Here is a 71,780-nt window from a genome sequence, read left to right on the forward strand (position 1 = left end):
AATGAAATCTGATTTTCGGTGTGACAGCCTGACATTAAATTCTCCTTAGCTTGGGGCCGCTTGCCATCTGCCAGATCTAAAAGCACTGCAGGTGGCCTTCCTCAGCACGAGCAGCTCCTTTGCTTCTATTCTTTCCAAGACTTCAGGTGTTTAGCTAACACTGTGGGTCTCAATTCTTTCAAATGACCTTGAGATTAATGAAGCTAACCATTGGGCTATATTGGTACATCACATCACAACTCTAGCAAGCACCTTTCTGAATAGTTCTAAATCAATGGGCTTTAGACACACCCAATGGTACCATTAACATTCCCGGGAAGATGCAAAAAGGCTCAGGAAACCACTTTGGTTTGCACCTATACTGAGTGTGTCAGGCCCATTTAATGTCCTTGGAAGGGCGGACTTCAAATAATACTCGCCCATTCTGGACACCCCAGGAATTGCACAACTGTCTCCTCCTATAAAACACACATAGGTTTCTTATGTAATATATGGCCCTAGTTTGACTCAGATGGACAATGGGAGAAGTTTTATTGTGAACTGGGTATTAGATGGTATTTAAGAATTGGGTTAATTTGGATATAGGTATGACAATAATATGGTGGTTATATTTTCTTAAAATGAAACAAAAGGTCTATCAGTGATACATCCTGAGGTATTTATGTGACATCTGGGATTTGCTTTTAAAAACTACCAAAAGAAAGAAAGTGGGGGAGAATAAATGAACACTGGCCATGGATTGATCTTGGGAAGGTGCATAATGAAGGTGTCAGGTCTCATTCCATCCTAAAGCTTCCTTCTGCTTCTACTTTGTACATTAACCACCTGTTAGATCTGAGTTCTCAGCATCATTTGAATCCGATCTGCACTAGTCTTGGGCAACAAAGTGGGGCTGGGTAAAAGTCAGATTTTTCCAAGTCACTGACCCTGTTTGCAGTAATAGAATAATCATAGCCACCATTCGTAAGTGCTCATTACTTTCCAGATGCTGGGTTAATAATTTTGTGCACATTAATTTATTCAATCCTCACAATAAATCTGCATTTAAGAGCATAATGAGGAGCTCAGATGCCAACTTTAGACAGCCTTCCAGTACCACAAAAAAAAAAATTATTGTAGCTAAACACACCAAAACATTTTCAAAAAATCTTAAAAGCAGCTTTCAATGAATTGTTCTAATTTCTATAATTTTTCTTAAAGATGCACATAAAAAATGATTACTGTGATAAAAATGAGTAAAACTTCTTGAGTGCTTACAAAGTACTAGTCTCAGTTCTAAGCACTTCCCATATATTTTCTCACCTAATCCTCACAACAACCTATAAGGTCGTATGATGGATTAAGTGCATCGATGGTCCTAATTAATGGCTGCCCTATATCCAGGAGGAGGTGGAAGGCATTTCACATCCCTTGAACTCTGAATTGGCCTTGTGACTTGCTCTTGCCTATAGAAGGTGGTCAGTAGAAGTAAGGACAGACCAGGTCTAGCCTAGATTTCAAGAGAGCTTGCCTACTGCTCTTTCTCTCTCTTGGCCCTTGCCTCTGCCATGGGACTAAGCTTGGGGCAACTGGCTGGAGGTCTCTCATTCTCATGAGCTCTAACTGCCAGCCAACCACTGGAAGCAGAGCCACCTAGCAACGGCAGGTAGAGCAGGCCCAGCCATGACCAGAACCACCCTGTGGAATCCAGCCCAACTAAATGAATGGTTCAGAAGCCACTATGTTTCCGAACGGGTTATGATGCAACAACAGCTGAGATAAGCAGGTGCCATTTGTTTTCACTAGAAAAGGAAACCATGACACAGAAAAGTAGCTTGCCCAAAGTCTCACAGTGAGTGGTGGAGCTTAGAATGGTACCCAGAAGTCTGACTCTAAATTCCACACAGCTGGTGCAGAGCTGTTCAGAATAGATGATTTTCACTTAAAGACAAGGTAAAGTGGGAAGCTGTTGGGCTCTGACACCCAACAGCCCAATTGCGACCGGAGAAGATACCTCCCAGCCACCTGGCAGCACAGGTGTCCCTATCCTTCCTCACTAGGCCAAGTACATATTCCCTAGAGTTCTGCCTGCTCTTCCCAGGAGGAGGAATCTCTCTTCTCTGGATGTAATCTCCAAGAGACAAGGAGGCCATTTGGTTAAATTATATTGAATTCTGAAGGAGCCCAGCAGGGACCCTGAGAAACAGTGATGTGTAACAGAATTGAGAAGGCCAGAAGAATATAACGTAGCAGCCACACTCAAGTCAGAGACCCATAGGAAAGTTTTATTTTATACTAAAGACCATGGAGGGACGTCTGGGTGGCTCAGTTGGTTAAGCAACTGCCTTCAGCTCAGGTCATGATCCCAGGGTCCTGGGATTGAGCCCCATATCTGGTTCCCTGCTCAGTGGGGAGCCTGCTTCTCTCTCTGCCTGCTGCTCCCCCTGCTTGTGCTTGCTCTCTCTGACAAATAAATAAAATCTTTTTTAAAAAATGAAGACCATGGAAAGCTAATGATATATTTTAAATAAGGAAATAGTGGGATAGTATCTGCACATATAAGAAAATCAGTCTGGCTGCAACATGGAAAATGGGCTGAAAGTAACCCTGAAGATCTGGAGATGAATGCAGAGCTGGAGCAGTCGCCCAGAAGACTAGTGTCCTGGAAATCAAGACAAGTAGAAGGATCCAAGGGCTGTTTAGGGGGTAGGAGCAACAGGACCTGGTAATGGATTGAATGAGTGAAGGAGAGGGAAAAGGTAAGGACGGCCCAATCATTGGGCCCCAACAACTATCTTACGACCCAGCAATTCTACTCTATTCCACACGGTGTTCCCAAGTGACGACTGACCAGTGTCTGAAAAAGATTTGGACTGAGTCTTGCCATGGCGTGAGGATTTCTGATGGAGAGCTCTGAGTCACCCTAACTGCAAAGAATAAAGGCAGGCTTAGAGAGAGAAAATGTCAAAAATTAAACAGCCACTTGTCTTGACAGCATTAAAAATAATCTGTCACCTGCTCCTAACTTTGTTCTTGGTTACAAAACCATTGTTTGAGTGAACAAAGAGGGTAAGGGATTTGGAAAGAACTATTTACCCAGAGAAACTGATAAGAGCTCAGGCTGGAGGAGACTTGCATGTGAATGAGGAAGGGGGTGGGCAGCTCCAAACACAAACATTCTGTGCGAGGCAAACAACTCAGGGGCTCAAAATCCCATTTGTTGGAAGGAACATGATTTCCAGCAGCTGCTGTTGGTAGATCCAGAATATTCTGAAAATGACCTGGCCTTTCAGTAAGAGCCATTTCCCATCTGATAAATCAGAAATTCAACCCCAAGGACAATAAACTGATGGTTATTGAGAACTTGGGGTCTCCACCTCCCTTCATCAGACATCTCGCGTGCCCTCCTCCCAGCAGCCTCCCATCCTGCCCAAAGTCACACTGAACTCCAGGAAGCATTCACCACATGCAGGCTGAGGTCACTTCATTTTATGAAAAGTCCTTAGAAAGGAGGAGAGTTCAAGAATAGAATCTGAGCATACACAAGCTGACAAGCTCTTCAGTGCTGTTTGAATCTGGTTCCTCAAGTTGGCGCTCTGCTAAACTCAGAATGACTGTCCTCACGTAGGTGATTTTCCTACTGAAATTCCTTCCCTGAACTAATTCTGGGGAACTGCAGTTTCCATTAACTAGCTAGTTGTTTTAGGTCGTGAATGTTCTTCTCTATTTGACCTGACCCTTAACTAATGGGCACTACATAGGCCTATGGACAGGATTCAGCCATTTCAGTAGGAAGGGTCACTTGACCCCAGCAACCAAGAGTGTCAGTTGGCCAAGCCAAGGGCCAAATGGGAGAGGGAGAATGAATGCTTAGCTCTCTGAAGGTAAACGCTAGAGCCTGGAGGCCAAAATGTTCCCTGCAAAGAGAAAAGAGCCTCAGCCATTAGTGAGGGACTCAAGGAGGCAACTACAGAGCTGACAAAGGAGCAGAGGTGTTTAAAAGAAGTGCTCCTTGAAGAATGAAATTCACTCTGTTCCACAAGAAGTTAGCTCCCACGGAATGTTAGCTAATCTGTGACAGATTGCACTATACAATGAAGCATTGTTTTGAAGTAAATCTTCCCCACTCCATAAAAATGACATTTTATGGCTTGTCTTGCTAATATTTCACCCATTTAGATTCTGCTTGACAAATAAAGTTGACATTGTTAAATAGTATTAAGTCCTCTGGGCTCCCTCAGCTGGCTAGAAAGCCCCCAACTGCTGTTACACAGATTAATCCAAGTTAAATATTTGTAACACAAACATGGGGAGAGTCTGCCTTTTGTCTTCTAGTTGTCTGGAATCACAGAAATCAATTTGGTTTCAACAACAACAAAAAAAAAAAAAAAAAAAAGGAAAAAAGAAACAAACTTACGCCCGGGGTTTATCACATTGACTTAAATAGATTATGGCATATCATGATACCCCGCATGACACATTTACCAAATGGGGGGAAAAAACCTGCCAAGGGCCAGAAGCCCATTAGCAACAAGTTCCTATTTATCAGATTTGGGTGGCAACAGGGGAATGAATTACTGAGCCTCTGCGTGCCCGTCAGTCCCCTCTGCCCCCGTGTATAGATGTGTAGTCACCAACTGGTAAGAGAAAAGACTCCTATCATCGTTCTCCCTCATTTGGAATCTCTGATGCTATATTGGGTAAGACTCAACAACTTCCCAAATCTGGCAAATAGGCACAAAAACCATTTTTAAACTTAATTTTTGGATGCCAGCTTTACTTGGCAATGTGATCTAATAGGAGTTTGAGATCTGCAGTCACTAAGTCTGTGTTGAAGTCCCAGTTTGGCTCTTAACAAGCTGGCTAACCTCTGGCAAATCCTTGGCATCCCAGTTTCTACAGCTATATAAGAAACAGTACCATCTGCCGCGCAAGTACCGAGGATCACGGGGGTCACATCAAGTGAAAAGTACTGGGCAACTGCCTTTCACTCACCTTCCGAAGCTTACTCAAGGCTCAGAAATCCAGCCAGCATGAACAGTGGGTTAGGAGTGAGGATATTCCAGTCTCAAACTCATGTCTGTCCCAACAGCACAGTGGGTAAGCTCTTCCTTTCCCTCACACCTCTCTCCTCGTGGAGACCCGTAGCTAGTGAGTGGAGACTCAGTCAGCTCAGCTCAAGGACCATCACCCTGATTCCTCAACTTTGTTGCAGATTGGAACACCTGGGGAACTTTTAAACATGAAAAGAAAGGAATTTGGAAAGAACTATTTACCCTGAGAAACTGATAAGAACCCAGGTTGGAGAAGACTTGTGTGTGAACGAGGAAGGGGGTGGGCAGCTCCAAATACCGACATTCTGTGCGCTGCAGACTACTCAGGGGCTCAAAATCCCATTCATTGGAAGAAACATGGCTTCCAGCAGCAGCAGAGTTTTTCAAAGCCATTGAGGTGGTTCCACTATACAGCAAAGTTTGGGAACCTCAGCCCAACTCCCTCTATAGTCACCCAAGCGTTCCTTTCAACCTCTTGGCTCTACACTCTGTTCAACTTTGAAATGAGAACTGAAGCCCAGGACACTAAATTTTAAGCACCTGTGCCTCCCTCCAGTAAGCCTAATAGCTATCTGCCTCACCACTTACATCCAATTGGGAAATGTAAGCCATGAGGAAGCAGAGGGCATCCGGGAATAGGGAGGTGAGCCTAGAGCTGGGGAGAGCACAAGCACCCCTTCCCACACTGGGTGAACAGCAGGGTAACATAAAAAGAGATTTTGAGATCAAATAAAATTGGGCTATTCTGAGTTTACAAAAGTTAAGCAGATTTCTTCATTGCAGGACTTCTCAGATCCTTCAAGTTGGAGTATGATTCTAAATCTGCCAGAGGGGACTGTAACAGCATTTCTCCCCATGGAAACCTTCATTTTCTCAGAGCATGTCAAGGACTAGTGTTTCAAAGAATATACTTAGAGTAATGTTGGGAGTAGGAGACATTTGGCAATACCTGGAGACACCCTTGGTTGTCACAGCTGAGGGTTTGGATAGCTGTTACTGGCATCCAGTAGACAAAGGCCCAGGGGTGCTGATAAACACCCAACATGTAGGCGAGCCCCCCACAACAAAGATTTACTGGCCCCAAGTGTCACTAGCAGTGCAATGGAAAAGTCCTGGCCTTGAGTGACCTCTTCTCCCACAGGCCACCACCCACGCCATAGCTTCAGAAATGGAAGATGATGAGAGAAAAAGACAGGAGAGAGAGCACAGGAGAAGGAGAAAAAAAGAAGGAAAAAAGGAATAAAATGAGGAAAAACAGGTAAGAATGATAGAGACTTGGGAGGGGGTACAAAAGAAGACAGATTCATTAACTGCCAAAACTTAGAAGAGACCAAGATGTCCTTCAGCAGGTGAATGGATAAACGGTGGTACAGTCCGACAGAATATGACTCAGCACTAAAAAAAAGAGCTATCAGGCCATGAAAAGACATGGAGGCAACTTATAAGCATATTGCTTACAAGCATAAGGCTCCAAAAGAGGACGTCTGGAAAAGGCAAAACTGCGGACACCGTGGAAACTCCGTGGTTGCCAGGGGCTCGAAGAGGCAGAGCACAGAGGATTTTTAGGCAGTGAAAATGCTCTCCTACTATAATGGTGGATACATTTGTGCAAACCCATGGAACGTAAAGTACTGAGCATGAGCCCTAGTCGAAAGCGCGAGCCCTGGGTGACAATGGTGTGCCACCATAAGCTCCTTGGTGGTGACACTGTCCCACTCTGGTGGGGGACAAGGATCGCCGGGGAGGCCATGCCTGCATGGGGACGGGGATCTATGGGAACTCTCCGCACCGCCTGTTCCATTTAGCGGTGAACCCAAAAGAGCTGGAAAAAGGAGAAAAGAAGCCAGAGCAGCACACTGGTGTTAACTCGCACCTTTATTACTGCTGAGAGCTTAGGAAAGCTGGTGATTCTGCTCCTCAGCGGGCACGAGCTGGCGGCTGATGGCCAGGGAGCCAGCCGGAAGGCAGGAGGTCTTCTCTGGCCAAGTGCTCCATGCCCAGTGCTCCTCGGAGGCCTCAGACCCTGCTAGGCTTCTTGGGGCCCTTGTTCTTGGCAGGCATGAAGGCGTAGAGCTCCTCGATGAGCATCTCCATCCGGGCGGTGACCTCGGTCACCGTGTCGATGACCAGCTTCTGCTGCAGCTTCAGCTTGTTGTTCTCCCACAGGGCCTTGTTCTCTTCCTGGAAGATCCGGTGCTCCTCGCGCAGCACGTGCAGGGCCCTGTTCTCCTCCTGCAGGAGCCGGTTCTCCTCGCGCAGGATCTGCAGGCTCTGGTTCTCCTCCCGCAGGGCCTGCAGCACCTGGTTCATCTCTCTCAGCAGCTCCAAGGACTGGCTCCCGTCGGCCAGGCCAGAGCCGGCCTTGACCTCCTCGTCCCCGGAAGAGCCGGACAGGTTGCTGACCATCTGGCGCAGGACCCGCAGCGTCTTGGAGTCCTCCTGGGGGGTCGGGGGCCCCTTGGACTCCTCGAAAGGGGAGGAGAGGCCTGTGCTCTGGTCTGGCAGCAGCCCGGGGACGTGAGTCTCCTCATGGGGTGAGGGGACGGGCTTGGGCTCCTCCCCAGGGCCGGCCTTCTCCTCTGTCTGGACCCAGTAGGCCTTCCGCTGCTCCAGCAGCAGCTGCAGGGCCCTGTTCTCCTCCCTGAGCAGCTGGAGGGTGCTGTTCTCCTTGCTGCGGTGAATCGGCAAGGCCGCGTCCTTCTTTGCCACCTCCAGGGCCACGTTGTCCTTGTGCAGCAGTGGCGAAGAGGCTCTGTTCTCCTCCCGGCCCAGCGTGGCCTTGTGCTCCTCCCAGAAGACCTGCAAGATCTTGTTCTCCTTGCGGAGGGTCTTGTTCTCCTCCCGCAGGGCCTTGTTCTCCTCCCGCAGGGCCTTGTTCTCCTCCTGCAGCAGGTACTCCTTGGCCAGCCTCTTGTGGTGCAGCTTATGGTGGAAAGAGGAGGAGGGAGAGAAGTAGGGGGACTGGAGGCGGCAGTTCTCATTCACCCACCGCCCGTCCTGGAAGACAAACATCTCATCGCTGAGCTGGACGCGTGGAGGGTTGTAATCCAGCTCGAGGTCCGCCTGGGAGGTGGGGCGCTCCATGGGGTCCAAGGGCACCGAGGAGAAGCGGTTCAGCGGGTAGGAGTGCTGGCTGACCACGCGGCGGCTCAGTCTGGGCAGGGCGGCCTGCCGGGCGCAGCGCGGGGCAGGGTACAAGTTGTGCAGCCTCAGGAAAGGCTCGGTTGTGCCTCTCTGTGGGAGAGAACAGGGAAGCCCAGAGTTAGTGAAGGAGCTGACACCCCAAGGCTGCTCACATGACACCCCACAGTTAACTCAGTCTGATAGTCCCGCTTGGCCCAGGGGATCCTTTTGCATTTGGCCTCGTGGAGTCCTCTCAAGGAAATGCAATTGATCCTCATTAGTTGCAGTGGTTCTGTTCTATAAAATTCCTGCAAACACTGAAGTCACAAATACTAAGCCATTGCTCCTATGAGAAATGTAGCGTTAGGTTCCTGCCAGCCTCTAGCCACAGTTCTGTCAACCAGTCAGTACGTAACCTCGTATTTATAGGTATTTCTGTTAAGGACACCTTATTTAGTGTGTATTATTGATTCATTAACACTGACCTTTAAGCCAACAGCACTGTCTCTCATGCCTGAACAAAGTATATCTACCCCATGTTTTCTCCATAAGGCACTGCATACCTTCTTTCATTTAGACTAGGCAGCACTTCAATATACTGTTGGGGGTGGCATTTGAAACCATGAAATCACCTAAAAAAGCACAAAAGGTGTCAAAAATGTGGCACTAAATAAACGGTGCAAAGGACATCATTTTACAGTGTGAGAGCAGAAGCAAGGCTCCTATGTGGAATGTGAACATCAGGGGTGACTGGGTGACTCAGTTAAGCATCTGCCTTCTGCTCAGGTCATGATCCCAGGGTCCTGGGATCGAGCCCTATATCAAGCTCTCTCCTTGGTGGGGAGTCTGCTTCTCCCTTTGCCTGCCACTCTGCCTGCTTGTGCTCTCTCTTTCTCTCTCTCTGTCAAATAAATAAATAAAATCTCAAAAATACTTTTAAAAAAAGTAGAATGTGCTCATCAGGTGACTTAAATTTTTCGTCACTCTGTGCACGTCTGTAAATGACCACCAAAGTGCCACAGGGATTGATCGGGCGGTTACAGATTTCAGTGAGTGGGCAAACACACAAACACGGACTTCATGAATAATGGCAATTACATATATATTGTGCAGGTTGAAGGCATTGACTTGGAGTCAACAAATATTTTGATTCCCAGCCCCACTATTTTGTCAGTTACAAGAATACGGCAAGTTGTCTGCATTTCAGTTTCCACATTTTCAACTTGGGAAAGCTTCATCTACTACCTTTCCTCACAGAGCTATTTTTAGGATGAAAAGAAATAATGTAAGAAAGCATGAAACGCGGACTCTGGCACACTTTTGTCACCTTAGAGGAGGAACAAACACGCTTCTCAATCGACCCCAGCTGCAGAGCTGTACCCACAACGGGCACGGGCAGAGCAGCAGCATGAATCACCCCAACGGACACCCAAATCCCTGTGTCCAAAATGGTGGTGCTGTCCATCAGCTGAGTCTGCTCCCTTGCCCCATTCAGGCTCGTCCTTCACCCTTAGCCACCCTGAGTCTGTCCTTCCAGCATGTCCGCCAACATAGTGTTAGGCTCAAGGCAGAGTCCAGTGGGTAATTTTGGACAAGAAGGGAACCATCACAGACATATCATTGAGCAGTGAGAATTCAATATGTGGTAATGAAGACAGCAAAGGACATCAAAGAATTCATGAAGAGGAAATCATGATGGTGGCCCATACATCTCAAGACCATCATATAAAAAGGGGATCAGAGCCCCAGAGCTTAAATCCAATAAGCCAGTAGCTCTTATTCTTTCCATTGTAGAACAATCAGCTGAATCTGTTTTAAATACAGGTTTCTTTTTCTTTTAAAGATTTTATTTATTTATTTGAGAGAGAGGGAGAGAGCATGAGTGGGGAGGTAGGGTCAGAGGGAGAGGGAAAAGCAGACTCCCCACTGAGCAGGGATTTGGACATGAGGCTGGGATCATGACCTGAGCCAAAGGCAGACACATAACCAACTGAGCCACGCAGGTGCCCCTTAAATGCAGATTTCTGAGTTCCCTACATGTAAGACTGTTTCACTTAGTATGGGTTATGGTCCAGGAATCTGCATTTCCAACCAGTTCCCTCAAGCGATTCTGGCTGCAGGTGGTCAGGACACCTCTGAGTCAGCTAGAATGTGCAGTTTGCAAGGGTGGAGGTCACACCAGGGTTAAAGGCCAAGGTGTCAAGACTGGGGGTCACAGGAATTCTCATCCTGGTCCCTGGAAACTCTCACCCTCTCTGAGACCCAAATTTTTTTACTAGTGAAGACGAGAGAACCAGACTCCCTGATCTTAAAGGCACCTTCAAGGGGCACCTGGGTGGCTTCATTGACTGAGCATACAACTCTTGGTTTCGACTCAGGTTGTGATCTCATGGGTCGTGGGATTGAGGCCCATGTCAGGTTCTGCACTCAGCCAGAATCTGCTTGAAGATTCTCTCCCTCTGTCCCCCCCCACACACACACGCTCTCTCTCTCTCTCAGTCTAAAGTAAATAAGTAAATCTTTTTTTTTTTTAAAGACACCTCCAACATTTAAAGTCAATGAAATGTACCCATAAAATGGAAATAAAAACACATGCCTTGTTTGGTGCACCACACCATTGCGAGGATTGAATGAGATAACAATGTGCAGAAGTGTTTTTAAAACTGCCAAGTGCCATCGAAATGTAAGGTATTGTTATCAAGAAATGTAGGTTTTGCTAATGGAAGAATTCTGAGGTGTACTCGGAAAGTGATGAGCAGGTGGAATGTGTCCTGGAGTAGAGGCAACAACTGCAGCAATGAATTTAAATAAAAATCGGATCATGATAGCTACTTCTAAATACTCCAAAAGCATTTCATCTGAAGTACATTACGATGCTCTCCAAATAACAATGCCTCATTTCTTAGATTATTTTCACAATTTTACAAATAGAGAAGATAGAAAACAAGTCGGGTTATCTGTGTTATATATATGGTTATAGAGGGAAAATATAATTTGCACGGTGTATCACGTTGGCTAGAATTCTTTAAGACCCAAAGAGCTAGATAAATAGAAGGCACGGTTCTATGCTATTAACTTTGCAATAAGCACATGTCATTAACTTTATAAGGATGTGCTTAATCTTCTAGAGAGTGAGGGTACAGGGGCATTCTGCAATCAGAACCTTATTTACTTTAAATAAATCCAGTCTCCATGGTTTTCATATTTCTTAATTGGGAAAGCACATTGGCTCTTGTGGCTGAAACTGCAACCAGAATGAATGTCACTGTAGGCAGCACAGCCCATTTAAGGTCCCTTGGTCCCAGTTTTCTGGGAAGATTAGCCACAGTCACTAAGGCGCAGATCATGAAAGGTCCTCTCCCTCCAATGCAGGCCTCCACCACAGCAGGATCTCACTCTAGAAAACATTACTGTGGAAATGGTGGCTTTAGTCAACAGTGTGGATCCCAATCTTGAGAAGAAAAAGGAAGAAGGAAACAAATATTGAGCTCCCATTTTGTGCCAGGCCTTAAGCTGAGCATTCCGCACACTGAGTTAATTTAACCCTCGCAACACTGACTTAATGAAGTCTTGCTATTATTATTACCATTTTACAGATGGAGAAGCAAACTCAGAGTCGAAGTTAAATAACCAAAGCAAGTTCACCCACTAAAGTCACCAACCCAGTCCTGGATGCCTGAACTTACACGGGTGAGGCACACACCCAGGAAATCGCCATGGATTTAACAAAGGACTTGCAGTAGTTAGGGGGTGAAGATAGTTTTGTGTTAACTTCGTATTATGGAAAACTTCAAACATACACAGAGAGAGAGGAAAGAGCCCATTAAACGTCCACATACCCCTCACCCAGCATCAGCAGGTACCAAGTCTAGGCCACGCGCGTTTCATCTGTACATCCACCCAACGCTGCCATCACGCCCCCGCCACTGCGTTCTTTCAAAGAAAAGTGTAGACATCATGTTATTTTACCCAGAAATACATTTATGCATATCTCTTCGACAAAGTGTCAATACCATTAACAATGATCACTTAATATTGGCAAATATTAAGTGTTCAAAATTCCCCAATTGTCTTTCTATATTATGACCATTTCATTTCGATCAGAGATATGCATCTTGATCCAACTGAGCATCCAAAGATGAATCACTAGTTCTTTCTACTGTTGATTACTGTTTAGAGTATCCATGATGGTCTTGAAATCATCATATCCAGCTGCTTTCATGCTGCCTTGGGTACCCAAGGAACTTTCGACTGTCCCCTCAGCAGAAATGCACTAAATAAAACCTTACCATGTGGGTGGCGGATCACTAGCTATGAACAATCTGGATACTCGGGCCCTTATCCTTATGCATGCTATCAGGTGACCTTGGTCACATCCTCTGTATAATGAGGGGTCAGTGACATGATCTCTAAACGTCCTCTTGCTCTAACTTTCTCTGGTCCAGTGGATCCATATTTGTAAATGGGTACCACTATGGCCCTAGCAACCCTCTTTACCAGCCTTAATGTCCTGTCCCATTCTATAAGTGGCCAGTGCTTCCCCACACATGTGCCTTCTCGGTTACACGCCCACAGCACCCAATCCAGGAAGTACTGACAGGCTAATAGGTCCCCTTTGCTTCCTTCCCCAGAACCCAGTCCTCCTCTCATGACTAGTCCTGTATCTTCCCTCCTGTTCCCAGACAGGATTGAGAAGGAGGTCAAGTCCAGTGTTGCCTCATGGCCTAGTGTCTTAGATAGAACACACAAACATTTAAAAATTTTTTAACAGTCATGTATTTATTTTAATGGTTATTAGAAGAATATACCTGTTTTATCAAACCCACAATCCTATGGATAAGGCTAAAGTAAATCAGCATCTTCTTCTGAAAGTGATATTTAAGGGAAAATACCAAATATCCAGGCATTTCAGAGATGCCAGGAATCATGATTAAGCTCTAAGACATGACAAAATGCTAAGACAAGAAAAATTCTTTCTTTCCCCAATTTCAATCAGACCTAGCTGGACTAAGTCCTTCAAGAAAGGCTCCTTCTTGTATGGCCTGAGTGGCTCAGTCAGTTAAGTGTCTGCCTTCTGCTCAGGTCATGATCCCAGGGTCCTGGGATCAAGTCCGCATTCGGCTCCCTGCTCAGTGGGAAGTCTGCTTCTCCCTCTGCCTTCTGTTCCCCCTGCTTGTGTGCTCTCTCAAAATAAATAAATAAAATCTTTACAAAATAAAAATTTGTAAAGATTTCAAGAAAGAAAGAAAGAAAAAGGAAGGAAGGAAGGAAAGAAAGAAAAGAAAAAAAGAAAAAAAAGAAAAAGACAGACTCTTTCTTGGCCTTGTGAAAACTCCCCACCCTAAGTTCATTTCCACTCTGAATGTTCTTGCACCAATTCTCCCTCCACATTTATGTTGATGAATCAACTAACATTAATTTGGCATCTGGTCTCAGACCCTGCCTCCAGGGAACTTTCAGTCACTTTGAAAATTCAGTGAATAGCACCAATTATGGTTTGGTGCAAATGTGGGAGGTCAAAGAGTAACAGGCTTTAATGTAGGCTATAAGATATGGGGCAAAAGGGACCAGACATCACAAAATCCAAAAAGAGTCCTGGCTCTACACTGTATGACTGCATGACCTTTACAAAATCATTTCATTTCTGTGCCTACATTTCCATATCTAGAAAATGTAGATGAAAACATGATTCAGAGTCACCCCATATGTTTGTACAATGACCAGCTTTAGAGGGTGCCAGTCACAACTGCTGTTGCAGTGCACAACCTGTACAACCAACCACAGCAATCTTCCTAAGATCTGCCCTATTTCTTTCAGGGAGTTTGTCGTGGAGTTCAAAAATTAAAGGAGAATAAGTGACATTTTCTTTGTTTATAAAGAGATTCAGAAGAGAAGATGCTTAGATTTTCTTAAAGGAAGATACATAGAACAAGAAAACAGAAATAACATTTACTATGACTAATGACTATTATGTGATGATATGCTAATTGATTTCCATATTCTTATGTAATATTTTACAGAGAAGAACTGCCAGGTTGTACCTAGGATCACATAGCCAGCAAGGGGGAAGAGCCAGGGTTTAAAACAGGATATCTAACTCCAAACCACACACTCATTCTTGCCCCTCACAATGCCCCAATATTTTATTTTGCATGTGTTGATATCATTACTTTGCAGTGGTTCTCTTCTACCCTGTCCCATCTTCTCCCCAAACGGATAAATTACAGTACTCTAAGGACAGTGACCTGTCCCTTTTTAATCTATTTTTTTTAAGGATTTTATTTATTTATTTGACAGAGATAGAGACAGCCAGAGAGAGAGAGAACACAAGCAGGGGGAGTGGGAGAGGAAGAAGCAGGCTCATAGCAGAGGAGCCTGATGTGGGGCTCGATCCCAGAACGCCGGGATCACGCCCTGGGCCGAAGGCAGACGCTTAACCGCTGTGCCACCCAGGCGCCCCTCTATTTATTTTTGACATGCCTAGCACACTTCACATACAGTGGAGGTATAATGAGTCCTTGCCCGTGAACTAATCAACCAAAATGCACAGAAAGGTAAGGAAGAAATATTAGACTGAACGATGTGAAACCATTGACACTGTGGCCCACAAAAGTGGTGATTTCATATGCCTTGATATATTTAGTGGATTTGGTGAAGTTATAGCTTCATTTCGATTTGTATTTTTAAACTGCACAGCTGTTACTGTGTGGTGGAAAATCGATAGCAGCGGGGCTTTCCTCTGTGAATTCCACAAAACCCTAGGTCAGTCTCCGTAACCCTTAAAGGAGGCTGCCCCTGCGCTCATGCATGCTGGCTTCCATGTCCCCACATTGAAACTGTAATCCAATGAGGGTAGAGGCCCCAAATTCCCAGCAGCTTTGGGCTAAAAAGTCCCATTTTTGAGTGCCCTTGAGAGAGTCACGTCGATTCTCTGAATGTCACCTCTAAAATAAAACCTAAACATAGCTGCTCTGCCTACTTCCTGGGATTGGGGCGAAAGGCCGAGAAAGTGATGAGTAAGCAGTCATAAAGACCAAACAGTTGACCATTTCTGCTGGTAAGGCGTCAATATTCCTGCCCTAAAGCACTAGAGCAAATGCTAAATATATTTATTTACTAAAGGGCTTTCCAAGGAGTGAGCATGTGAGCTAGGCAGACACATGAGGTATAAAACCCCAGGACTTCTCAGCCTATGTTTGAAGCCAGCCCCTTCTCAGTAGGTCTCTTCAGCCAGTGGTATCACTTCATGGGCTAAGCAAATCTGTCCTTGATGTCCTTGAGGCCTGACAAGATGTCTGGGCCTTTCAAGAGAACTAGGAAAAGTTCTTCTAGGCCTGGGAGGTAGAGCCTCTGGCAGCACGATACAAGCTCCCAGAGCAGCCATGGCCCTCATTTCCCATGGAGGAAAGATTGTCTCTTCCCTGATCTATGGGAAATGCCCTCCTACAGGGATACAGACCCAGTAGATGGAAGAGGAAAAGCTTGGCTTCTTCATGAAAGGATGGGTACATAACAAGGATGCATGCCAGAAGGGGAATACAATAGGCCATGGGCTCCTCAAAGCTTTCCATCACCTTGTTAGGAAGACAACCAAGAGACTCTGCCCTCAGGAGCACCTGCTCACTGTTATAACCTAAGATGCTTTTTAGTGCCAGGGATCCGGAAAGAGGCCTGGGCACAGACATCTCCCTCACAGAGCCTGAATCCCACCTGTGGATGGGAATCCCTCCTTAGCATCAGGCCTGGCCCTCTCCCTGGCATCTCCTTTTTAAGTACGGTCCTGCAAGGAAAATGCTTGAAACCACCAACTACTGAGTGCCTTTGTCCATTGGCCTTGTGCCAAATGGAGAGCATGGAGGAAGAATGACCAATGGGGTGGGGGGGACAAGGAACAAGGGGAAGTGATTAAGACCAAGGTCTCTAACTAATACTGTGGAGTTTCTAAGGAACAGGACTCTCTGAGCGGGACCTTCCAGGATGGAGTTCTGAGGTTGGTGGTCTCCCATCTAAAGTGTTTCAGGAGGACTGGACACTAACTGGGCAGGCTTAGCTGACATGCTCTAAAGTTCTCTCCACTCCTGGAGAACTATGGCTACCACAGACCAAAAGAGATGTCTAAACGCCCCAATAGACTCCAAACCTATTCACCCAAGTTTTTTAAACACCTACTTTCCCAACATTACAGAAGGTTATAATCAGAGAACATTAGCCATCTGAGGTACTGTTCAGGCATATGAAGCTGAGAGGCCCCAGGATGCTGGAGGGAAGAGCCGGGTATGCTACTAATTTTCAGATGAGGGGACGAGGCTGAGTCTCATTATCCCATTGTTAAATTAACTCAGCTGCCTAGTACCATGATACAGCCAATGCTGGTTTTACTAAATGCTAGCAGGTAAGAGGATAATTTGCAGGTCAATGTGATTGATTTGGGGAGAATTATAAAATTAATAGCAATAAGGATAAAAATGTCACCATATGTGATAGTTTTGGGTAACTGTTTAACATAGGATCTCCTGAAATCCTCCTAGAAGTTACTCCAACTGGGAGAGAGGTGGGGATTGTTAGCAGACTCCATAGCTTCTCGTTCTTGAAGAACAAGCCCAAACAAAGGAGAGTGAGAAGGGGAGGACTGAGCGGGGCATTGGAGGGTGCTGTCGGAGCTCGTGCTGATCTGCTGTGGCCCCTTCGCTAAGGATCCAGCCATAAACAGTGCCTCATGAGACTCACTGAGAGCACTCATGGGAGAGCGAAGGAAGCCTGGGAGGACGGAATCATTATGTGCAGAAGGAACCAGGTCAGCTAGCTGGGGCAGGAAATAACCTTGATGGCTGGCAAGTGAATGCACTGTTGGGAAATAGATCAGAAAACAGAAATATTTAATGTGAGAAGAAAAACTGGAAATCAATAAAACCAAAGACCTAAGGGTGATAACAAATAGCGAACCACAGGTATTTGCAGTGTAACTGAGAAGCCCAAACGCCCAGTATGATTGGGAGCTGGGAAGCCAGCGGCACTTTCTAGAGACGCAGAAATGGATGGGCTCAGTGCCAGAATGAAGCAGCATGTGGTAAATACATGCAAGGAGCTTAGGGGCAGGCAGTGAGGATGTGGAGAGAGGAGGTGCTATTTCCTAAAAGCAAGAGAACAGACAGAGAGAGCTAAGATGTGACCTGGCCCCATCAGGTGGCATATGCCTACCTCCTGGTGTAGTGGAGAGAATGGATGCTGGCCTGGGTTCCAGCGCCTCACTCCAGCTCTGCCATTACTAGAGAGGCTGCTGGGATTCCCAGTTCCCAAGCCTGTACAATCCCTACCACACTCTAGCATGGCCCAGTGCCTGTCACATGGTCAAATCAGTGCTCTGTCCATTTTTTTGCTTCCCCTTGTTCACCAGGTCAATCCTTTCCCCCAAGCCATGCATCATCTCATTTGGGGACGTCTAACAAGTACACTGGTCCCTTCACAGTCCTGGTGGTGGCACAGTCCAGATCATCTACATTTAGAGATACCCGTGCCCCATCCCCAGAGTGCTAGCCTAGAGCATCCTGGCAAGTGTCTGAAACCTGGTCTATGACTTGGGTCTCCTTGGCAGGTATACCCATGAGGCCACATATGCCCAAGTAGGGTATACACTCTGTGCCCTCTGTGCCCTCCAAGACCCCCCCAGCAGCACGAGGTCCTGCCATGCAAGAAATGCCTGGCCCCAGAACCACCTGGAGCCTTCTTAAAGCACTCCCCAGTTTGTTCCCCTTTTCTCCTCCGTCCCGCTGTCCTCTTCCTGGGAGTTAAGCAGGGAGACTTTTTCCAATCTCTCTATCACATGACCACTATTTCAAATCCTATTCCCTCCTCCATCCCCAGCCCCACCCCCAGGTTGGCACCCTCTTCCTGTCCCTTAGTGATGCCAAGATTGATCTTTGTGGGCTGTGAACAAACCATAGGAGCAACACCCACCCTCAGGGCAGCAGAGTGACATGGCATTTCAGTGGCAAGAGTCAGACCTAAAAGGAAGTTTCCTGGAGCTATAGGAACCCTGTGGGCAAGCCATCCTGTCTAACCATCAGGACAAATTTAGCTTATATTCTAGGCTTCATGAGCTGAAACTGATGAAGTGGCTGCACCTTCTAACAAAGTTATAAGGATAATGTGAAAACAAAGAGCCAGAATGTTCTTGGGTCCTGTTTTCCCTCCTGCTGAACATACTTGCCGAGATTGTTACAATTATCTCCACCTATTGAAAGAATGCTGAAGGTCTTCGTTGTAATCTTGTTCTTTGGAAAATCCTTAAGAAATGGCTTTAGAAAACATATATGTAATTTTATTATATGTATTCTATGTAATTATGTAGTTATATATTATATATGTAAGTTTATATTAAATATACACGTTATAAATAAATAGATGTATGTAGGATGCCCACAGGCACTCGATCCTTTCCTACACATCCCGTATCTAGCTTTTAGGTAGTTACCTCCGCATTGGATTCCTCCAGCCTACATTTCAGCCCCTCTGGTTGTACAGCCATGATCTTCCAACAGGGCCTTAGGTGACTCTGGAAAAGCAAGGCTGTCCCCTTTATGACACAGCAGCAGGAGGAACAATCCAGTCAGGAGATCCCCACCAAGGAAACGGCTGCTTAGGAGACCTGAGGAGGAGACCTGAGACTCTCCAGCCTGTCAGGACTTCACCTGTTCACTGGCCTCCCTCCGGAGTCCCCCTTCCACTCTTGTCTTTGGTATAGAGCAGGCCTCAATTCTCTTGGCACCTCCAAATCACCCTGTACCTTTGGTCTAGGTCCTAGGCTTTCCACTCTTGGATTCAGCCATATGCATTTGGTTCCAAGTCCCAGTTCTAATTCTCCCCCCGAAATCCGGAGTGGTTGGTTGTACAACAGCAAGCACCAAAAGATCAAATTCTGGGAAGAGTGGCTTATTTCAGTATCATAGATACTTTAAGTGGTATGAGGGCCAGAAGGTCTTAGCAGGTCACCAAACCCACCTTCCTCATTTGAGGGATGACAACCCCAAGACCCAGAGTGGCTCAATGAACTCCCCCCTTGGCACAAGGCTGATTGGCAACTAGAGGTCCTGACTACTCTGCTCATTCTACAGTATCTTGCTACAGTTTTGAAAGAGGAGGGCTATTCTGGCTACAAGAAAGTGACACCCTTCTGTGATTATCCCTACCTGAGGAAGAACCACATTGATTGGGATTTCTAGGCTTTCAGATCTGGTATCTCTTTTTCTTGTAATATTTGGCCTCGAGTGCTGTGGAAAAGAGAAAACAAGATAATTTCTGCTTCCCAGCCCATCCTTTGAGCCTCAATTGCTCAACCTGAAAAACAGAAGACTTTCTACTCACTCATCCCCTCTTGCAAACTATGTACATTATGAAAATCTGAGTCTGAAAGAATGTGGAGATGGTATCTGACAAGATGCTGATCTCTGGACAGAAATTCAGCAGGTATTATAGTTGGTATAAAAACCTTCCCTAAAGTCTTTGGAGCAGAGATACCCATATTCCCTACCTTTGCTAAGATTATTACTTCTATCTCAAGTAAAAAGCCATACCAGTGTTAGGTGCCAGGTATACGTCCTGTGCAGGAGTTGGTCACCAAAACACTCAGAACATTCCAGAGGTGACATCACAAAACAATATGGTGTTTTTCAGGGCTCATGGTCTCTCTGAGCATCACAGGTGGGAACAAGGCATATGACGGTCAGGAAGAGTTCACCCTGGTTGTGTCTTCCTGGTCAGTCACGGTCAGTGTGACACACAATAACCCAAACATTAACCCCCTGTTTGGTCATCCTTGCTGCTATTCCCATCCCCACTGCCTGGCTGGGCTGAGATCCCTATCCTCTCTCTAGAGCTAGCATCTTCTACTTGGGAGTTGTATCATTCAAGAAGGAAGAAACCCAAACTGAACTCATTCCAGACTAAGAGAAGATATGGAGTCTGAGATATTTTCTGACACCAACCAATTCTCGAATTCTCTGAGGCCAACCGGATCTCCTATAATTCAATTCTGACACAGTCTATCTGGAGTTGGTGTCAGGTCACCTTAAAGGGCTCAGTCCCACAAGACGGCCCCCACTTCAGATACCAGATGCCACTCCCAGGCCACCAGTATTTCTGACTCATCAGCTATGAACAGGGGGCTCCCACAAACCCCTCTTCAGCTTTACTAATTTGCTAGGATAGCTAACAGAACTCAGGAAAACACCTTACTTACAATTAGTCTTACTACAAAAGATACAACTCAGAAACAACCAAATGGAAGATGCTTAGGGCAAGGTGTGGGGAGAGAAGAACACAGAGCTGCCACATCCTCGCAGGTCCTACTGCCCTCCTAGCTTCTCCAAGTGTTCACCAACCCAGAAGCTCTCCTGACCCTATCACGCGAGGGTTTTCATGGAAGTTTAATTACCCGGTCATGGTTGATTAAATCATTGGCCATTGGAGATGGAAAATTTCCAGCCCAACCCCTCCCTTTCCCAGAGGTGGAGGGGTGGGATGCTGAAAGTTCCAACCCTCTAATCACATGGCCCATTCCTCTGGAGACCAGGGCCTATCCTGAAGCCATCTAGGGGCCACCAAGAGTCACTGCATTAGCGTACACACAGGTGTGTTCCAGAAAAGACCCTTCGATCACTCAGGAAATTCCAAGGGTTTTAGGAGCTCCATGCCAGGAACTGGGAACAAAAACCAAATACATGTTTTTATTATACTGCATGTAGAAACTGCATCAAGACCAGAGTGCTGACGTCTGGGCTTCGTGAAAGGGGCGGCCCTGCTCCCTGGCCTCAATTCTGTCAAATCATTTGCCTCTACAGACTGTAAGTGGGAGCCTTCTTCTGTTTCCTAAGCCTCTTATCAGGCAGAGAGCTCCAGTTGCACATTATTATGCCGTTTGTGGGGGAAGAGAGCAGTGGACCAGGCTCAGCCAGATCCAGGGACACCATAACTGCCCCTGGAATCTTCCACACCCAAATTACAAGCAAGCCTTGCTTTAAGAAAATCCAATGTACAAGAATTCAAAGATACATGTATGGCAAAACCAAGAAGGTAATTAATCACATCGTCAAAGAATTGATTGCTCACTTCCAGCAAGTTCAGTTGAGGCCCTTCCTCCGACAGAAGGTGCTTCTAGGGCCCAGGAGCATGAGCTCTGCCCCACAAGGCAAGGTCCTTCCCGGAGAAAGGAATCTGCCAGTAAGCCTGATATGTTTTATTACTATTATATATATAACAAATCATTCCTATTTATTACTTTCATTTGAAAGGGGAACTTCTCCAAGTGTTTCTTTTTTTTAATTTCATTTTTTTCATTGTGGTCATAAACATATAACATTAAATTTATTATCTTAAGCATTTTTAAGTATACAATTCAGTAGTGTTAACTATATTCATATCCCCGTGCAAACAGATCTCTGGAAGTTTTTCATTTTGCAAAACTGAAACTCTAATTCCCCCTCCCAACCCTTGGCAACCACCTTTCTACTTTCTATTTCTGTAATTTTGACTACTTTAGACACCTCAAAGGAGTAGAATCACACAGTATTTGTCTTTTCACGACTGGTTTATTTTACTTAGCATAACGTCCTCAATGTTCCTCCACATTGCGACAGGATCTCCTTTTTTAAGGCTGCATTATATTCTTTTGTATTTATAGATTATATTGTCTTTACCTATTCACCTACTGATGAACATTTGGGCTGTTCCTACCTCTTGGCTATTGTGAGTAATGCTGTAATGAGTATGCAAATATCTCTCCAAGATCCTGCTTTAAATTCTTTTGGATTACCCAGAAGTAGGATTGCTGGATTATATACAGTTTTATTTTTAATTTTTTGAAGAACCGCCATACTGTTTTCCCATAGCTGCCGCGCCATCCTTTTACATTCCCATCAACAGCTCACAAGTGTTCCAGTTTTTCCACATCCTTATCAACACTTGTGTTCTGTTTCTCCAAGGGTTTCTAGTGGTTAACTCTTGTACTATTAGAAGTTTTCCCTTAGAGATGCATCTCACAGAAGTACCTGCACCTGGGAAGTCTAAACAAAGAGGGAACTCGCTGTGTTCATTTCCTAGGGCTGCCCAAAGGACCATGAAATGAATGGCTCAAAACAACAGAAATTTATTGTCTCCCAATTCTGGAGACCAGAAGTCAGCATCATTGGCAGGACCTTGCTCCCTCTGAAACCCGTAGGGGAGTACCCTCCCTTGCTTCTCCCCTGGCTTCTGAAGGTTGTCCACAGTCCTTGCCCCTCCTCGATGTGCATTTACAGCACTTGCATCTCTGCCTCGGCCGTCACAGGGCCTTCTCCCGCCGTGTCTGCAACTGTTCTCCTCTCCTTATAGAGACCCAGTCACTATGGACACAGGGTCCACCCTATTCCAGTATAACCGCATCTTTAGCACGTCTGCAATGATTCTATTTCCAAATAAGGTCGTATTCTGAAGTATTTGGGGGTTTTTACTTCAACATACCTTTTGCGGGGTGGGGGATACAATTCAACCCATAACAGAAGCTAACATTAAACTAACGAGCACCAACACCGTACCAGATACATTCTATGTGCTATTTTATTTCATCAGAGTCACTGGCACATATGCAAGTGCTCCCACCTTGGGTTACAGCCCACCCTTGGGACCCTAAGACCATCACCCTGGCCCATCTCCAACAGGTTCACTTGAACCCCTTCCTCCCACAAACGATAGCTCTAGCACCAAGGAACACAGCTCTTCCCTGCAAGGCTCTTCATGGACAAAGGAATCTGCTAGTAAGCCTGGTGTATTTTATTATTATTATTATTATACATATTACATATTATTTATATTTGTTACTATTTTCATTGTGTGATTTTTGCCTGCTCTCAGTCACCGTGCCTTCTCCATGCTTTTGGCCACCTGGCCCCTAGTTGCATGCAGTGTGGTAAAATCCTTACCCCAGCCCTGTCCTGAGGCCATATCTGCGGAAAGAAACACTCCACCCTATTTAAGGTCCTCTTGGCTTTCTACTGTGACACTCCTCCCCAAAAGTATACCCATGATCGCAGGGGAAACTTAAGGAATAGTTCATTCCTAGAAAGGAAGTCTTGCTATTGGACGATCACAAAAACTCCCAGGGTCCAGATGATGGTGTAAATCATTCCTTTTTCCATTTCAGTGCCAAGTGGTCCAGCAGAGTCCTCCTCTGATGGGTGTCTGGGGACCCTTCTCTTTGTGGGCTCCCCCCCTCCTCACCTCTGCCTTAGTCCTTTCCCTTTCTCTTCTCAGAGGCGTGGCTCCAGGTATATCTGTGGCTGAAAGCGATGGCTCTCATGGCGTGACAGTGACTCATTATCCACTGTTATCTGATCACAGACCCTCCCCCCATCCTGCAGGGGGTGTGTTGAGGAAAGGGAAGAAAACAAATGGACACATGGACTGTCCTACCACATTAGCATAAAAATAACTTCTTTTATCGAACCCAAAGGAAGGGCACCAATAAGAATAAATGAGGGTGACGGGGAACATGGGTGGCATGGTTGGTTAAACATCCAACTCTTGGTTTCAGCTCAAGCTGTGATCTCAGGGTCTTGAGATCAAGCCCCACATCAGGCTCCACACTCAGCACGGAGTCTGCTTGGGATTCTCACTCTCTCTCCCTCTGCCCCTCCATACCCCCTCCAGTACTCGCTCTCCCTCTTTCTCTCTAGAATAAGTAAATAAATCTTTAAATATAATAATAACTGAGGGTGCAAATAGCAAGGTCAAGGATGCTGGCATCAGCAGACTGTGTGCAGATCTGGAGGCCAAGAAATATTTAACTCTCTGTCTTAGGTCAGTCTTCCGCAACAAAATGCCGCAGACTGGGTGGCTTAAACAACAAATACTTATTTCTCACAGTTCTTGAGGCTGGGAAGTCCAAGATCAGATTTGGTTCCTGATGAGGCCTGCTTCCTGGCTCGCGGTCAGCCACCTTGTCACTGTATCCTCACATGGCAGAGAGAGAGAGAGAGAGAGAGAATGTGTGTGTGTGTTCTGGTCTTTCTCCCTCTCTTATAAGGACATTAATCCCATCCTCAAGACTTCACTAAACCTAATTGCCTCCCAAAGGCCAAACCTCCAAATACCATCACACTGGAGATTAGGGCTTCAACCTACAAATTTTAGAGGGACACAAACATTCCATCTCTACGCTACGTGACTTGGGCAAGTCACTCCGCCTCTCAGAAGCTCAGTTTCCTCATCTCCAAAAGGAGGAAATTACATGTAATTTGAGATAACATAAAGAAGCTGACACTTAGCAAGTTCTCCAATAAATAATCACTCCTACAAAATTGTCTTGCTCCCTTTGACTTACAATCTCAAGCAGCTGACACACAACTGGTGCTGTTGTTAAAAAGTCTTGACACTACAGCTTAGCAAAGGCTCTATGTTTTGCCCATTTCGAACAGGCCCCTCCTGGTACCGGCATCTACAGTTGCTCATTAGCTGGGCTCCTTCCTCCTCTGCAGAACACATGTATCCATGACCCAGTATTGAGAAGCTTCCAGGAGATTGCGCCCCAAATGCCTGTTATTACTCAGATTAGCACCGTCATCAATCATCCACATTCCGTGAGCATCCACAGTTGGTGGACACTACGCAGAACATGGAGGTAGACATGCCTCATGAGTTTCTAATCTAAACAGACAGGTAGAGCAGAGACAAAGGAAAGGGCAAGCATGCATCGGAGTCTCTCCAGGCTTTCCTCACCTGCAACTGTCGGATGATAAATCACAGAGAAAAATTCAGCAAACAGGAGAGCCCATTAGAGAGCACAGGGGCCCTCGCCCTTCCTTGAAGAGCCATAGAAACTGCAGCTGTTGGTTCTGGAGTCAGAGGTGGACAAGGAGGGGTACTTTCTGACCCTTCTCTCCTCATTTGTGGAGAAGAGGATGGAAAGTTGGAAGTGTGTAGTAAATTAGCAAGATGCCTGTCATCTCCAAATTGCATGACATGATTGCAAATGTGTTATTTTTGCTACATAGGGCAAGGTAGCTCTATTTTGGTGCCAGAAATGCAGCCTGAGTATAGTGAGGCTTTGGGCCAAGCTCTTTAAGGGACAGCTGGGGGCCCTCACCTTTTGAGGAAGCAGAAGACAGCAGCCAGGAAGTGCAAGACACACTGCTGGTAAGTCTATCAGGCAACAGATAAAGGTCAACAGTTGGAAAAATCTAAGAGGGAAGGAAGTAGAAAAATAAAATGGCAGCTATGGGGGCCACTGGTTGAAGTGAATGGCTGTTACTGCTAGAAGAATCACTCACATGTGTGGGAATATTGAAGGAAACAACAGAGATACAATGTCCTAGAAAGTAGATAGTTGCCATTCCAAAGTTCCAAAGATAATCAGGATAAGGAAATCCTTCTTGAAGCCAGAGGAGATCATGTGCCTGAATGATCCTCTTAAGTAATGTTGCTAAAGTTGTGTGCCATCCTTACAACCAGACTTTCCTTCTGAATCCAGGAGCTCCTAGAAATTCCCCAAAGTTCTGACGATTTCCTAATATTAGTCCATTTGTTCACTCCATCCAAGAGAGAGGCTCTATCAAAAGACATCCTATGGAAAAGACTTTCAGTTTCTAAGAAATTCTCCTTTATTTTGGAAAAAGTCACACTACAACTAATATAATATTATACATCAATTATACTTCAATAATTTTTAAAAAATAGGTGTGGGGTGCCTGAGCGGCTCAGTCAGCTAAGCGGCCAACTCTTGATTTTAGCTCAGGTCATAATCTCAGGGTCATGAGATGGTGTTTGGTGTTGGGCTCCACCTGATGCTAAAGTTCTCTCTCTTTCTTTGCCCCTCCTCCACCCCCGCTCACGAATGCACCCTCTCTCAAAAGAAAAAGAAAAAAATCGGTGACTGTGTGGTCTCTGGCCCCAGTCAGAGATAGTAATTGGCTTTGTCATCGCAGGCAGTCAGAAACCATAGGAGTGGACACTTCCAAATGAAGAGGCAGGGGGTCTGCGCTTCTGACCAATGGGGGCAAAACTGGGCTTTGTTTATTAGCACAACTCTAATTGTGATTTATGTGATTCTGTACATTTCAATCTAACCAAAATTTAAAAATCATCAAATTAGTTACGTGTGTAATGCCTTCAATTAATTATCCATTAGTCGCTCCGTAATGATGATGGAATGCTTACCAAATAGCATGTGATCTCTGAATAATGCCAAAAAAAATTGATTAAATATTTTTTCAAGAAGCAACAAGGATTCTGTTCATTCAGTTTGCTTAGTGAGGTTTTTTTAAAGATATTATTTATTTATTTGAGAGAGAGAGCATGAGAGAGAGGGAACCAGCACAAGGAGAGGGAGAAGCAAATTCCCTGCTGAGCAGGGAGCCCAATGTGGGACTTGATCCCAGGCCCCTGAGATCATGACCTGAACTGAAGGCAGATGCTTAACCAACTGAGCCACCCAGGCACCCCTGCTCAGTGAGTTTTAAAGTGTTCAGTATCCAAAAAGTAGGTCCGAGATTGGACTTGCATCACCGTGAAGACGGACCACCTCCTAAGGTGACAGTGTCAGAGCAGACATTCACCTCCACACTGGGCATTGCACAGGCACACAGACTCTAAGTCAGGCTACCTATATTGAAACCCTGTTTCCACCCCCAGCTAGCTGCATGACCCCTGCCGCTGACTTGTGCTAAGTCTCAGTTTCTTTGCTGATAGAATGATCATGCTCGTTCTTACACTTTAAGGTGGTGGTGAGGATTAAATGAGACAACACGGGACAGGATAGACTTCAAAACAGTGGTGCACGGGCTTCGCCCACACTGGCGCTCAATAAACATTTGCTGATTGGAGAGTCCGGGTGAACTGAAATCCTTATTAACAAACAGTTGAGCATCATCCCTGAGCAAGGCAGTGTGCTTGGTAGCAGAGATAAGGAAGGAGAAGGGGAGAAGAAATCAGATGCCATCTGTTGCTCCCAAAAGGACCATAATCGAATGAGAGAGTAGCACTGGGGGAAACAGGAGATAGGAGGATAATAGCCAAAATTTCTTGAGTCCTTACTACATTCCAAGCACTATTATGAGCCCTTTAAGTACCATTTAATCTTCTCAACAATTCAGGAAGAGAGGTACCTATTATTTTTAGCCCCATTTTACGGTAAGGAAAGCAAGGCACCAAAAAGTGAAGTGATTCGCCACTCGTCTCTCAGCAAGTTCCAGAGCTGGGATATGAGCTCCAATTCTGTGCCCTTCATATTGCCTGCATATTGGGGGTAAGGGGGAGGATCCTGGACTTGGAAGCCCCCAGTTTGCATCTTCCATGCCATCTGTGTAGCCCTACATAATCACTTCACCTCAGAGCCAGAATCTCCTCATCTGTAAAATGGGTTAACAGTCCCCAGGACATGGTTTTTGTGATCATGAAATAAGGTGAGTACGAATGTTCTGCATTGTGCCTGGCATGCAGCAGGTATCTAATAAAAGTTTAGATGCATCTGATTCTGCATTGTCACTACTCTTTATAAACCAGAGTTTCTATCAGCTGGAGACACCCTGTGTCCCCCAGATAAAACCTGAACACTAAATATGCTTCCGACTCTCTCATAAAGTTGACCCACACTATTTCAAACACTATCACAGAATTACACGGGATCATCAGTAATCTACGGTCCGTGAGCTACAAAATCTTTTCCTAGTAAATCCTACCAATCACTTATTTTGAGTGCAAACCCTTATAGGTGTATTTCCTAATTTACAAATGCGATGCTTTTTTTTAATGTGTGATTACGGTATGCACATTAGAAAACATATCCAAATTGAAATTTTTACAAGATAAATGAAGATGAAGTAATCATTTCATAATAATGCTGTTATACCTGATTTATCAATAATACAAAAAATATTTTGCTTCCACCAAAAAATGATAATATTTTTAGTGAGCACAGTGTAACTAAATATGGCTCCCTGTTCCTCAAAATCTTAGTTTAACACAGTGAGCCAAAAGTTAAGTTCTACCTTCAATTGACTGAGATTTTTTAATTTAATGGTTATCCTCACTGGGGAGGGTACCTCACAAAGATCTGTAGATCCAAATGGTAAAATACATTATGGACTGTAATTTCCAAATAACAATACTCAATATTCAGCCCTATCCCCAAATAATGCAAATTTTTTTTCTAAAATTGCATCCATTTTCAAAACATTTTCTTCATTGAATAAGTTTGGCTTTGTTGTTTTTCAAAAAACAAAAACAAAACAAAAAAACAAACAAAAAAACTCCAAACTCTCTCACTTATTGTTAAAACATCACCCCTTCCATGAAGGCAAAAAATAATTGTGGGGTTTTTTTTCTTTTTAAAAATGGCTCCTAGGGGCGCCTGGGTGGCACAGCGGTTAAGCGTCTGCCTTCGGCTCAGGGTGTGATCCCAGCGTTATGGGATCGAGCCCCACATCAGGCTCCTCCGCTATGAGCCTGCTTCTTCCTCTCCCACTCCCCCTGCTTGTGTTCCCTCTCTCTCTGGCTGTCTCTATCTCTGTCAAATAAATAAATAAAATCTTTAAAAAAATAAAAAATAAAAAAAATAAAAATGGCTCCTAGACAGCACACTGTTAACCAGTCATTTGTCACCCCAAGAAAGGGTCAGCAAATTTAGACCACTTGGTTTATTTATAAAAAGAAACAACTGCAAAACTCCCTATAACACAAGAGACTTTTATGGTCATTCTCCATCTTGGTACAGAGTACTGTAAAAGTCCTGGCATTTTATACAGCTTCCTCACTTGTTAAAATCAGATTAATTGCATCCGTAATCTCTTCTAACTCATGGCACACTTCCGGCTTCAACTGCTTTGCAGCAAGAGCCTGACTATGAATTCCCAGAGGAGAAGGGGGTCAATCGTAAGGTGATGGATGGTGACCAGACTTGGTGGTGATCACTCCATTGTGTATAGAGATGTCAGATTATAATGTTGTACACCTGAAACATAAAATGTCATATGCCAAATTTACCTCAATAAAAAGAAAAGAAGAAGAAGATGGTACCACCTGGAGAGAAGTGATGTCTTGAGTCTAAGGGCCACAGCCAGCCCCAGGAGACACGGGGCGGTGGGGGGGTGGGGGGAGGCTCGTGAAGTCAGGAGAGGCATGCCTGACTGCACCACCTTCCTCCCTCTTCCCTCTTGCTGAGTGTTCCCTCTGATCAAGTCTAAGAAGCCAGAGCACAAGAGCGCCCCCCAATGGAGCCAACATCTCAGAGCAAAGAGAAGGGCAGAGATTGCACGTAAGGAGCAAACAGAATAACCAGCACTATTTCCAAAAGGAAGGAGTGGAACTGCACCAAAATCTACGTGAGGCACATTTTTTAAAATGTGGGGGATTGGGATAGACTGGTGATGGGTATTAAGGAGGGCACGTATTGCATGGTGCACTGGGTGTTATACGCAAGTAATGAATCATAGAACATTACATCAAAAACTAGGGATGTATTGTATGGTGACTAACATAACATAATAAATTACTATAAAAAAATATACATGAATTCCCCAGAGCCACCCCCCGAAATTCAGAGTTAATATGTCTGGGGTAGAGCCTAAATACTCTATGTTTTCTTTTTCTTTCTTTCTTTTTTCTTTGCAAATTCTTTAAGTGATTCCAATGCACAGTTAAGTTTGGAATCCCTAATTTTATAAGATACACAAATGACCTTGAAGATGTCAAAAGAGGTCACACAGTGCCTTCTCACCACCGGTCCAAAGCAACAGGGGCAAATCACCTTAAGAATCTCTAGAAAAGGACTGCATTTTGACCTATTATGATCTCCCAACTGGAGCAGCACTTAACCAGTCAAAAAGAGAGACCTGTCTTTCTCTCCATCCTCAAGTACTAATCCTGAGGATAGTGGAGCCTAAGGATACATTTTCTACACTTGAACTTTATTGTCCTTTTACCCCCTGAGTAGAAAATACAAGTAATAGCTCTGCAAAAAAGACCTGAATCCTTGAAAACTCTTCATACGAATCCAGACCCTCAACTTTAAACGGCAGCCGACTTGAGTGGCTAAAGGGATTGTATCTCCATGAGGACCATCATTGGCAAGGCATGTCGTTAAGAAGTCTCACTTAAAGATCATTTTTTCCATTATAATCATTGAAGTGAACCCAAGAGGGAAAAAATCTGACATTCTGAACTCTAGAATCTTGGCTTCAGAAATGCCTATTAATATAATACAATTCAATTTAATAAAACTTATAAACTCCCAGTAATCCTCAAGGTGCTCTTAAAATTGAAATTGATTCTGTGAAACTGCCTTCACCTATCATCAAGGAAAATTCCATTTTAACTCAACTCTTAATAGGGAGGTCATGAAGAAAACTATCAAGTCCAGGAATACAGAATGCGAGGAGCGCATGGCCTGGAGGAAGCAGAAACAGGGTGGACACCCAATCCAGACCTTACACTCATCTCACACTGCACGTTCTGGGTCCAGCAGCTGCTTATTTTCCTAAGGGATTAAGTGGAGGAAATCGCTCATAATTTCCAATCACACAGCACAGTTAAACAGCAAGTTGTTTTCCATAAGGTAATTTTATCATGAACATGCCCACCATGAAAAGAAGCTTGGCTGGCAGATGGGGGTACATTTATGGATTCACATGGCCAGTGCAACAAAAGGACTTCATTGACCTGCAGAAGTGGGAGTGTGAAAGCAAAGCTTAGGTTTATCCATGTGGTGAATGGGTCCCAAGGGCCATGGTTGGGATCGCTGGGCTCCTGGGTCCTGTTCCCTGACAGTCTATTAATCTGCCGTGTAACCTTGAGCCAAGGATTTTAAAGGTCTCTTATCAATCTCCCACCGGAATAAATGCAAATAAAAATAAGCCTACCTTAGAAATCCTATTGGGGTCTAACTTTATTTTCCTACAGGTATGTCCTACTCTACCCAGTAGATATGTCCCAAATGGCGGTGAAATGCTTACGATGAATGAGAAATCAAATGGTTGTCAAGTGGTACTTTTTAGATGCTCTCGGAGAGTTGACTTTAAAAGCACTCATTTACAGGAATGGCTAAGAGGCCAGGTGCCAGAGACAGACAGCTGTTTTCTTAATGTAGCAAGAAACTGTTTTTGATAGATTAACCAACATTTTTCCTGTCTCCTTAATTTCTATTACCTCACACCCCTTCTCCTCCATGTGCTAAGACCTTCTACATTTATGACTGTGTCCATGACAGCTTACTGATCACCAAAGATGTGTGCTCCTGCCCCTGCATAGAGTGAAGTTATCTCTGGGAAATGACTGCCCAGCCAGGAACTGCATCTGGAAACCCCCATGAGCTAGGCTGAGGCTGTGCAACTGAGTTCTGCGCAAAAGAATGTGGATAGAAATGACACATGCTGCTCGGGACCACCTCTGCACAGTGACCTGAAAGACAAGGAACAGAACAGGATGCCTCATTCAGTAGGGTGATTCCTTGAGTCAGTTTAAGTCCAGAAAATAGGTAACAGACCTCTTTTGTGAGTCCTTCAGGGTCCCCTACTGTCCTGAGGGTCCATGTACCTGACCAAGCACACGCCTCTGTAGAAATCAGACTAAGCATCTACTCAGTGCCTATGATATGCCAAGATCTCTCACATATAATCCCAAAATCTCATTTTTAAGAGTGGTAGAATTATCTGCATTTAACAAAGGGGGAAACTCAGGTCAAAGAGACGCAGAGGACTTGTCCAAGGTCATTCACATTGAATGCAGCCGTGCTGAGGTGAGGTTTGAAGCCAGGTTTGTTGGCTTTGAGTGCAGTGAGGGTGGGACAATCCCACAGCTTCCTCTTCTGGACAGAGTACCCAAAGGGATCCCCAGCTCTCAGGCAGCTGTTACCCTCAAAGGCCCAGGCATCCAACGTAAGATGTGAGGATGACTCATTGCAACCCACCTGTCTCTAAGGGCATCCTACTTGAGATTCCGAGGAAAAAAAAAAAGTTTTCTACAAATTGTTTGATCCATATGCATGGGCCACGGGGCCTGACCATCTGTCCACCATTATCCTTGTATGACTGACCACTGCCAGGTGCCACACCAGCCGGCATGGATTAATTAGTTGGTATAAAACAAGTTCAGTGTAATCAATCATGCAAACTTGAACCCTTCATATCCAGTATTACTAAAAGCATACCATAACCTTGGGACACTGAAGGATTAATGACCAAAGTGGAGATATGAATAAGGCCTTAAATGCACCTGATTCATGTTCGAATCAAGTCTGATACTCACTTGCCCTGCAGGGGCTCTCCCAACTCACTCTTGTAATCAATGAAAAATTCATGTGGCCCGAATACATATAGATTTCTGATCATGTGATCCACTGTAGCAAAACCTCGGACAACGCCACAGTGAACCCTTTCTTTTGCTTGTTTTGACCAATTAGCCCTGTACATTTCAGACCTACTTGTGAGATATAAGGAGCACACTGCTGAGGTTACCATGGCAGCCCCCCAATGTCCCCCTTGAGAAGGGCCTCCATTTGCAGACCCCATCCCCTCCATTATGGGACTACAACGCATTTATCACCTTTACTTCCCAAGGGGGCTTCCAGACTGTCTGTGCTATTGATCGTTTCAGCAATTTACCAGGTAGGGAATTGGAGTTATGGGTTAGCGATTTCCTGTGTGCTTCTTGCTTCACTTCTGAAAGTTTGGTGCTAATTTAATCCTCGTAAGAATGCTGCGCTGCTGGGATGCCCTGATGGCTGGCTGATGATTATTTATCTGCAAGACTTCGCAAAACTCACTGACAGCCGATATGACCCTGGCTGATGTCAGACATGGGTCCAGGCACCAAAAGCTCACTCAGCCACAAGAAAGGACTAAGAACAAATAAAAGACCCAAATAGACAGAAAATGCCAGAGGCAGAGAAGGGAAGCTTTGCATTCTCAGAAGGATCACAGAGCTGGATTTTCCCCAGCAATGGGGAAGGACAGGATTGAACTCCCGCAGGAGCATTTCCCTCCCCCCGATTTCAGTTCCCAAGACAGTGCTCCAGTTTAGCACAAAGCGTTAGCAGTCAGATGTGTTCAACCAAGAGAAGCCAAGAAATGCAGGAGAAGCCAAGAAATGCAGGAGACGCCAAGAAACGCAGGAAATGCCAGCACATCACAGCGGCTCTTCATTTTCCAATGCCTCTTGCATAATTCTGAAAACTCTCCTTTCCTGGGCTGGAATGACCCACGGCATTCTAAATTCAAATGTTCACCCTATTCCTAACTCCTAACTCATGGGTAACTGGGACCAGACACTGGTGCCCAATAAATTTCTTCAACCTCTTTACCCTCAAAAGAGGCACTGGCAAAGAGTCTTGCCACAGAACTGACCTTCTGGGAAACGGCCACTTTAACTTGGGCCAAAGCCCTTCAATCTCCAGGGGTGTTTCCCACCTGGATTTTTCCTAGTGCACCCACCACCACACTGGGTCCTCAGACATCTTTTTCCTAATTGCTCCCCACTTATGAACTTTTAATACCACAGATACACTGTATCTCTGTGTGCACTGTATGTTTATCTGTGCTTTATACATAATAAGATTTTTTTTGCCTCCCAAGAATAAACTTTTGTTCTCTTGGGAGCGTGATCACCACCACCACCCCCTGCTTAAGGAGGGAAAATGGAGCCCTAAGTGCACATCTACAGGTGTGATGGTTTACAAGCACGTCCTGTTGAGCAGAGAAAATTGGGAGACTGCTAAATAGAAAAAGGAGCCACTTAGGAGGAAAAGCGTAGAGACAGAACAGGGGGACCCGAGACTCATTTACATCCTTTCTAATTGTGTCAAGGCCTGGATGTGAAATTAGGCCTATTTACCAGAGCAGGGTCCATTTATGAAAGGCATAAGTATCACCTCTGATTTCTAAAACGACTGCCTTTCCCCACAATTTGTCAGTCTCCAAAGAAATGTTCGATGCCAGGACTGATTTTGACTAATAAAGAACACCTTTGTTCAGAGCAGCTCCAGGCCTTTCCTCTGCCCACCCCCCTTCTCTCCCTCTGTGCTCACCCCTGTTGTGTGACACCTAGCTGTCCACCAGTCCCCAACACGAGCCTCAGGCCCTCCGTGGTGCGCTGGGACATTCAGAGTTTATTACAGCAGCTTCTAATTAGCCAGGAGTATTTTAGGCCCATATTTTTATTCCTCATCTCCCTGATTGATTTTCTAAATTATGTGTCAGCACGAAGGTGTTAAAAAAAAAAAAGAAAAAACACTTAACTCAGCAGCAATTAACTGCAAAGCTTTTAAAGCTTCCTTTTCATTTCATAGGTCTTCAAGAGCCAGAAATAATATCAATAATACTGAAATCAAGTTGTATTTTACCCCTGGTTAAAAAGGCGGCAAGTGGCTTGAGAGGCACTATTTATCTAAGGCAACATTTGCTAATCTTTTCTTTTCTGCCTCATGCCTAGCTGTTAGAATTTCCTACACACACACACACACACACACACACACACACACACCATGGAGGAAAATAAGGCTGGGCAGGATTTAGCTGAAGTGGGCATCGTTCATGAAGATGGTGTTTGAGAGAATGTTCTCAATCCCTGAACACTTTTGGAATGCCGACATTTTGTTTTGGGCAATGCCTAAGTTTAGAGCACTTGGTGACATCCTCATCCATTTTCTAGAACCGAAAAAGCTAAGCCTCTAAAAGCATAACCCTTGAGGTTATTCTCAGATAAAGTAAAAAGCATAAGCAAGAAAGAGTGAACAGCCCAGATGCCTCTCTTTTCAAACACTGTTTAAAGAGCCCCCAATTTGCAGGGAGCTTGGAGACCTGGTTATTTTGCAACAACAGGGAGTGAAGAACTCTTTCTAGAATTTGGTATTCATCTAGAGACCAGAGCTTGGCCCTGGGGTAAATGTTAAGATAACTGCCCCAGGGGTCATTCACAGTTGAAGTTTCTAGATATCCAAGCAATACTGCAAGTCAGGGAGAAAGAGGCTGAAATCACTGGGATAAGAAAAATCGATGGTTCATCATATATTGCAGGAAGAGGCTGATATCTGGCAAAAATGTCTCCTCCACTGCCTTTTATCTGTCAGTCACCAAGTGGCCACCTACAGCTTTCTATCCCCATTGCACCTTTTAAGTCTGCCCTCGATGCTAATTTTAACCACATCTCACCTTCAACTTTGTAGTACTGTACCATAAGGATGAACGGGGGGAGTGTTTCAAGATGAGCAGCCAGTCACGCTGACATTTGGCCTTAGGACACTCCTTCAGAAGATGCAAAAATTAAGACTTTATTCCTGAGCTAATTTGTCTACTTGAGCTCACACACCTAAACTCCTCTTGTCTCTCAGCATATTGTATTTTAGTGGAGAGAGACCTTCATAAGTCATCTAGTTTTCCTTTTCGCCTTGACTGCCAGGAATCTCAAAACTGAATGCTATGCTCAATTGCAGTAACCAGCTTTAGCACACATTTCCCAGCACATTTCACCCCTGCCCTGCCATGGCCCCCTACCTCCCGTTTGTGGCCTTTGTTCTTTTATCCTAACTTGGAAATAACTTCTACAATAAGCTACCCTACAGCTTTTTTTTTTTTTTTTTGTGAAAATACAAATAAAAGAAGAACCGAATTATCTTTAAATGACTTTTCATTACGGAGTGCCGTCTTGGCGACTCGCCCGAGTTGACACCCTTATTAAGAAAGGCTGACCTGCGGTGGTGATTTAGCAGGGTGGTGAGCACACACATCAGAATTCATGAAACCGCTACAGCATCACCTGCTCCACATGAACAGAAAGTCATCTCTGCCTGTCTCAGTTAAGTTTCCCCATCTATAAAATGATAACAATGCTTGCTCCTTCTCCCTGTTACACTCATGTTATGAGGATCAATGCCACAGCGTCTATAAAGTGCTTTGCGCTCCTCAGGGGACAGTGCTCTATAACTATAATTACCAGTATTGACAGCAGCGAGGAACTGCTGTAGGCTTTTCAAGGAACAGCCGCAGCTCGGGCACCCGCCTGGTCTTCTACCGGAGCTGCAGAGAGGCGGGTGTGCAGACTGAGTTTGCCTTCTGCTAGCGGGCATACTTACCACCAGCTCCAATAAGCAATATAAAAGCAATCTCAGAATGCAGAAAGCTTCCAAGGAGGCTGAAAACAACACATTACCACCACTTCCCTTCAAAGGAGGCTCGGAACACCCAGCAGTACATAAGCAGACACAGGCGTGTGGGGATGACAGCTGGCAGCAGGTGGCACGGGGCCTGGGTGTGTTCAGTGAGCCTACACAAAGATAATCCTTTTCCTAGTTAGAGAACGCTTTTATAGGAACCCATTCTTCACACCGGGAAAAAAAAAAGTAGATGATGTCCATATCCATCAAGCTGTCAAGGCTTTTTATGACCCTTTTAAGACTACTTCTCCTGGAAGCCTGTATTCTCTCTCTCAAGGAGGCACCAAGACTCAAGTCCCTAACTTTATCACCTGCCTCCTGGCTGTGACTGCTTTCCTTTCCCTCCTCTGACTGCTGGTCGTCTACACCATTCTCAGCTCCGTCACAATTCCACGGGCACATCCCTCCCTCGGACAGCTCCGAGTCCTCCTCTAATCTGAACTTTGCCGCCAGAGGAATTCTCAGAGGATATTTATATACATGTCTTCTTATTCTTTTTCTCATGACCCTCTGTTCTCTTTTCTTCCCAAGTCTTTTCTGACCCTAAAAAATATCAGGACAGATCCTAACATCAGACATCATTTACTTGGTTCCAGAAAATGTACGATTGCCTGCCATTTTAAAAATCTGGGTACAACTCATCTAGTAATGTTGGTGCAGTAGCAATAGCTAAATAAAAACTTCTAGAACTAAAAGAAATAAGATGGTGTCTGGGTCAGGAGACGATAAAGCCAAAGCAAAAAGAATTGGAAAAATATACATATATGCGTGTGTATGTAATTCCAAGATTCATTTGTGCAAAAGAAAAATACACTGTACTTAGCATTCTGCTTTCAGTGTAGCGTCAATGAATGCCAGGAAATGCGGTTTCAGAATATCTGAAATTCAACTGCAAACTTGCATTAACACTTAGAAGAAAGGAGGGGAACATAAAGTGACAAATTTACTTGGAGTCGTGCAGACTTCTTTTTAGCCAAATTGCTGGTTTGAGACAGCTCATCATCTCTGTAAGAACATGAACTGCAGACTTGTCACTTTTCCCCGCTCTGTGCAAATACAAGCTGAGTGATTATGTGTCTGCCCTCCCCAATCGGCAGCCCGGTTCCTGTTCTCTGCCATGCGGTTTGAGCCAAAGAAGAGCCCTCTCTGGGGACTAATGAAGGACTGTCATCAGGGCTCTATGACTGGATAATGGCGGAATAAATGTTACGGATGAGTGGCACCTTCATGTGCAAAGTACAAGTCTTGCTAACAAAGAGAACTGGCTCGGTGATTGAAGGCCCCTCTACAGCAGCATTCGGCTAACACGACACGGCTCCTGGTTGCTTCCATCCCCTGGCCTGTCCTCAGGGACTGTCTCCTCCTTGTCCCAGATGCTCACGCTTATTTCCGTGCAGCCAATTACTTAAATTGGGAGCCCACCTCCAATGAATGCTCTCCCAGATACTTGAAGAAAAACTGGAACGAGGGCACCTGGGTGGCTCAGTCAGTTGAGTGTCTCCCTTCTGCTCTGGTCATGATCTCCAGGTCCTGGGGTTGAGTTCTGCATCGGGCTCCCTGCTCAGTAGGGAGGCTGCTTCTCCCTCTGCACCCACCCTTGATCCTGCCTCTTCCTCTCTCTCTCAAATAAATAAATAAAATCTTAAAAAAAAAAAAAAAAAGAAAGAAAAGAAAGAAAAGAAAAAAGAAAAACTGGAAACCCTGGTCATGAACTCTTGGGAGATGGCGATTAGCCCTGATCTGACACTAGATGCCCAAAAAGAGCTCAATAAATGTGTGATGAGAAGCAATAAATGTATGAAGTGATTTACTAAATACGTAGATTATGACATGCCTCTAATATTCTATTTCATATGAAGATAGCGCTGAATCACCACACTAACCCTAGGAGCATGTCGCCAGCCTCCTGTTAATGAAGGAAGACACAGAATCACAGGACATGACTGGCCCAGGGTCATGCAGCTAGTGAGAGGCCGGCTCCACACTCCTGGCTCTTCACTCCACATTGCACTGCTTCCGCATGGAAATAAAGGCCTCGCCTCCTGGCACTGACTCCCCGGAGCCAGCGAGATAGGAGACAGACAGCTACACTGAGATTCTGTGGGAGGCGCATACAATAGAAAGTTTGATGAGCTCATCACAACCTCCTTTCTGCCCTCTCTCAGGCTGTCCCACGTCAAATGCTGGCAAAGGAGAGTGAAAGTCAAAGAACAGGCCAGGTACTCTTGAAAACCCATCTTCCTGTCCCAAATGGGCACCTGTCTCCCTCCCTCTCGTACACGTGCTCTCACACCAAGGACTGCATTCCTCCCATCCGGGCTGCTGTTTTTGTCACCTGTCTTAGCAAAGCATTGAGAAGGAGGTTGCACCCTAATGCGCCTCCATGTCCAAATTTCCAGAACTGAAGTTCCTCCTGGATCACTGAAGAAAGTACATAATCCAGTCTTACAGTCAAGCTGCAGCTCAGCAGAGACGTAGCAGCAAGGCCACCCCCCACAGAAACAGGGGTTCGGTGCTTGGTTGACATCAGGTAAACTGTGCCTTGTTGACATGGAGGTCACATCAACCTGCGACTGATTAAAGAAACCATGGAAAGGGGCTTAAAGCCATTTATTCCAAACCCCTGCCACACAGTGTGATAATTTTTCCAAACCAATTCTCAAAACTTTGTTCTGTTTATGTCAAATCCTTTTTGGTCATGGTGGTATTCTTTTTCTTTTCCTTAAAATGAAAAAAGGGGTGCCTGGGTGGCTCAGTCGGTTGAGCATCCGACTCTTGGTTTCGGCTCAGGTCATGATCTCCTGGGTCATGAGATCGAGACCCACATCAGGCTCCATGCTGGGTGTGGAGTCTGCTTGAGATTCTCTCTCCCTCTCCCTCTGCCGCTCCCACTTGTGCCCTCTCTCCTTCTCTTTCTCTAAACAAATAAATCTTTTGAAATCAAAAATTACGAATAGGTGAATCCTCAAAGGGAGTACTCCTCCATGTCCTTAAAATGTGACCGCATTTGATAGTCCCAGCTCCCTCCATGGATTTTATTCCTGCTTTGTAACTTCGACTCAGTTCCCAGGGGGCAGAAGGGAGGGCAGTGCCCTGCCTCCCGACCACTGTGGCTGCCACTCAGGAATTTGCAAAACTCGCACCACTGTTGTACCTCCACAGCCTGGCACCTGGGGATGTCTGCCCTTCTGTCCCTTCTTGCCAGGCCACTGAGAAATCTAGGAATCAGTTATCAGAGAGCAAATCAACTTCTTCAAAATGTATTGTCACATCAACATGACATCATCAACTGATGAAATTATTTTCACATATACACTTAAACTAAATGAAAGTGTGACCTAAGTAGTTATCTATAAGTCTATATGCAGATTCCAAAGAGAGAGCAGATATCAAACTGCTTTGAAAAAGCTAAAATATTGTGCACAAGTGAAGCTATGTGTGTTATGAAATATGTATATATTTACACGTGTACATATATGTATATGCCTGTGTATTACATATACATAGACATGCCTGTGTATCATACATATTTAGGTGACATACTATTAGAATTGATCAAAAAATTTTCTTAACTCCCCCACAAGAAAAACCTTTCCACCCATTCATATTGATCATATTTTTCACATATGTTCAAATTCTCAGTCATCTGGGCTTGAAAACAATTTCTTTCAGATTGGTTCTCCCGGCCTTTTTGTGAGGCATGGTTGAGTATCAAAGGGCCAGAGGGCTCACCAGCACCCGCCACTTGGGTTTATAACCACATTCACCATCAGTGGACTCACTGACAGCGCAGGGAATTGCTGGCAGAGGCTATTAAGCACTTTTTTTTTTTAATTGCTATGCAATTCAGTGATCTTTCTTGTAAATGATCTCCTTCTCACAACAATTGGAATGATCGATCAAGAGGGATTTTCTGCAGAGAGAAGAAACTTCACATTCCAATGAGGACAGGTTGTCACAAACTGCAAAAGTTCGCACAGCTCATGAATAACGATGACAAGAGCTCATCAGAAGACCCCAGGGTTAGAGCGGGGCGCTCAGTGGCTAGGCGCTAAGGATGACAATGGGCCAACAGCAGAGGTTCCACCCAAAGAGTCCAAGGAATCTCAGCTGATGGCCTCTATCAGTCCTTAGATCTTTAGTCCACTAGGCAATGACCATGACTTTCAGGCTTCTGTCTGCCTTCAGAAAATCCAAGCCCACAAAAACAACTCAAACTGAAAATTCACTCCTCTTGCTCACCAGGCAGTCTTCCTATCACCACCACCAACCACCTCATTTCTGCCACTTGGCAAATGCCCAGCACCTTCTAGTGATGACTGCGGATGGGGCCAGGGGCGTCTTTGGACAGCATCACTGGCTTTATGTGGTCTTCAACTGAATACAACAGAAATTTCGAGGCATTTAATTATTTTTCAGTTTTCCCTGATTCAATGTTTTTCTAAGTTTAGAAGTCATATTCTCATTGTAATACATGAAATGACATAAGAAAACAATATTCATATTCAATATTCAATATTGTATGAAAACAATATTCATTGCCACACACCCCTCTTCCACCACACCTACACCCAAAAACCCACTCCTCCGAGGAATCCAGAGTCAAGAGCATATTCTCTGCATTTACGCACAGGTGTTCATGCAGACATGCACATATACTGGAGGTTTTCTGGCTTTTGTTTAGAGTTTTTTTGCCAAAATTAAAAAATCACACTCTACACATTATTCTGCAACTTGACTTTTTCACTTGACAATCATGGTCATCCCTCCATAGCAGTTAGTGATTGCCACATAACTGACTAATTTCGCGAGGGTTACCAAACTACAGCCAGTAAGCCAAACACCCGTCTTTGCAAATAAAAGTTTTTTTGCAGCCTAGCCATGCCCACTCACTTCCCTCTTGTCTATGGCTGCTCTTGTCCCACAACACAAAAGGTAAGTAATTGTGATAGAGATTCTATAGCTCACAAGCCTAAAATATGGACTATTTGACCCTTTTAAAAACTTTTTGCCAACAGGGGTGCCTGGGTGGCTTAGTCGGTTAAGCGTCTGCCGTTGGCTCAGGTCATGATCTCAGGGTCCTGGGATCCAGCCCCGTGTCAGGCCAGGGAGCCCACTTCTCCCTCTCTCCCTGCTTATGCTCTCTCTTACTCACTCTCTCAAGTTAAAACAAAACTAAACTAAACTAAAACTTTTTTGGCAATGCCTGCCTTAAAACAGCAACCATTTATTTCCTCATGATTCTGTAAGTTAGCAATCAGGGCAGGGCTCTCCTGACAGTTCACCTGCCAGTCTCACCTAGGGTCACTCATGTGACTACAGCCATTTAGCATCTAAATAATTCAAAGAGCTTCACTCACATGTTGGCAGCTGGTGCTGGCTATCAGCTTGGTAGCTTGTGTACAGATTTCTTCATATGGTGGCAACATTCCAAGAGGGCAAGCCCAATGCACATACAAGCCTCTGCTTGCATCCACAGTGTCTACTCATCATTTTACATGTTTTTCTCCTGAGGTTTTTGTTTTATGGTTTGTCAAATCTGTAAGATATCACTGTATATATAGATTTTAATATACTGCCTATCAAAGGCACTTTTAATCTATATGTTCTCTATATTATATAGACAAACAGGTTTCTTTCTTTTATAGATCCTGGGTTTTCAGTCTTAAAGACAAACGTTTCTCCAAATCCTGGATTATATTTGCATTTTCCCAGATTTTTTTTAAAAGGTTTTGTTTTATTTATTTATTCATTCATTTGACAGAAGGAGAGAGCACAAGCAGGAGGAGCAGGAGAATGAGAGGGAGAAGTGGGCTCCCGGCTGAGCAAAGAGTCCACCATGGGGCTCAATCCGAGGACCTTGGGATCATTACCTGAGCCAAAGGCAGACACCAAACTGACTGAGCCACCCAGGCACCCAACTCAGGTATGTTTTTATTGTTCTCTTTGTTTTGAGGGGGGCGATGTGCACGCACAAGCAAGGGGGAGGGGCAGAGAGGGAAAGAAAATCTTAAGCAGGCTCCACATTCAGCTCACAGCTCAAACGCAGAGTTTGATCTCAGAGATCATGACCTGAGCCAAAATCAAGAGTCTGATGCTTAACTGACTGAGCCACCCAGATGCCCCTTTATTGTTCTCTTTTTACATTAACTTTTTTTTTTTAAAGATTTTATTTATTTATGTGACAGAGAGACAGCCAGCGAGAGAGGGGACACAAGCAGTGGGGAGTGGGAGAGAAAGAAGTAGGCTCCTAGCGGAGGAGCCCGATGTGGGACTCGATCCCGGAACGCCGAGATCACACCCTGAGCTGAAGGCAGACGCTTAACGACTGCGCTACCCAGGCGCCCCTATATTAACTTTTTAATCCATTCAGAATTTTATTCTAGACTATGATAGGAACTAGCGTACTAACTTGATTTTCTTCCAGATGGAGAACTAGCTGGGCCAACATCTTTGATTAAACAAATCAAGCTCTTGGCTCTGAGTAGAATCCATTGTGGATTCTCTACTCTATGCCACTTTCTCTTTGTCATCATACTGTATCAGGTTGGCTTTATTACAGTGGCTTTAGAGTGTATTCTGAAATCTGGTATGGGAAAGACCATCTTACTATTGTTTTCATACTTTTTTTTAAAGATTTTATTTATTTATTCAATAGAGATAGAGACAGCTAGCGAGAGAGGGAACACAAAGCAGGGGCAGTGGGAGAGGAAGAAGCAGGCTCATAGCGGAGGAGCCTGATGTGGGGCTCGATCCCAGAATGCCGGGATCACACCCTGAGCTGAAGGCAGACACTTAATCGCTGTGCCACCCAGCGGTTGGGAGGTAAATTATTTTTTAGCAAACTGGGATACAACTGTTCTTCCAAATAAACTTAAGGATCACCACATAAACAAAACACTGCTGGGTTTCTAACTGAAATTGTATTATATTTATGTTAATTTGGGGGAACTGACATTTTTAGAATAATCATGTCTTCCCTTCCAAGAATATAGTGTGACTTTTCATTTGTTCAAGTAACATTTTTTTTCTTATACTCTACATCTTATGTTTTTTTCATTGGGATGTTACAAATTTTGTAACTAGTATTAATGACATTTTTAGGTCTTACCTGGGTGTTGCTAAAATGGAAAAGAGTTATTGATTTTTTTACATTTAATTGGTATCCAAACACTTTAACAAATTCTCTATTCTGGTAGATTTTTGGAGAAAATAGTCACATCATATGCAAAGAAAGTTTTCTCTCTTTTCTCGTTGCTTATGTTGATTATAAAAATAGCAATAATATAGTCTATAATAATACAAATATTGCTACAAGACAATAACCAATTGAGCTCAAATAGGAGGAAGATAACTTTTTATCTGGGATGAGGGAGGATATAGAGGAAAGGTGAACGGTGGGTACCCATATCCCCATTATTCTCTTGGACCAATTTACCCAATGAAACAGAAACCAAATATCTGAGAAATTTCTGGATAATTGCCAATATGCTGGAAAGTCCAGCCCACAGATATTTAAGTGGAAACACTTAAGTTCTATCAAGTAGCACCAAACTAGAACTAGGAAATAATTAATTTAAAGAGTACAACTTAACCCCCCAAATTGCCAGCTGGCTGTACAACTGATCTCACGAATTAACACACAAAAAGCCAACTCCACAGTGTAAAAATACAAAAATATAACTCTGCACAGTTGAATTTTCAGGACTTCATTTGTTGCATTAGTTTTACTGTTTTTGTCTTGTGGTGGGTTTTTTTTGTTTTTGTTTTTTTTAATTGGCTTTATGGCATTCCCTAGAGCCTTCAAGAAAATTGTTGAATAATAATGGCAGGAGGAGACATCTGTGCAGTTCTTGCTTGATATTAATATAAATTGTTTTATGGTTTATTATTTATCCTAATATTTGCTGTTGGTTTTTGACAACAGATATTTGTCATTTTTACATACCTTCCTTCTGATTAAGTCAGGAAGGCCTTTGGCTGAAAGTAGCAGAAAACCTGATTTAGAGGGAAACAGGGTCTGGTGTTCATTTAGCAGTTTAGCAAAGTTGAGGTGGAATATGTGTAAGTAGGTGGCCCGTTTCTGCTGTGTAGAAGAGATAAGATAAAGTGTTCGAAAGAATTGTGAAGACAATAAAGAGGAACAATGGGACAAGAAAAGGAGAGTCAGGGTAAGGGTGGGCTATAGAGAAGAAACACAGAAAATTCTCTGATGGGGAGGGAAAACGCCCTGCAGCATTTCCTGTAAGACAACATGGACAACCACATGGAAGACACAATTTTGATTGAAAAGCTTTCCATCCCACTGAACTTGCAAACCTTCGTAGCAGACTCCGAAAAATCACAAAAGTCCATGTTCCTAGGTAATTGTGCCTTTCTGTATATTAGTCCACTCTAGGATACGTTAGTACAACATCTCCCATTTCAAGAACAAATGAACAGAACCAGTAGGTACTACCACTCCAAGACCTAGAAATAAAAATTCTCTAAGATGTGACAGCACCGCATCCGACAGGCTGGGAGCAGAAAGCAAGTGTCGATAGTGTCCTCTGTGGTGGTCTCTTCTTAATGAGATGTAGAGAGCCGGCCCCGGGACTTCAAAATAAAGTCTCAACTTTCTCACAAGCCCAGCACTGACAGTATATAGGTTTAGCATCAAATACTTCATGCAAAAATAACAAGATTGGCTCTTGGGGCTTCCTTGAGTATTTCAGAAATGACTCAAAGCAAAGCTTCAGGCACGCATGCTAGCATCAGAAGGGGACGTGGATTCGTTAAACTGGGAGGTAAATTATTTCTGGCTGCTGTATAGCTCCAAGTTTCCCTTTATTTGATTAGTTAGACTAGGTCTGAGTTGTTTGGAACTCTTTTTTAGCCTCTAAAGGAAAACTAAACCAATTCTATCCAAAATATTTAGAAAGTAAAATCATTATTGAAGAGTCTCAAAGTTAAATCTTGGACTGAAATAAAATATACTGTATGATTTGTCTTATGAAAACTCAGCTTCCTAGTGGCAACCTGAACGAGCTCCAATTTAATGGCACCATGAAAATGTTTCCTGCTGTACTAGGAGACAAGATCTCATAACTCCTTTGTGAACTATGAAAGAAATCTATCATCAAGGCCTTGTGGGCAGGAACACAGATTTAGGGGGTCAAAACACCAAGCATTTCCATTCATGACCTCACCACATGAACCCCTAATTAATTATGGGTATCCTAATGTGAAAAATACTTTCATAACTGAAGGGTGACCTACTCCCATTCATAAGCAGACCACAAATCAGTCACAACTCCCCAAACACCATGAAGGAGCAGCTCAATTTGTATCTGTGTTGAACTTCAAGTGTTGCATAATTTATATCTAAAATCCACTCTCATACGTCTGCTAAAAGACCCACTCTGACCTTCTCTCCCAATCCCAACTGCATTAAAAGGGACTATAAATCACTGGAACACAACACCCAATCACAGCCCAGGCTTTCAAAGCAGGCAAGTGTCTCACCTTGATGAGTTCATCATCCCCTAGAACAGGTTATAAAAACTGTTCACATGTTGAGATAATAATTCAAAGACTCTTTGTTTTACCTGTGGCTCGCTACCCAGCCAGGTGAACCAAGCATGCACATCAACAAATGGAGCAGTCGGGTTCCACTGGGCCTTCCATTTACCCCTACATTGAGAAGACCGAACCTCAGATCCATGCACGCACCCAGCCATGGACCTGTCCTCAGTTTAACAGAGCCCTGCTTTATGCTCAACAGACCTTATATCCAAGGATAGCACAAAATGTGAGGATATGATCTTTTCATCTAAAGATCCCCTTGACTCCAAATCAAAAGTGAGAATACATTTTTTTAGGAAGCCCATCTTTGTCCTCTCCTTACAGCAAAGCTTTGCTTTCAAGTACAAGTATTTCTTGATCCCTAAACAACAATATTTTGTTTTCTCTGCTTTGCCAGGGAAGGAAATCTTTGAAAATTTCTCTCAATCTCTCTGGATGCAGTTACATTGGTTATGCTGCTAATGCCGATGGTATGAGGTCTACTCCCACCCCAAATCAGTATTGAGAACCAGAAATCCCACAGCAAACAGGCACAGCAAGAAGGGGCTTCTCCTAGCAGTTTCCAGGGAGATTTTTCCAAAGAGATCCAGGAAGACCTGTGAGGAAGTCTTACTACCAACTGCTACCCAGCAGTGGGGCAGCTCAGGATTTTCCTTGGCACCCGTGGCGTCATCTGTATCTTAGAAGGGGCTTGGTTCATCCGGGGTGGTGGCAGAGAGCTGGTACGCTGGGAGAATGGCCACACTTGGCACCGCATGAGTATGTCTACAGAGAACTAGTGTTCTTGAAGTTGACATCTGTCTGTCCTATGCAAGGGGCTCTGGGTCACTGACACCCACTATAGGGTATTTGACTGAGGTCCTGTCCCCACAATCTACCAGGAACACATGTTGTTGGCTCCTGGCAGAGGCACACCCGACTTAGGAGTATCCTAAACGCAAGCTGGTCACCCTGCTAGAGAGAAGGCAAAGGAGTTTAGAACATACCTATTTATCTTCTAGTTTTTTGAGAGGTTTGAAGTTTCCTAGTCAGGATATAACACAATAAGAAGAAACATCTTCCAAATGGGCCACACTATCTACAGCATAATTAGATCTGCTATACAACTCAATATAGGCCCTAGTGAGAGACTCTCACGTGGTGTTTAATTTCTTTTTTTCTTTTCTTCCCCGTTTTTAGCTATTCTTCAGCAATGACTTCTTTCTTGTGACACCCTCAAATGTGGTTAAGAGCTCTGTACAGTAGAGCCAAGTTAGCAATGGGCTGATTCGTCTATTCTTCCTATATTTCCGGGCCTGGAGAGCTTTCCCTCACCTCTGTTTCCCTGGGGTACAATCTGTATGGCTAGAATACATAAGAAGATGCCTAACAGAGCTATTCAACCCGGAGATGTTCTTCCAGTCTTCAGGTAGAGAAAGTACAAGGGAAACATCACCTCCAGGAGAGGAAATGCTGATTGTACAAGAAGCAGCAGGATTTTCAAAATATTTTGGCACCCCTGTTGTCCTTTAGAAAGAAAAAGTTCTCTGAGTTTCAACTGTCAGGCCAGTTACTCTTAGAATGAGAAGACAGAAATCCAAATGAGAGTAAGAATCGAGAACACCTACCTACCACTAAACAGGATGTGATGGTGGAACCCAGTAATGAGTGAAGGCCACCGTGGAGGGGGTTAAAACAAAGCCCTCGGTGCTTGGATTCTACAAGGGGATAAAGGTAGCGCCTGCCTGGCTTTATAAAGGACAGCTGCCCTTGGCAATCATGAAGTGTCCTGCCAAACTGTAATGTCTAGAAAGATGTTAAAATGGACTCTCCATGAGTCCATTTGTAGTCACGTGGAGCAATTGGAGGTAAAGAGAAACCACCAGCGTGGGTTAGTGGAACAGTATGAGCAGCCTGCCTTCACATGGCTCCACGGTAGAGTGACAGGCAGATGCTAGAAAGCAGATGTTATTTCCAAAAACAACAGTTAGGCTCTGGGAGCTCTTATTGCCACCAGCAACCTAAGCATTTGGCTTTTGAATAAGTGATCTTGGGAGCTGGGAGATGGAGAGAATAGAAATCCCAGCTTTGGGGATGAGGAGGGGACAGAAAGCAGGGGACTCCCCAGCAGGCGCGAGAGAAGCCTGTTCCCCTCCTGACCCTGCTTCAGGGATAGGCAAACAGCAGCAGGGTTTCTCTGGGCTCCTGGAAGTTACTCTATTTGGTATTGTCTGGTTAGTCCCCTGTGATCCTAATGGATTCACTGCTTCCTCCTTTCCAGGGTTTCAAACTGCTCTGCCAAAGCCCATGTTGAGAAGTGGCAACAAGAGTCAACCTGCTTTCTTAACTCTTCTCGCATAGGGGAACATGTCTTCATTCAGTGGTGACACTTCCAGTGGCTTTTGCGGATCCTGGCAAAGGAATCAATTTTCCTGAGGCTCACTCTTCTGAACTTGAACTTAAATTAAATATTTACTATTTAATAAATATTAACCATCGCTAAAGTGGCCATTTGCCCTCATTTGCCCAGCCGGTCCCGGTTCATGCCTGTTGTGCTGGAAAAATTATTCATCTCTCCCGTCTCACTGACAGAGGGTCCCTTCATGGACAACAAATCATGCACTTGCCCCGGCCGGAGGGTGACACAGACAGCGCCTCTCCTCGCCTCTCCTCTCCTTTCCTCTCATCTCCTCTCCTCATCATTACCTATTTCTCTCTAGCTCATTACTTTTCAGCCATACCAGACATCCTGAATAATTTATTATTCATATCCCACTTACTTCCAAAAAGGATTAAAATGGTATACAATGCATTCACTTGGCAAATATTTTGTGGAAGGCTGAAGTTCCATGAACACTACCTGAAGGCACAGATAATGCACAAAGTTGTTCAAATAAAAGTTAAAAGTGAAGGCAATGAAAAACATACGGAGGGGGAGGTTACTGCATTAGAGACCATGGGGGAAACAATGCGTGTAATTCCTTCTCTATTTGACTTTGAGCTTCCCAGTAGTGAAACCAAAAAGTCAATTACAACGTACACCATCAGTCACATCGCCTAAGGAAGTACAACTTTGACCAAAAAAGATGCTTTTTCTTCTGACACTAATTCTCATAGAATTTAATCATTCATTCAGTAAATATTTGTTGAGTGCTTACTCTGTCCCAGGCAGTGTTGTAGGTAGTGAGATACAGAAGTGAATAAAATAGAGCAAACAGAAAAAAATCTCTGCCCTCAGGGACTTTCCATTCCAGAAGGGCAAACAGACAATAAATAAAACATATAGTAAGTGCTATAAAGAAAAATGAAGCCAGAACAGAGAATAAAGAGAGGTCAGGGAGGTGGTAATGACACCCTCCCCCCAGAAGGTAACATCAAAGGAGAGACACGAGGGTATGAAGGAAGGGTCATGTGGCTATCTGGGGAGGAGCCTTCCAGACAGAGGCCTCAAGATGGGAGCACGTGCGACCAGTGTGGCTCCTGTGAGGTGCGTCAGGAGCCAATTATGATGACATCAAGTCAGAGATAGGAAGGTGGGGGGAACTGGAAGTGGAGATCTTGGGTTTTTCCTTCCAGTAAGACAGGAAGTCATAGGATGATTTTGAGCAGAGAAGGGTCACGACCTGACAAATTTTAAAGGATCATTCTGGAAGCTATGTCAAGTACAGATGTAGAGGAACAACAGGCAGAAGTACAGAGACCAGTGAAAGAGTCTGTGGAATTTTCCAGACAAGAAAAGGTAGAGAGACGTGACCAGATTCTGGGTGTATATTGAAAGTAAAGACAACAGAATTTGATAACTGGTTACATGCGAAGTGAGAGAGAGAGAGAAAGGCCAAGATGGTTCTAAGATGCTTGGCCTGAGCAGGGTAGTTGCTGTTTACAGAGATGACTGAGGGAAAGGCACATGGTAGAGGAAGATCCGGAGTTTGATTTGGGCTGTGTTAAATAAGATACGCCTACTGGACACCCAAGTAGAAATGTCAAGTCAGGTAGGTGGTCAGATATGAGTCTGGGGTCCTCATGAATCCTCACATAAAAGATATGGTATGGTAAAGTGAGCAAAGTCTTTAACAATTATTTTTTGCCAAAATACAGAAACATTTGTCTTATGACCCTTTTCTTTCAGTCTGAGATAAAAATCAAGGTCATACTCTTCAATCATAGCTAACTAAAGGTATTTCTGGAAACAGTCAAATTAGTACAGTAAATGTCCTAAACCATGTTGCCTTTGGGACTCTAACTTAGAACAAGGATAGAGCTTACTGAAGCTGGAGGAATGGCAAGTTTACACCGACCGCTATCCGTTTCTCTCAACTAAGTTTCAGATTTGCCTTTGGCAAGAGGGAGCTGGAGCTCTTTGTACTTATTCTCTGGGGTAGATGGTTAGGTGGCAGGGTTGACATTTGGATATGAAAAGCAAAAAAGGAGCCTGAGCAATTCTCACCCAGGTCAAAGCCCATATCATTCTTACTTGGAGGCAGGTCACTGGAATACCTGAAAGACCTACCCAAAATTTTCTTTAAAAGGAGCTGTGAATTTACTCACATGGGCAGACAAATCCCAAGCTGAGACCTCAGAATGATAAACTGGTGCTTAGCAACAATTTGGGATTGTCCAAGTTAAGATGTAGTGGTTTCCTGGCAAAAGGGTGGATCTCAGACAGTGCCTTACACAGACAGATATCAGTTAATCCTTTCCCCAGCCAAACAATAAAAGTGTCTATAATTCCTCCAGGCCATAGTAGTCTGGAGGGAAAAAAAAATTGTACAACTGTCAGAAATGTAGCAGAACTTTCAATAGTACATATCAGCAACATAAATGGGAAACCTCTATCACGGTTGGGTTTCACCTCTGAAAATATAAAAATCACAGCCTTTTTAAATTCCTTGAAACCAGAGACTTTGTCTCGTTCAGTCCGTATACCCAACACCTCCTGGAACAATGCCAGCGCACAGCAGGCATTCATAAAATACTGACAATTAATGAATCAGTCAACATTAAAAAATTAAAACAAAACCTATGAGTGCCATCTTGTGGAAGGCCTTACCATGACTCAAGATTACAGTCACCAGGCAGGGGAATGGACACTGAAATTTCTGCGTGACAGGGCCTGAGGGGCCATGGACTATTGGGAGTAGTGCACTAGGAAACTGCCTTGAAGCTGTGTTTGAAAACCAAGTATGCTCTTTACTTAGATTCAGGTGAGCTAGGTGGACATTACAGGGGGGCTACAAAAGTCCCCCAATCCAGCCTTTGGCACTGGTTCTGAGAATAATTGAGAGGTGTAGCTCTCAGTAGTCTTTGACCAGTCCCTCCTCACCAAAAACTGTTGTAATAACCTAGCCTCAAATTCTTCCTTTGTGCTTCAAGAGATCCTTGGGAACGGAAGATCCAAAGAGCTCTTTGGACACCTGGTAGCATCCTCTGTCTTCCTGTTTCTCCTACACTCCTCCCCAACACACTGAGGCTCCTGCTGTCACCCCATAATACTGGTATGGACTTGGTCTCTCCTCTGCTTTTCTCCAGCTTTCTCCACTAGGGAGGAGGAGAGGCATAAATAATTATTTGGTCACCTTCCACTGGTTTATCTCCTACAGGACCACCAAGCAGAGGTGGAAGCATCAAGAACCACCAAGTTTCTCTGTGTCCCATGCCCTCACACTGGAATCCCCTTTTCTGTCATTCCCATCCCCTCCCCAAGAGCCTGACATAGGCCACTGGGAGATAATGTGAAGAAACCCACAGGCTGGAATGCACGGGGTACTCATGATTCTTCAGGGTTTGTGGATACCTGGAACTTATACAATATGATGAACCCTCTTCAAGAAAAAGAATTTAGGGGGCGCCTGGGTGGCACAGCGGTTGAGCGTCTGCCTTCGGCTCAGGGCGTGATCCCGGCGTTATGGGATCGAGCCCCACATCAGGCTCCTCCGCTATGAGCCTGCTTCTTCCTCTCCCACTCCCCTGCTTGTGTCCCTCTCTCGCTGGCTGTCTCTATCTCTGTCGAATAAATAAATAAAATCTTTAAAAAAAAAAAAAGAATTTAAAATGATAAATGTAGGTGCAAACGTGAATATTTATTTAGAATGGGAAAAGATATCACAGAAAATTACTAACATTTCAAAGATCCAGGACCTGCTCTTCTGAACTGTTACAACTGACCAGGCTTCCGTGCCCCACTGGGCCACTCTACAACTCCCCCCCAAATCCACTCAGAGTGGCTATTCACACTCAGAACATGTGAACGTCACTGTCTTCCTCTCATGGACTGTCCTCTCTGGGTAGTGGCCAGCCTCCCTGGACCCCCCAAAAGTACCCCAGAGAGAGCAGAGGGGCTACTGTCCTCTAGGCTGCTTGGGGGTCTTTGTCCAGGGTACCAGCCCAGGTGAATCTATCTACTCAGGATGTCTCCTGGGAATACACCCCCACACACACACATCCACCCTGCAGCCCATAGGCAGACCTGACTGAGTGCAAGGCTGTCAGCTCTGGGAGCCACAGACTACACCCCCTTCCATCTAAGCAGAGGCCCACCAAGCCCAGCCCTGGGCCTCAGGATTCAGGAAAGCTAACCCCCACCGCATGATTTCGTAATTAGGACAACAAAGCTATAAAAATTGCATACCATTAAATAAATAACACAACAAAAGAAAACTCCACCCAGTGCTTGCCGCCCGTCCCCCGAGGCGGAGCCCAGGGTGGATTGGCAGTGTGGCGGGCACCAGCCTTCTGCAAACGCGAGCCGGCTGAGCACAGGTTCCAAACGGGGGACACCTGACGCAGGGGGCCCTGGCGCAAATAATGAACGCAACTTTCTGGCCAGTCACTGCCGCGTGGCCCGAGCACTTCCCCGGGAGCAGAGAGGCTGGAGGAGGGAAGCGGAGAGGGCGCGGAGCCTGGGAACCAACTCCCACCCCCGCGTGGTGAGGGGGCGCTGGCAGGTGTGGAGGCACCGTTCCCATGGTAACCAGGAGCTAAAACAAGCGCCGGCAGCCCCGGGACTCTGCGCTGGATCTGCGCGGCTGTTTGACTTGGGTAAGGCTTCGCACTTTAGCCACCGTGTGTGTAGGAGCCCGGACTCCCTCCTCCAGCCCCGGCCGGGTCAGAAGGAGCGGGGAGCTGTGTGGGGAGTGCGGGAAACAAAGAAACATCCACAGGCAGCCTTCTTTGTTTCTCTCCCCTTTCTCTGCCCCTCCTTCCGTTGGCCTTTCTGTGCCCGGCTAACTTCTCTTCCCTCTGTGAAGGGCGGTGTTGGCCCTTCATACTCCTACAAACCAAAGACGACGGGGCCTCTTCCTCTCCAGCAAAGCCTCTGGCTCTGCGTTCAAGGAAAAACTGTGGGTGTGGGTGGTAGGACTTCTTCTTCGAAGTTTGCGGCCTGCAGAGCCCAGCCCACTAAGCGGAAAAAGAATTCCCCAGCTGGAAAATTCCAGCCTTGCCCACAAACCGGTTCCTGTGGCCCAAAGCAAATCACTTGGTTTCCCCGTGTTCCCTTCCCCCACCTCTAAAATGGGAGAGAAACAGTGGTCCTAGCCTTCCAGGGAGATGGTGAGGCGCGGCCAGTGGCTGGTGTCCCACAGGTGTTCTGTGCCAAGTGTCTGCTCACAGCCACCCTCCTTGAAAGCTCAAACCTGAATAGATTTGGAATTCTATTTATAAAAAGGGCCTTAGGAAATGATGTTTTAATGAGTACACTGGGGTGTCTATACTGCTAAAAATTGCACTGATTGGTCTAAGGGAGGTCAAAAGACTTTTTTGACTTCTGGGCCTGTCCCCCTGGCATGTTGAATTGTGGACCCTGATCGGCCCGGGCATGGCGCTGTGGAACTCCCCAAAGCAGGCCAACCAGTTGTTCCCCCAGGAGGGCAGGCAGCTGCCTTCAGCCAAGAATCCTGCCAGTTAGAGAGGTTAGAAACAGCTACCGAGGACAATAGCCACGGCAACAGAACACCCTGGTTCCTTCACAGAAATAAGGCTTCTCCCTTGTCTGCAGCCAGAGTTTCCGAATGCCCGCTGGCAGCACCCCAGCCACACCCAAGGTCCTGTGACCCACTCTATTCTTTCCCACAGTGGCGGCTTTGTTGTCTGAGCCCACCCACAGCCCATCTCTTGGTTGCAAACCAGAAACTGGGGGTGCAGCCAGCCTCCTGTGTGCTTTTTCTTCCTGTGGACCATCTACCCAGTCCACGGACTTCTGTGGAAATCCTGCTATATGTCAGGAGTTGAGTGAGGCTGCCGACCCCGTGGCTGAGGCAGACCTGCACACAAACGCCAATAGTGTGAGAAGAAAAGGGCATGAAAAACTGGGGGGGGGGGGCACGACAGTCCTTCCAGAGGAGCTAGTATGTCTTCACAGAGGAGGTGACTTGGCATTGGGTTTTGGAGGATGGACAGACTTTAACGTGCTTTAGGAAATTCGAAAGCCAGCTAGGACCCCAAAAAAGAAATCCCACTCTGGAAGAGTTGGTGGAAATGTGTACCACGTCCTCCAGAAAAGAAAGTGTGACTATGAATACACTGAAGTACAAAAGGCCAGGAGGATGCCCTGCCAGGAGGACTGGTCAGTAGACTGAGCCCTCAGTCCCAGCTCCGCAATGCTGGCTGTGCCCACTCCGACTAGAGGCACTGGGTGTCTGGCCAAACCCCTGGTCTTCTCCCGAGTTGACTCTTCATGTTCAGTAAATAACACTGTTAACAAGGCCTCCTGCTAGGCACATCCAGGATTGACAGGAAATGCATGAGCCCTGCAGGGAGTGTTCTGAATAAGTCAGACTGTTCTAAAACCAAATTTCTCCTCATTATCTTCTTGGAAGGAGCACATACAACTATCTACCAAAGTTCGAGGCTTCTCTTGCACCATAAAACAGGTGAAGCCCTGCCCTCCCTTCTCTGCTGTTGTAGTTGGACTGAAATACACGGGTAAGTAGGGCCTTGGCAGCCACGAGTCCTCACCTAGCACTTGCTAGCCTTCTGGGATCTTAAGGGTTTACCTGGCCGCTTCACTTCAGGTTGTGTGGCTCAGAATCTCTTAGTCTACAAACATCTGCCTCTGTTGTTCCCAGCCCACCAAAACTAGGAAGTGCTGGCTTAATAACAAAGAGTTTGTTTCGTTTTTGGTACTTAATCCCTCCCAACCCCAAAGATCCTTCCCCTTTTAGACTGATGCCTCTACCTTTTTAGAAGAAAGGGATGCTTGTGCAGTGCACCCCAGGTCCTGGACTTCCTTCTCAGCTCAAATCCACTGAAGCCCCGTCCTGTTTTCACTGGCGGTTGCAATAAACTTCAGCTCTAGGTTGGTTCCCAGCTTCGAGCCATGCTTTTAGAGCCCAGGTCTATGTGTGCAGTTACAGCCATGTGCTCGGAACACCAGGGGCTGCACCAAACCGTGTCCATAGACACCGTCTCGAAGACAATAAACACTACGGCTCTTTTCAACCAGGCCATAGTTTTCTGAACTGACAACAGGTGGAGCTTCTCAGCCCTAACCAAATCCGTCTGTGCCACCAACTTTCTGCAGAGCTGCAGGGATTCCAGGAGGCACTGAGGAGAGATACAGCACCTAACGATGGCCCAGAACCCACTAATTCCCAGAACTTCATAACCTCTTGGCTGCTGAGGTTTCTGTCCTTAGGAGGGGCTCACTGCCCCAGAGTTATCCCTCTTTGAACAGGCCGTGGGGCCAACGTGGGATAATGGGCCTACCAAGATCACCTGTTCTCTGTCCTACAAAATTTCTAACACCTGGGAGCTTGCAGGCTCGCAGCCCCATCCTGGGCTCTGCAACAGGAGCAGACAAGCCGTTCTGCCTGGACTCCTGAGGATTCAGGTCTTCATATTCACATTCTAAATGACTGGGTAATTATGCTTGGAAGAAACCCACAAGCAGTCATAACAAAAACTCCCTTTGCTCTCCGTCTTACCAGGCTTTGCAGCAACTAAGGGCATTTTCAGGTCACAAATGATCTTCTTGGGGTGCCTGGGTGGCTCAGTCATTAAGCGTCTGCCTTCGGCTCAGGGCGTGATCCCGGCGTTATGGGATCGAGCCCCTCATCAGGCTTCTCCGCTGGGAGCCTGCTTCTTCCTCTCCCACTCCCCCTGCTTGTGTTCCCTCTCTCTCTGTCTCTCTCTCTCTATCAAATAAAAAAAAAAAAAAGGCAAACAAACAAAAAAAAACAAATGATCCTCTTCCTCTCTCATACTGTCTCTCCCTGGTCTCTCATTAAAATCTAGAACGCTCCCTGTTTCTCCAGCCCACCATGTGAAAACTTAGACCCACTAGCCAAACCAGCTGAACTTGATTTTGTAGGGAGGTCCACTGGTCGGGCAGGTAAGAGAGAGAAGGGGCTGTATCACTGAGCAGTAATAGCATAGTCTCTTTCATTAATAAGCCCCCCTCCCCTTCTCCCTCCACAGAATTCTCTTAACATGTCTTTATGGTGGCTAAAGCCTACCCCCTGCCCTTCCAACCCCAGAATATCCTTTGCTTTGAATATCCTCGCTTTGAATTAAGCGGGGACTGCCTGTTCCCCTCACGGGCCCCACACCCTAGAAGCCAGGCATAGTGCTGGCCTTCTCCTAGCTCCCTATTCTCTCCCCTTACGGATACTCCTCCAGCTTATGTTGACATTCTCCTCCTCTGTTTTCATTCATGACATAATCACACTTTACTGTATTTTAATTTATTTTTCTGTTTCCCTGCATAAGCAAGATCTTGAGGTCTATAGATGTGCCTTATGCAATCTTGCAGTCCCAATGCCTGACAGTATCTGGCACATAGAAAGTCAATAATTGTGGCAAGAAGGAGGAAAAGAAGGGAAAGGGGATAGGAAGGACCCTTGGAAGCTTATGATTTTGAGTAGCACAGTTTATAAGTTCTGGTTAATACACTGAATGATAGATTCACAAATATTTGAGCAACCTGAAAAGGTGAGGCAGAGCCAACAAGATTAAATTTAATACTGACCCACATAAATACTTGGTATCAGGTTCAAAAAATAAACTTAAGTTTAGCAAAACAAAACAAACAACGACGAAAAAAACACAACACAACAAAGTGTACAGTTCATACGAATATTTGTAGCTCGCTGTAGTGCAAATCTGTTGTGAGTAGCTCCAGAGAGCAGACCTGGGAAGGCTGGTTGAAAGCCCGAGGGAGGACGATTTAACAGAAGTCTGTGTAATTTGTTATGTGCTAAATACACTGTCTCGCACATAGAAATGGTGGCTATGATCTTTCTTATCATTATTACCAGCATCCTCGCCATTATTTATTATTTATAAGACCTGTCCAACAGTCTGCCTTGGGAAACACTGAGCTCCCATCCCTGGAAATCCAAGGTTATCACTGGGTAACCACCTGTCTGGGATGTTTGTCAACCTGATTCCTAACCCCTGGTCTCCCTTTCTCCATAATCCTGTGATTTGAAGAACAATGCTCTGTATGTCCTGGCTAGTGAAAGCCACAGATACAATTCCTGGCTGAGCAAACTGTCTTTTATATAAAGAAGCTTTGGCATCCCCCACATTTGTTGCAGTGTGCCTCCTTCAAGCAACCCCTCCAAAGCATCTCTTTGATGTTGAAAAATAAAATTGCTTTGTGTGAAAGCTCCTTTAATCTTATATAGATACAAATGCTTTGTGTCTTGGGGGATATGCCAAACTGCTCTTAGTAGTTCAGAATTAATCTCATTAAAGAAATCTCTGTTTAACCCCCACTGCTGTTTGCCAGCCATGTTGAATAATTCCGTACCCAATCCTGCTGCCTCTGCACTGTGCGCCCTTCCTGGATCCGGTGTTGTCGAAGAAAACACATCGGTGGGTTTAGGCTGGATCATGGCATTTCCATGTTTTGTTTAATGCTGTCATTGTAGAGGGCACCTGGGTGGCTCGGTTGGTTAAGCATCTGCATTCGGCTCAGATCATGATCTGGGTCCTGGGATCGAGCCCCACATGGGTCTCCCTGCTCAGCAGGGAGTCTGCTTCTTCCTCTCCCTCTGCCCCTTTCCCCTGTCTGTGTGCTCTCTCTCTCAAATACATTTTTTTAAAAATGCTGTCGTTGTAGAAGCTTCCTTTATACATTTTTATCTCATTTTCCTAATTTGAAAAAAAGGAAAGAAAAGGAAGAGGTAAGAGGAGCTTGCCTGTTACGAAAAATAACAAATGAAATGATGGAGTTGCTCATTAACTATCCAATTCCATATAAACATATAAACTAAGATCAGTATTGCTAAGAAAAATGGAGTTCATATAAGATAACAATCAGTTGTCTCTTTCCAAATATAGGAAACCCTTGATTAGATTACCTAGTCTGTAAAACATATTTTGTACGTAAATATATATTTTACATACATATATATCAGTAAATGAAATTACTGACTTCCTCCCTCCGGACACAAATTCTGGGTCTCCTCCATTAGGAGCCATCAGATGATCCAAGGTTACCACTGTGTGAAATAATCACTGATTTATTCATTTCGACAAATATTTATTTACCTCCTCCTATGTGCCAGGCATTATTCTAGGTGGCAGGAATGAAAGGGAGCAATGTTTCTATTCTCCAATATACATATCAATGAACATGATATAAATGTTATGAAGAAAACAAAACAACATGGTAAGAGGGGCCCCTAGGTGACTCAGTCAGTTAAATGTCCAACTCTTGACTTCAGCTAAGGTCATGATCTCAGGGTCCTGAGATCGAGCCCCACATCAGGCTCCGCACTCAGCAGGGATTCTGCTTGGGTTTCTCTTTCCCTCTCCCTCTGCCCCTCCCCCATGAGTGCTCACTCCCGTACACACAACGCACTCTCTCTCTCTCAAATAAATAAATCTTTAAAAAACAAAACAAAACAAAAAAAAGACTGCCTCTGAAGAATGGATTATCGGAGTAGAAGTAGTTGTAGAAGATGGCGGGCTAGACAAGGATGAGCACAGCAGTAGCTGACAGAAGAATGGATGCAGGGCTTTTTTGGAGGATAGTGCCAAGAGGACTTAATGATCAGTTAGTAGATTTGGGAGGATGAAAAAAGGAATCAAGGATAACTCCAAATTTCTACATCTGAGCAAGTATGTGAATTATACAAGAGGTTTCCAAACTTTCTCAGTTCTTGGCACTCTTAGTGTCTCAGTGAATTTTTCATGGTGCCGCCCTACATCAAAAGAAATCTGTACAGTTTTCATGTATTAGTTATACCCAAATAACTTCATAAATATTGTGTTGCATTATGTCACAAATTTATGTCACAACTTACTGTAGAAATTGAAAGAAAAAATAATGCTTTTATTTCATTCTCAAATAGCCATGATGACTCGTTAACAGACTGTGTGTGCCCATTGGGCGTTGCATGACTTCTCCAATCTTGGAATCTGATTGCACACGGCCACCCTCATTTTCTACTCCACACTGATTTTTGCGTGGTATTTGCTTTTTATCTCAACAACTGCCAAAAACCCAGCTTTGCAAAATATGCCATCATTAAAAGGAAGACAGCATAATCAAAAATTAGGTTTTCGTACAATACCCGACAGATGTCGAGTATTGCTGTTCTCTTCAAAAATTTAAAATCTACTGCAGCATCCCTGTGAGTTCTCTGTAGTGCCCGGGAAGCAACAGTGCTCGGATTGGTCGAACCATTTTGAGATGGGGAAGAGGGGGGAGAGGGAGGTTCTATGAGTGAGGGCTGCTTAGGTTTGATTTCCATGGTGAACATTCAAGGAGAGCTACTGACCAAGGAAGGTTAATGAAGAAACGCACTGTACCACAGAAGTACACCATTTCATATTAGCACAGGAAAAATATCCATTTTCTAATATTCTTAGAGAATGAGGTATTCTCTGGCTAATTTTCCAGGTAACTAAGAGCTAACCAGAAAACGTTTTTCTTTCAGCTGTTATTATTGAAAAATCTCTTGGCTTGGACTCAGTTCACTCTCTGACATCGTAAGTACTGAGCCATGAGCGTAACTGCTCATAACTACTGTGGCTTTGTTCCCAGGTCTTGAAGGCTGCACGGTCATGATTGCAAATAATTCTTACTGTCCTCCCTGTTAGACAGCCTGTAATCCCAGAAATAGCAATGGAACTCCACAAAGTGGATTTTATTTTCCTATAGTAATTATTCAATGCATTGCATTTCCCATCAAGAACACCACAATAGATCCTTCCCAGATGTGAGCACCAATAAGAAATATAAATGCAAGATTAAAACGTCCACAAATTTTGTAATCCAAAAAGTTTCTGAAAACTGAAAGTCTTTTTGGTAAGTTTGCGGCCAACCCATTTGGCCATAAAACCTGAACTGCTAGAACTCGGTTCAAAGCAAAATAAACTGCTGTGGAGCCATTTAAAGTTTCTCTTTATCCCACTTAGTGTGAAAATGTATGAGTTTGGCTATAGAAATACTAATAAGATCTGCACGGGGTGCTGCCACTGGCCCCTCTAGGGCAGAGATGTATTTAGGACATAATCACTATAAGGACAGCCTAAACTGGAAACAAACCTGAATGCCACAACACAACTGGGCCCAAGGGTTTTGAATAAGAGATAGATAGTCTTTAGATACGTAGGGCGGGAAGGAACCTAGAGCCCTTCTAGGTCAATCCACTGATACTACAAATGAGAAAAGAAGCCTAGTGGAAGGAGCAGGGAACATATTCAAAAATCACACATTCAGCTTGGAGCTCAACCAAGCTGGTACTGTATCTCCTGCCATCTACTCCCACAGCCCCTTCAGGCGCCTCCATGTGCGCTCCTGTGAGCTGAGAACACAATACCTCAGCACACCGCTAGTGTCCACAGGGCACACCCAAAATACACTTCTACTGAGATCCGAAGCTGAACTAACTGAAAATGAATATGTCATCTGTTATGAAGTTCTCAATGATCCCACTTCATTTCTCATAATTTTGAAGAGTTGAGGGAGATCATTCAAAGGCATTCTATAGGACTTGTCAAGATTAGTCCAGTAAACTTTTAACTGGTGATGTCTTTCCATCTAAATGAATTTTCCTTTAGCAAATAGGAACTCTAAATAATATTTTCGGTTCTTCTAAATAATTGCCATTAGGGCCTCTCCACTTGAGGGAATCGCTACGAATTTGAGTTGTCAAGACTAGAAAGATGATGTACCTTTCTTGCCTCTTTGCAGCGTGGTTTTGACTTGGAATTGGACAGACCTAATATGGAACCCCAAATATGTGAGCCCTGGTTTTCTAAGTTGAAAAATAGGATATTAACACTTTACCTGATTTCTGTGAATCTTTATATTTAAAAAAAAAATGTAAAATACCTTATTCTGTTCTAGGCACATAGGAAATGCTCAGTAATGACACAAACCTCACTTCCCCCGCCTCTCCTTCATCTCACCCTGTTTACGTTATCACAGAAAATGATTGTTTAACCTAGGGTGAGGGGGTGCTGAGAACTGAAGCCAGTGCTCCAAGAAGTGCTGTCCTCCAAAGAACATAGTCTCTCAACCCACATCATAGTCCCCGTGGGGAGAGAACACTATTCTGCAATGGCACACCTGTGTCCAAATCCTAGTTTGGCCACTTTTTACTTGTCCGATCTTAACCAAGTCATTTAATTTCTCTGAACCTGACTATTGCTGTAAAATGGAGATAATCGTGTTTGCCACTAAAGATGCCAAGATGAACAAATTCAATCAGGCCCATTTACTGGTTTCGCAACTCAAAGGATTATACAAATAGTTGGAGCTTAGAGAATGAGAGTAGTACACCAAACCTAGAAACAGGAGAACATTGTCCTGATTTCGACAAAAGGAGAAAAGAAGGTGGATGTGGCAAATTATGTCCCAGTGAGTTGGATATTGAGGCTGGGCACAGTTCTAGAACATTTCCTGTAAGGGTTTGGGAGCACCTGGGAGCGGTGTCAGGTAGCACAGATTCCTGGATAGCAAGTCACATGGGACTGGACCTCTCCCACCAACCCTTAGAGAAGTGGGGAGATCTTGAGAAAGGGCAAGTCCCAGGGAGCCAAAGAGGAGAACCCCCCCCCCAGAAAGTAGAGAGAAAAGGGGCTTCAGAGAGACAGGAGGGGGGGGGGGTCTCAGAGAACACAGGGGGAGGGGCATCTTGAGTCAAGGGGCCAGGCTCAGAGAGGCAAAGAGGAGCAGCCTCAGGGAGGTGAGCTGCTGGGAGAGCAGAGGGGAAGGAGCCTCAATGGCTAGGTCCTGCCAGCTGCCCAGAGAAATTGCCTTATTCTTTAAAAAGACCTTTTCTCTCTCTTTCTTTTTTCCCCAACAAACAATGTTTGTAGTAAGATCTTCTTTCTCCCCACTTCAGTTCATTTTTGATGCTCAGGAAAAAAACAATTTCTTCCTGTAAACTATTTTTTGTCAATGTGACCCTCTAAAGATTGTAAGCCCTTCTGTTTCCCTTAAACACTGAGCCCCATTCCCTCATCTATAAAGAGGAGATGATGGTGCCTACATTACGGGTTGCTGTGAAGACTAAGGGGGCCCAGCACAGTGGCTGATGTGAAGATGTTAAATCCCTTCCCCCAGCCTCTCCTGACTGATGGATGAAAATGGCAGGACAGACTGGGCCAGCGTCCTTGGGGCTCTCTGGTTTGACATCTGTACCGATGATTTGAATGAAGACACACATACTAGGAAGCTGGGAGAGTTCAGAAATGACTGGCAGTCTAATAAAAAATTATTGGGAGGAGCCGGAGAAAATGTAAAGTCCCAGTGAGAGAGGAAAGGGACCCACTGTCATTTTGGAGTGGGAGCTCTGAACACGGTGACAGAGCTGCCCACTGTTTTCTCAGGCATGCCACACGGTGTTGGGGAGATGGCTACACTCACACTGGGCCTTGGTTCTGGACAGGGAGGGATCAGGCTTCACGCATTCATTCAATAAATTATTATTTCCTACTCCGTGCTGGGCACAGTTCTAGGCACTTTGGCAAATCAGTGACAAAAACAAAGATCCTGGCCCTCAGGAAATTTACATTTCAGTGAGAGGAGACAGACAATACACATATTAATGAATCGAGTACTTAATATGTTAGAAAGTGATAAATGGGGGCGCCTGGGTAGTGCAGTCGTTAAGCGTCTGCCTTCGGCTCAGGGCGTGATCCCAGCGTTATGGAATCGAACCCCACATCAGGCTCCTCCACTGGGAGCCTGCTTCTTCCTCTCCCACTCCCCCTGCTTGTGTTCCATCTCTCGCTGGCTGTCTCTGTCAAATAAATAAATAAAATCTTTAAAAAAAAAGTGATAAATGCTCTGGAAGAAAAAGGAAAAATTAGAGCAAGTTAGGGGAGATCAGAAGGGCCAGGGTTCCTGGGGAACGGGCCCAGAGAACAGTAGAGTGAAGGCCTTGGACAGAGCAGTGCCTGGCAATGTCAGGACAATGCTGAGATCTGTGTGGCAGGAGCAGGAGGAGGGAGAGGGCAGGAGGAGGCAGTTGGGAGAGGTGGTGGGGGCCAAGCGGGAAGGACCTGCAGTCCTGAAAAGGCTTTGACTTTCAATGCAAGATGCAAGCCATTGCAGGGTTTTGCATGGACGGGTGAGGTGACAGGACCTCAGTTTTAAAAGCAGGCTACCTATGGAGAATTTGTGGCTAGCAGAGGGCTGCAACAGTCGAGGCAGGGTGGGGTGCTGACCAGACAAGGGGCAGGTAGGAAGTGGGAGATCCTTTGAAGGAGGAGACAGCTTGACTTCGTGGCTGGGCGGCAGGGTGAGGAGGAGACGGGAGGACTCCAAGGGCTCTGTCAGCAGCTGAGGGGCAAGGGGAGAAGAGCAGGATCGCGGTTTGGGCACAGCGAGTCCGAGAGGTCTAGTAGATGTCCAAGCAGAGATGCCAAGAAGGCAGTTGGAGAGCCGAGCCTGGGGCCCTGGGAAAAGGTCTGACTGCTATCTCCAAACACTTCAGAGACCGTCAAGGGGGAAGAGGAGTGAGAACCCTTCGTTGTGGCTCCCCCAGGGATGAAAGGGGCAGACGATGGAGTAGAAGTCAGAGTGAGAAAGGCCCTGATGCAGTTCGAGCCCGGCTGAATCACAGCTGTGAAAGCTGAATGAGCCAGGCTGCCTCCTGTTTCTAGATAACAGCTTCCTGAGATCAGGGCTGAGAGTCAGAAAACAGACTGAGCCACTATGCAGGAGGTGTGTCCTGGCCAGAAAGACATCACCATAACATTCCCTGGGGCCAGGCAGTCTTCCAAGGAGGGTTCCAGCCTCCCAAGGATAAGGGAGCTCACTTCTGGCAATATCCCTGGCCATCTTTTTCCCCAGGGCCCAGCCACCAGGACCTGAATGAAAGACAGACCCTAATCTCCCAAACTCTCACTAAGCTGCAGTAGCTACCAGGGAGCAGGGCAGCAGAAAGCAGTCTCTTTTTTCTGTCCCCATGCCATGAACTAAATAAGGTGCACACACACACTCACACACATGCTCACACACACACACACACACACACACTCACACTTCAGGAATAAGTGTGCAATAACAACATAGCTCACGTTTGTGTCTGGCGCAACTTAATTACATGTATTGCCTCACTGAATCCTCACAGGAGACTGGTTCTCTCCACTCTCCTCATTTTTCAGATTAAGAAATTAAGTCACAGGGGAGTTAAGAAACTCACTCAAAGTCGCATGTAGGTGGCCAAGCTGGATTTGACCCCAGGAAACCTGGCCCCAGATCCTAACCACCATGCCCTTCTGCTAGCACTTTCAGAAGTTTATTTCTTGTTCTTGCTTCAATTTTCCCTTTCCACACAGAGTCCTCCTCTGCGGACCCTCTGACGCGGTTCTGTGGGAAGCAGTGTTGAGTCTTTGATGGGGAGTGGCCAGTCTACAAAGCTGTCCCCCCTGCTGGAGCACAGGGGGATTGGCAGGGCTGGACCTGGAAGGGTCCATCAGCGGGTGTGTGCTGGACCCTGGGGGAGGGGACGTCCAGCAAGGGAGCCCTGGCTGCGACAGGGAGCTGGACACTGGAACCAGTGTGCAGGGACCAGAGGGCACTTGGGCTTCCAAATGCCTTCCCTGTTAGAAAAGCCAGACCCCTCCCTTCTTTTGAGAACACAAAGGGGGAGGATGGTGATGACAAAGAGCGGCCATTTGGTGCTGACAGACCAAGGATCAGTTGAGGTCCTTGGGCTGCTTCCCTGGAAACATAGCTGTCCTGATGTCCAGAGGGCACAGGAGGACCCAGGAGGAGGCGTGAGGGGAGGAGAGCTGACAAATCACGTCCTTGCATGTCTTTCCATCCCCCTCTCTCTCCAGAGCCTTCATGTGGGGCCACATGAGCTGTGCAAAGCAAACATGCTCATTCTCATGGGGCAGCCCAATTTCCTGCCCCAAGGACTTAGTTCCCACCCAACTGCAAGTCCCTTTGCATGCACTTGACTTCCAAAGCACGAAGCCCCGCAGCCAGTCTGTAGAGCCCCAGCCCCAGGGAGAGGGGCAAAGAACAACTCAGGAGCAGCACCACCCTCCCATCTTGGAAACCAGTGCCGAGACCCTACCAATCCATTTACCTAAAAAGCCACAATCAGAACATGGAGCCTTTCTTTAGGTCACTCACTTGGAAGCCAGGGGTTGCTGTTATTTTTCATGAGATCAGCCATTTACAAGGGGACTACTCTCTTCTACTTATTACATTACTTATGTGTTCCTCATGTATTTCAAACTAAGAATGTTTGGGGATCCTGGCCTCAACGCCTCAGCATGAAAAATGGGATCCCCAAAAAAATCACTGAAGGGAAATCAGTTGGGCCTCTCACTTACAGTGCAATGTGGAAGGGGTTACGTAGATCTAAACCTCCAAGACTGTGGTCCTACGGTGACCTCTGTTATAAAGTTCTACCCTCTTCATTAAATAAGCATATGTACATAATCAGCAAATATCCTTGGCAATGCACACAGTATATATTTAACCCTTAATACTTTTCTTTGCTCTTTCATTTATTCACTCAACAGGTATTACAGAGTGTCTATCATGTGCCAATCACCACGGTAGGTATGGGTTCAGTGTTGAACCAAACAGCCTCGAGCAAAGGCCCCATCGCTCTGTGGGGCCAGAAAGATAAAGCCAATGCATGTGTAGGCAAAGTGTGAGAAATATCCGTCCTTCTAGTGTATCTTTTGTTTTCCAACTTTTGCCAGAGACAGAGAGCCATGGCTCTACTCTAAGCAAAACAACAGGACCCGTGTGAGGATGAGCCTCCCTGAGTGTCTGAACAGATTACAGGTAGTGGTGGGGACGGAACCAGAAATGGACTGTGCAGCCCCATTGCGGGGAGGCAACCTCACCTCAGCAGCCCCGTCTCCACCTGGGAAAACCAAGAAGGGGTTGCCTGAGATTCCTGCTTCCAAGAGAAGCCAGAACTCTTAATTTTTTTTGTGAATTCTGACAATTCTAAATATTCACTCTCAATTTCTTTTAAAAATTACTTAAGCTGAATAAAATATGTCTGCCAGCCTGGTTTGATTGACGCAGCCATTTTGTGAAGCCAGTCTAAAATTTTATGACCCATGATTGGCCATTATAAAGTGGATGTTTCCTGCCGTAACCCCAGAAATTAAGCCACAATGTGTCAGGAACCGGGGTCAAAATGAGTCGAGATCCGAATCACAAGTCAAAACCCGGATGTTTGCCTCAGACACTGGGTATCAAGTTGCCTTGATATTTATTTCTGCCCGATGGCTTTTCTTGTAAGTTTCTAGCAGAATTAAGGGGAGAAGGTCAAGAGTGCAGTTTCTTTTCTGATCGTTGAAATGAGAATGCAGCGAACTGAGCTCTTTTGCGAGGCCTGGTGAGAAAACGGAAAGAAAAGGTCCTTATCCCTGAATGATATCATGCCGTTGGTAAATGCATTCGGGGCCATCCAGGGGACCCAGTGATTCTGACCCTTGATCTCAAGCAGCTAAAAAGTATAAAAAGTAGGAAATCCCCGACGTGTAAGCATGCCTTTGATGGAGTGGCTGGTGCCCACCCGTGCTCCCTCGCCGCTCCTGGGGTAGGGCTTAACAGACCCGGTCTCCGATTGCTCTCGTTTTCCCCAGTCCCTTCCTTCTCCTGCCGGCCTAGGGAGCCGGGCTCAGGAGCGAGCAGGGGTCAGAAATGGACAGCTATAGTAACTGGCACATTTCAGATTTTAAGTCAAAATAGGCCTGGGGAGGGGGCTCCTTTAAAACAGCGGAGGCTCCGGTAGACATAGATGTAGGCCCCAACGCTTTCCCATAGCTCACCCTTTGCCTCAAAGGCGTTCTCCGCCCCCCCCACCCCCTCACGGGTGTGATTTACAGCTCACCGTGCTGCAATTGTGGGAGCCTACTAAAAACACACATGCAGACCACAGAGCTGTGAGTGCCGGAGGAAAGGGTCTCTGCTGTTTCTGGGAAATGACCGCAAGAACCCTGTGCTCTGGAGTTTTTAATCCTCTCGCCTTCCCAGTTAGCACCCAGCACAAAATGCTTCATAAAGCGCTCCACCCACTGGCTCTGCCCTTGCTTTTACCACCAAGTCAATTCTCTGTTAGGTCCCTTTTCCCCGCCCCAGGCAGCTCTGCTTACTCCCTACCCTCCAACCTTCTAAAACACCAAACTACCTCTGAGGACTTTCCCCTTTGCTTTTCCCAATTCTGCAGTCGGTTTACGCTTTGTGAAGCTGCCTGTCACAGGGTGGGTTGTCCGGAGATGGACTCAAAGATGCAGACCATAAGGTGCAACCAGTGGAAATAGAAGGTGTATATTAGGGACCAAGGCCCGAGAAAGGCCAGGAAGGACTGGTGAAAGGAACGGTTCTGTGCAACAGGCTCTGCAAGCTTGCCTGTTAAAGCTGACCTGCCTGAGTCCAACGGACTTACATTACCCGCACCCCACACCTTGCTCAGTCAGCAGATGCGGGCTGCCCAGAGAAGGTGGCTCTGCCGCCAAGGCAGTTCCTGAAGGACCTGGTGGCTGGAGGCGGTCTGTAGACCACAGTCCCCACAGCTGGGCAGCAAGTCCTTTCAAAGGAAGTTTGGGCAGCACCCTCTGCCCCAGGCTAATCCTCTCAGAATCTGATAATCCAAGGGTTCTAGCAACCCTGCAGGTGGACAGATAAGCCCAATGGCACACTATAAATGTGTTCATGCATCACACTTCTCAGGTTGGGCATCAGGTTGCCCACGTGCTGGCAGGAGATCCTATGATCTCATCCAGCCAGTTCCCTAAAACAGGGCTTCCTGGTCTAAGATCTGAAAAAAAGGAAGGCCAAGATATTGCTCCATTAAGTCCTTGGAGCAAATCAGAAGATTCCGGACACTTTGCCTCCACAATGAGCAGCCTCTCCAACTTGTCCCCTTGTGCAGAATAAGTATTATCCTTTTTAAAACTTTGAGACACAGTGCTCTAGAGCCATCGATTCCTGCCCTTCACTCAGTCACTGATCATAGATTTATTGGACCTTCATTAAGCCTCAGGCACCAAGCTAACCACTGGAGACAGAGTGGGGAACAGGTCACATAAAGTCACTGTCACTTAGACACTTATAGTCTAGTGGAAACGAAAGATTGGACAAGTAAGCAGAGAAACATAATCAGAAATACAGTAAGTACTACAGGAGAGACTCTCGGGGTGGGAGAACAGGGGAGGGATGGCAAGAGATAAAGTCAGAGAGCCTGGCAGGCACCAGACCTCACAGGGCCTAGAAGCTATGGAATGGTGTTTACAGCTTGCTCCAAGTACAATGGAAAGCCCTTGGGGGAAAGCACTGGAGATCATGATCTGATTTCTGTGTTCCCACTGACCACTCTTCCTGGACAATGATAGGGGGACGGCAGCCGAGCTCACAGGAAGGCCAGTCTAAAAAGAGTTGCAGTCATCCCACCCGGCAATGACATGGCTCACTGCAGGTAGTCAGTGGTGAAGGAAAAGAGTAAAAGGATTCGAGTATATTTTTAAAAAAGAATCTGTTGTTCTGGCCCTCAGAACGTTCACACTCTGTTGGAAAGACAGATGTGCAAGCAAACCCTGCATATCCCAAAACAGTTACTTTCATGAAGATATAGAAGGTACAGAGAAGCTTAGGATGGAGCACGCACGACTTCCCAGGGGAGCCAAGGTGCTCCCAGCTGTATTGGAGCTGGGAAGTAAAAATAAGTGTTTGCTGAGGGAAAGAACGGTGGGTGGTGCTTCTGGCAGAGGAGTCAGTGCCTGTGATGGCCTCGAGCATGTGCCTGGCAGACCTCCAATGACGGGGCCCTTTGCTGACCACTGACCGAGGCCCCGGTCCCCCTGACTGTCCCACCCCACCGGTACCTCTCCCATTCCGCTTGGCACTTTGTGTATAGAAACCCATTTGCGTGCCTGTTTTTCTCACCATATTTCAAGCTCCTGCAAGGCATCCTCTGTCTTGTTTATTGTGGCAATAAATAGTTTTTGACAGAAACTAAAAGTCTTCTCTGATGACGCCACCACCAAACACTGAATCACTCCTTCACTTCATATTGTGCCGTAATTGCAAAGGTGTAGCCTTTGGGTGTGGTCTCTCCGACCAGCTCCTTGAGGGTAAAACCTCTGTTCCCCTTTGTTTGTGTCTTTTCATGGGCTTTTTCATGGGCTACCATGATCTGCACACTCAAAGGGCCATCCAAAGCCTACTGAATGAAATGAGTGAACAAAAATGGATTTAAATCAATATGCAGTGGGCAATTACTGACTAATGGGATTTTATTCCTTTCTTGGTTACCAGGATGGTAAAGCAACTGCCTGCTGCTTGCTGAAGGGTTTCATCAGCTTAATCCTGCCCCAACATGTCTGCCGAAAATAATCAGTCATCAGGAGGAACATCCCCTCTTTCCCTTCCCACAACATCCCAGTATTCCACACAGACCTTGTCTTCAGAGGAAGAAGAGAGAGAGGACGATGAGCATTCAGAGACAGACTATCTATCTCCTGAAGACAATGAGTATGTGGAAGAGGAAATCTATCCTGAGGAAGACAAGTACCTGGAGGAGGAAATGTTCCTGAAAGAGAACACATATCTGTATGAGACTCCGGAGTACCTGAAGGAGAGAAAGCATCTACAGAAGGAAAAACATCTGGAAGAAAAAGAGGATCTGTTTGAAAAGTATCCGGAAGACGGTGAGTGTCTGGACGAGGGAGAGTATCTGAAAGGAAAAGAGGGTGTGTGTGAAGAAGAGTATCAGGGAGGGGATATCGGGAGGGGGGCCTCCTAAAAGAGAGCAACTTTAGTTCACCGCCATGCCCAGGAAAAAAGATCAAACTTGGGACAGAGCCACAGCTCAGTCTGTCAACCCCGCCCACGGTGCCGACAGGTAGACACACTGATGGAGTTCTCTGCTCGGCCTCAGTGGCCGTGCCCCCAAGCACCGTGCCCACAGAGCAGAGAGGCTTAGTGAACATAAAGCCCCATTCATAAACAAAACAAGCAAAACATACCCTATAATTTGTGTCTTTTCCTTATTGCACAAGTAATACATGTTTATGGTGGATGTTTGAGAAACTATATGTAAGAAAAACGAAGAAAGCAAACATCACCACCATCCAGAAGGGAACAATCACTTCCACACTTTGGTCACATCCTCCCCAGGCTTTATAAAGTGTGTGTCACCTGCTTTTTAAGGTATATTATGCTTTACATATAATAATTTATATATGTATATAAAATTATAAATAAACATACCTTTAAAAGCAGGTGACATATAATACTTATATTACATACTTCCATTAACACATGTAAGTATTCGTACTTATATGAATACATTTCATGTTATTAAATTTTCTACAAATCCTTTTAATAGCTACATCACACTGTATTGTATTTGCAAGCTATAATATTTTTAATCAATTCCTGATTATTATTAATCATTCATTGCTTCTGATTTTGTTACTTTTTCAAAGAGCACTTTGCGAAGCAACCTTAGAGCTCAGTTATATCAACAACCTCTATTTATTTCCTAGAATCTATTCCACAATCTGTTGCTAGGTCAACAGACACTAGTATGCTTCTCGCAGTGCCCACTAGGCCTCTGGAAGGCCTCGTCTTATCCTGCCTGTCAGTATTTCACTTTGGAGTGATTTCTCTCACCCAATACTGTTTGATTGGCACGTTTTCCTTAAATTGGGTTTTATTATTTGGCAGTGGACTGCTTGTGCTGTTGCTAGAGGTGGCTGATTCCCACTTTCTCCTAGGCCCATGTGGTGCCTTCCCTTGCTGTCATGACTGCATGGCCATATCCAACCAGGTTCAGAAAGTCAAACATCCAGGTCATCTTCATCATTGCTAATGTTGACCTAGAAACAGGACTACATTATTTTTCTGGATCTGATTCTGTTACCAACTGCGAGCCACTCGGGCAGCTTGAATTTTTAAATCCCAATCTGATTACACACCAACTACATCCTAAGAGCTGGGTGTTCTTAGCTGGCACACACGCATTTACATCCCTCTTCTTCAAAACAGATGCATCATCCTAGATTCCTCCTACCCTCATGGAAGTTTCGTTGGGGCATTGGAGAGGTAAAGCCTCTATTGCTGGGAAACTGTCTTTTGTGTGTGCCCTGCCATGAAGCTCCCTCTCAGAATCCTAATATCCCTGCTGTTCAAATACCAAGTGTAATTCTAATTCTGAAAGACAGCATTCGGGCCATTTCTTTTGCACAGTATGAATCAAGCATTCTTAACATGTCCCCTGTATGCACTGGGTCTTTGTAAATATATTACCCACTACAGTAAGACAAATACAATGCTGTCAAGTGAATGGAACTGTGTATAAAGCAAAAGCTTTGAAAATAAATGCCCTGCTAGCAAAATTTGGAGAGGCAGTGAAAAAACTGTAGAGGAATGCTAAAATGCCTTTAAAGGCACATGGAAGAATGTCTTGGTGTGTGAAAACCCAGGGTAGCAAGCCACACTGAACAAAACATTAAATTAAGCCCTA

At 45.2% G+C, this 71,780-nt stretch overlaps 2 protein-coding genes across 4 annotated transcripts in view; one reads left to right on the forward strand and one right to left on the reverse strand.

Moving 5' to 3' along the window:
- Positions 1-6,912: 6,912 nt before the first annotated feature.
- On the reverse strand, positions 6,913-19,917 carry CBY2 (chibby family member 2). 3 transcript variants are annotated; one of them, XM_019794946.2, is made up of 3 exons: positions 19,727-19,916; positions 19,343-19,423; positions 6,913-8,267 (listed from the first exon to the last, which is right to left on the reverse strand). In XM_019794946.2, exons 1-3 carry the CDS (start codon positions 19,799-19,801, stop codon positions 7,050-7,052), a joined length of 1,374 nt encoding a protein of 457 aa, XP_019650505.2. In that variant the 5' UTR covers positions 19,802-19,916; the 3' UTR covers positions 6,913-7,049. The 3 variants fall into 3 exon arrangements, with proteins under 3 accessions (XP_019650505.2, XP_019650506.2, XP_019650507.2); XM_019794947.2 differs by lacking the exon at positions 19,343-19,423 and having other exon boundaries at positions 19,727-19,917; XM_019794948.2 differs by lacking the exons at positions 19,343-19,423; positions 19,727-19,916 and adding an exon at positions 18,628-18,809.
- A 32,671-nt stretch (positions 19,918-52,588) lies between these two features.
- Positions 52,589-71,780, forward strand: part of ERICH6B (glutamate rich 6B) — a 60,786-nt gene continuing 41,594 nt past the window's right edge. The window contains exons 1-3 of the mRNA XM_034663792.1: positions 52,589-52,902; positions 59,754-59,805; positions 69,569-69,960. Of these exons, the coding sequence (XP_034519683.1) occupies positions 69,630-69,960 (331 nt within the window). The 5' untranslated portion in view covers positions 52,589-52,902; positions 59,754-59,805; positions 69,569-69,629. The remainder of the gene's footprint in view (positions 52,903-59,753; positions 59,806-69,568; positions 69,961-71,780) is intronic.

This window comes from Ailuropoda melanoleuca, chromosome 7 (assembly GCF_002007445.2).
Source record: "Ailuropoda melanoleuca isolate Jingjing chromosome 7, ASM200744v2, whole genome shotgun sequence".
NCBI lineage: Eukaryota > Metazoa > Chordata > Mammalia > Carnivora > Ursidae > Ailuropoda > Ailuropoda melanoleuca.

Excerpts from the sequence above, each read along its gene's own strand:
- CBY2 (XM_019794946.2), bottom strand. The coding sequence starts at position 19,801 with ATGTCACCTCTGGAATGTTCTGAGTGTTTTGGTGACCAACTCCTGCAC. Across the intron at positions 19,424-19,726 it reads ATACCTGGCACCTAACACTG|CACTCGAGGCCAAATATTAC; the intron begins GTATGGCTTTTT and ends TCTTTTCCACAG. Across the intron at positions 8,268-19,342 it reads TCAATGTGGTTCTTCCTCAG|AGAGGCACAACCGAGCCTTT; the intron begins GTAGGGATAATC and ends TCTCTCCCACAG.